This window comes from Malaclemys terrapin, chromosome 22 (assembly GCF_027887155.1).
Source record: "Malaclemys terrapin pileata isolate rMalTer1 chromosome 22, rMalTer1.hap1, whole genome shotgun sequence".
Classification (NCBI taxonomy): Eukaryota; Metazoa; Chordata; order Testudines; family Emydidae; genus Malaclemys; species Malaclemys terrapin.
The window spans coordinates 16989350-17041378 of NC_071526.1; the positions used below are offsets into that span (position 1 = coordinate 16989350).

At 40.1% G+C, this 52029-nt stretch overlaps 1 protein-coding gene across 2 annotated transcripts; it reads left to right on the forward strand.

Moving 5' to 3' along the window:
- The first annotated feature begins 487 nt into the window (after positions 1-487).
- AGO3 (argonaute RISC catalytic component 3) lies at positions 488-51816 on the forward strand. Of its 2 annotated transcripts, XM_054012076.1 has the most exons (20): positions 488-754; positions 15224-15395; positions 26739-26859; positions 28429-28637; positions 30057-30193; positions 36838-36972; positions 37834-37935; positions 39166-39253; positions 39413-39560; positions 39910-40029; positions 41883-42005; positions 42258-42391; positions 42783-42967; positions 43279-43438; positions 44992-45082; positions 46002-46196; positions 46601-46735; positions 47483-47584; positions 49246-49445; positions 50777-51816. In XM_054012076.1, exons 1-20 carry the CDS (start codon positions 736-738, stop codon positions 50883-50885), a joined length of 2685 nt encoding a protein of 894 aa, XP_053868051.1. In that variant the 5' UTR covers positions 488-735; the 3' UTR covers positions 50886-51816. The 2 variants fall into 2 exon arrangements, with proteins under 2 accessions (XP_053868051.1, XP_053868052.1); XM_054012077.1 differs by lacking the exon at positions 37834-37935.
- Positions 51817-52029: the final 213 nt, after the last annotated feature.

Consider the following 52029-nt stretch of genomic DNA (forward strand, 5'->3'; position numbering starts at 1 on the left):
AGACCTGAGCCCAGGCAGCCGGACTCCTGCCCGGAACGGAACCCAGGCGTCCGACCGGCCAGAGCTGGGGACACTAGCCAGGGAACCCAGGCGTCCGACCGGCCAGAGCTGGGGACACTAGCCAGGGAACCCAGGCGTCCGACCGGCCAGAGCTGGGGACACTAGCCACGGAACCCAGGCGTCCGACCGGCCAGAGCTGGGGACACTAGCCACGGAACCCAGGCGTCCGAGGCCCCAGGCTCGTACAAGACACTGACCAGCGGAAGTGCCAACCCCGTCACCCCAGCTCCCCCCGCCCTCTGTTTTTACCACTTCCGGGCACGCCCTTTCGCTACGTCACGGATTAACCGACGGGGGCGGAGCCGGAAGCGGTTCGCCGGAAGTGAGCGCGACCGGCGGGCGGGGGTGGGTGGAGCTTCCGGCGCGCGGTAGGGCAGAGGCAGACACAGACACACCGAGAGAGGGAGAGGGAGCGAGCGAGCGCGAGCCGGGGCTGCTGGCGGCCACGCAACTTCCGCTCCTGAGCTCCCGCTCCCAGCTCGCGCCGCCTGCGATCGGCTGGCACCGGCTGAGGGGAGGGGAGGCCGCCCAGCTGCCGTCTGCCTCACAGCCCCGCTCCCCGGGCCGGCCGGCCGGACCCGGCGCCGCGGGGACGCAGGGGGCAGCGCCCGGCCCTGAGGGGAGAGGCAGGATCCTGATCCCGCAGCCTGAGAACGGCCGCCCCCAGCTCCATGAATGGAAATCGGCAGCGCAGGTGAGGCGCGGGGCGGAGGGGAGCCGAGCCCCGAGCCCGGCGGGGGGTGAAGCGGGGGCCCAAGAGGCGGGGGGGCAGCGGGCACTCCCAGGGGATGTGGGACCTTAGGGGCCCCGCTGCGGCGCGCGAGGCGGCTGCGGCAGTTCCGAGGGTAAGCGCTGGGGGGTGTCTCGGGGGGCTGTTTACGTGGATCGGGGCTCGGGGGGTGACTCGAAGGCAGGGACCTGGATCGGAGGGGTGGGCGAGGTGCGGGCCCTGGGAAGCACTCGGGGTCCCCAGCGCCTGTGCGGGGGTTGGGGTGAGGAAAGAGCCGCCTGGCTGCTGCCTTGTGACATTACCCCGGAGTGTCTCTCACTGGGCTGGGGACCCATTGGAGCCATCCCGAGCTACTGACCAAAGTGGGGGCGGACTCAAGAGTCGATCTAAACCTAGATTGCTCTGCTCCGACCCCCAGGAGTGGCTTCGCCTTGGGAACAAGCACCATTGTTATGTGCCGTTGCCAGAAGTTGTTTCAGGCATTCACTGAGACTGAGGGGGTGTGAGACAATAATATCATGAACCTGCCTGTCAAACCCTGGCTGAAGTTCTTGGGGGAGTTCGACCTCTCTCTGATGGGATAGCGGTAGCCTTTGCTTTTTACCAGCACTGCCTGATCAACCCAGTCTGGGCTCAGAATTTATTTTCCCTCAGATCATGATGATTTTGGGGTCGGGGAAAAGGTATTTTACTGAATATGCATTCTGGGTGAGAGGAATTTTGCAAAGTTTTGCTTACACAATGTTGTGTATGTTGGTTAAGAAATTGTATGATTTCCTGTTTATTTGCAAAAAGAACAGGAGTCCTTGTGGCACCTTAGAGACTAACAAATTTATTTGGGCATAAGCTTTCGTGGACTACAGCCCACTTCTTCGGATGCATCCACTCTATATGCATCCGAAGAAGTGGGCTGTAGCCCACGAAAGCTTATGCTCTAATAAATTTGTTAGTCTCTAAGGTGCCACAAGTACTCCTATTCTTTTTGCGGATACAGACTAACACGGCTGCTACTCTGAAACCTGTTTATTTGCTTATTAATCTTAATTTGTGTGAATTTGAACAGGACAAGCTTTGTCTGACATTATTTCAGTTTAGTGATGGCTAGTTACTAAACTGAAATAATTGCAGGTACTATTGATAGAACCTTAATCATAGGAAATATAGCAGAATGTTATATTTTGTTCTCTAGATCTGTCTACACATGGTAAAAAAGAATGGTATATCTCATAACTGAAATTTTCCAGACCAAATAGTGGTTGCTATATTATGCAAACTGGCATGTGATGAGTCCTTTGAGATGTTGTTGCCATGAAAATGGAAGCTGTCCTATGAAATTGATAGTCATTGAGGAAGGGCTCTGTGTAACTTAAAAGCTTGTCTCTTTTACCAACTTCTGTTGGTGCAATAAAATATTACCTTGGCTCAGTCATTGATAAAGTGAGCACTTGCTAATGTCTATTATATAAAACAAATGAGACACATTATTAACAGTTGTGTAACTGATGGACTCTAGAACCTTTTTACAAACTTTGTCTAATTGTAGCCTGCTCTGTTCATTGTGTAACCATGCTCAGCATGAAATGTATTTAATGTTTTCATTTTATTGCATGATCTTTTTACAAATTATAACTAGTATATAGTTACTCAGCATTTATGCACCATGTATTTCATATAGTCTTTGGCTCCTTCCATGTTATTAAATGTGTATTTTTGATAACAGATTTTAAATCTTTATTAAAGCTAATGTTAAAATTATATAATACACAAGTTGAGAAAAGAGCGTCTGTACATCTGGATATAGTGCTTGAATTATCTACAAATACAAAATTTGATTTTAAAAGTCCTATGGTACATATAGTACATAATCAGCAGTAACCCAAATTTAGGTGAATAAATTTAAGACTACAGTTTAGATATTAGCATCCAAGTATTCGGGTACATCACCCATAAAAAGTTGTACAGAGAGTTGGTCGTGGAAAGCAAAATATATAAAGGAGCGAAGATTGTCCCTCAGTAATTGAGAATTAGGGTAGGTTGTCCATTTAGAAAATACAATCCATCAGGGAGGTATTTCAGTTCCTTTCCTTACTGCGCTTATCATCAGCACTCCAGCTCATTCCCACTGGTATTGCCGATGTCCGGTGATGTGTTCTATGTAGATGTCCCTCGATCATCTCATGGTGTCCTACATCATGAGTTGCTACATCAGCCAAGCTGCAACACTTGCTCATTACTGGGGCCCATTGGCCAGGGCTCCAATGATCAGCATGTGTCTTAACCTGGTAACCCTTAGCTCTCAAGGTGCCAGAGGGGCATATTTCTCCAGCTTTCAAGCTCGGGCATCGCGGAAGGCCAGGCTCTTGTTCTCAAAGGGCACTGTGACGTCCACCATGATGACCTTCTTCTGGCCTCGTTGATGATGACACTGTCCTGTTGCAGTCGTCTGTCAGTTCTGGGGATGGTGGAGTTCACGGCAACCTTCCCTGCGGGTGGCAGGATGACTCTGATCAGGCAGTCTTGGATGACGTGTCGCAGCTGCCAGGCTCTGGAATGGGGCTTGCAGCTACACAAGACTTGGAGTAGTGTCTTGGCATTGCCGCACTTACTACATCACTTGTCCCGATTCCTGTGGCGGACGGCTCCATTCAGCGGAACGCAGTTGAGCCGGGTCCTGTAGATGAACCTCCAGTCAGCAAATCTGGTGAAGCTTCCACCGGGCAGAAGTGGTTGCTGGCATCCCACTTACATGTCACCTTGAACACCTTGTCCTGGTCTGGCTTCCGCTTCAGGTTTTCCACATACTGTCAGCAGATGGCATCCTTCAGTGTCCTCTCCAGCATGGTTCTGCCTCTCGGAGTGTGATCTGTGGCACCAGGACTCCCAGCTCCACACCACATCCAGCGGCAGCAGATATGCTTCTCCAGTCGTTGTGTAGCATTTGTGGGCACGAGTCCAGAGCGAAAATACTATCCATTACTTCAGGGTGGATTTGGGTTAAATTAGCAGTCTGATCAAAAGTCTTTGCTGCCCCACTTAGCTTGAAAGCTAGTTTTTGTGATTTAGTAGTATTAGATATAGGATGTGACACTCGCTGCTTGTCTGAGACTCTCTTGACAATGGAAATTTAGGTTTCAGTGTATTAAAGGATATTACCTCCAAGTGGTTCCCTGCATGAATACTCGTAGGGAAAGCCAGGAGGAAAGTTTTATCTTAGGCTGTACTTATTCAGTGCATATCAGGTAGCTTGATAACAAATGGAGCTTCAGGAATTTGTTAGGATTGTAATTCTTTTACTTCTAAAAGACACCCACAACTGGTAAACATGAAAATGGGTTTGAACTCTCCTGTGTAAAGAAGCATCTTCATCTCTTTTGCTGTACAGACGCTTATATTTGTGACTGATGCAAGGAGTTAAATTCATGCTGGATTTGGTCCTGGAAAAATTAGTCTGGATGATATTAATTGTAGCCCTGTTTAGTAAGGGATACGACTGAGCCAGAGCCATTTTAGGAGGCCGTGGATTGTATTGATCTGGTGGCATATTATTAAGCCTGAATTTCAACAATCTGAACATATTTAAAAAAAACCTCCTAGCCAGTTTTGCTGACGACCCTTACCCTCATGTTGAGTACATTATATCATGAGGATATGGAGAATGGGTCCATCAATGGCTATTAGCCAGGATGGCAAAGGGATGCAACACCATGCTCTGAGTGTCCCTAGCCTCTGTTTGCCAGAAGCTGGGAGTGGACGAAAGGGGATGGATAACTCAGTGATTGCCTATTCTGTTCAGTCCCTCTGAATAACCTGACACTGGCCACTGTCGGAGGACAGAATACTGGGCTAGATGGACCATTGGTGTGACCCAGAATGGCCTCTTGTATGTTCTTATAACATAGTTTCCATTTCTTCATAATAAGATCTGGTTTTGGTAAAAGAGGAAATAAAAAATACCCACTTTCTACAAGAGTTTAAATATCAACACCTTAAACTGTACCAATGTCCAAAATAATTTGAGTCTTGTTTCACTTCGTGTTGTTTTCAGAAGAGATTGTACTATGTAAATGTCTTGGAAGTTGATTTATTCATTTACCTTAAGGTCAATACAAACTTTGTAATAAAATGTTAATGTTAACCTTGCTTAGCTTCTGTTTTTCAGTTCTATCACATTATCTGTTACAAGGCTACAGTATATTTGCTTGTACCAAAGTGCAAAATTAAGGTAAATGCTCATAATCTAACTAGAAGATCACAGTTTTAAAATAACTAAAATAGATGAGAAATCTGAGGTAGGTGTACTGGCATGGAAGTGATAGAACCAAGTGAACTGGGGAATGGGAATATTAGAAAAGCTGAAATGTGGCATCAAGCAGTTGCTTGTAAGTAGTAGATTGATTAATGTTAAGTTTAACACATTTTTGGGTGAAGATGGTGATGCACTTGTGAACTTCTAAGTTAAATATGCTAAGATGCTGTTGCCATGGAGCTGATTGTAGGGACTCGGGTATAAATGAGTCAATCAGCTAATCATTTATGTCCGGTTCTCATCCAGGAGTCCGGGACTGCCTAGGGAGCCTTGAGCAGGTTTCAGGGGGGGCCTCCAAGCAGGGCCAGCATTAGACTTGATGGGGCCCAGGGCAGAAAGCTGAAGCCCAGGTCCCTGAGCCCAGCCACGTGGGGCTGAAGCCTGAGCAATGTAGGTTCATGGGGGCCCCGGTGCTACCCCCTAACACTAGCCCGGGCTTTTATATGCAGAAAACCAGTTATTGTGGCACAGGTGGGCCGTGGAGTTTTTATAGCATGGGGGGCTCAGAAAATAAATCAGAGGTTCTCATGAACGTTTTTCATCATTTCAAAAATAGTGTTTTGCTGACTTAAAAAAAGTTGTGAACTTAATTTGATTAAATAGGTCAAAAATTGTTTGGACCTACTGTGGTGGAAGAACATTAATTATTAGGCATATTGATATTTTAATTAAGTAAAAATAGGCTTCTAAAATCTTACTGTTTCGGAAAATTTTGTATAGCAGGTTTAAAATGTCATTTAAATTACACAAGAATTAGATTTTTCTCTTCCTCACAGTTCCTGTATTAATGACCAGTAACCTGTTAGGACCACAATAAAAAACAAGCTATATCTTGGGGAGAGGGGGAACAAACTGTCTTAAAAGTTAAACTTTATTCAAGGGCGCTTTGTTACTATGTGAGTTACAATGGAGCTTTCATCTGTCGGAGTGTTGAAACCGGAGCTGTCTGAATCAGAAGTGATATGATTTTTACAAAAAGAAAAGGCCATATTTGATCTTGATTAAAAACTCTTCACTTTAGTAGTGGGGTGGGTGGCAAGTAGGTTATCTCTGGAGTTAAATAAAAATAAGTAATTGGGATTATTATTTGGATTTATAAGAACAAGGACATAAGACTCTGGGTACCTTTAATATTTTGTTAAAAAACAGACAAATCTAGCACAATATATTCACGCTAATGAATAACACAGCTGAAAGAATTACTTCACTCCTTCCCAGTTCACCCCCTTAGATGGCACCCTAAAGATGAGCTTTGCAGCCTGTGTGGAAGATCAGCAAACTCTACCTGTTTCTTGCCAAGGAGAGTGGAAAGATTGAGTTCCAAAGTTGAGGGGCTTCTGCCAATATTTTTCTCTTTAACCCAATGAAGTTCTAGCAGTGTGGCAGGGGGAGAGGTATCTCCAGTAGAAAAGTCCATGGCCATGTAGTGCTTTATAAGTCAAAACTAGTATCTTAAACTTTACCTGAAAACCTGGAGGCAATCAGTGCAGAAGCCAAGAACTGATGTAATATATTTGCAGGGAGAGATGAATTCTCCACCAGCATTAGCTTCCGAGTGAATTTAAGATGATGTCTTAAGATCCTGCAGAGAACACTATTCATTTGGTGGGTTGTGCTTTTGCTAATCACTTCTTAAATGCTGCGTGACTACCATTTAAAGAACTACCATTTACTGTTCTCTGGGTAATGTTATCTGGGAGCTAGACTACAGTATGGCTATCTTCTTCGGGGTAGCCATATTAATATCAAATCATAGTGAAGACCACACACAGGTAGTTTTTACTTGGATGTAGTTGGTCAAGGTCAATCCTATATCCCCACATGTGGTTATCTTGACTAGCTGCATCCAGTTTAAAAACTACAGAGGCCCCCCTCGCTCCCTGGATTTTATGAGTTAGCTATCTCAGTATCAACAGACCCTTTTTTGCAGTGAAGACATAGCTTTAGTCTGTGGGAAAACATTTATCACCTAAGGGTCACCTGCATGGTCCCCATTAGCTGGTTAGTTCCAAGTGTTACACATATAGTGCTGAATGCAACAGTTTTCTGTGAACTATGCTCACAATTATTTAAAAAAAAATCTGATTTGAATTTGAAGTATCAAGTTGTTCTAATAATTCAGTAACATTGAAAGTTATAGCTTAAGGAATCAATGATAATATAATACAGCCTAGTGTTACAATCAAATTAAAATTTAATGCACAGTTTATTGCACATTCTATGGCGGATAGATTAGAGCTTACAATTGTTTTTAAAATAGCAATATGATTTGATCACCTTTGAGAAAACTTTGCAATTTGCTAACATGGCAAAATCCAATAGGGTTCCATATATCCATGATCATAGATTGAATGCTTGATTTTCTGCAGCAGGCTGCCAATTACAAAACTATAACCTAATTTTTCTAGAAAGATTTAGTCCTAGTTGAAAAAAATTGTGTTTGAATCTTGTGTAAAAAATAAAAAGTCCATCAGCTTTATTAATTAATTTTTCTTTTAATTTGACCTAACTGATCTGTGTTAATGCTATTTGGACAGCTTTCAATGTTTTTGCATATGTCATTGGATGGTCTGAGTATTCAAGTAGTAGATCCAAGATTTATCTCGAACTGTGGAGTGCAAAATGCCAGAACAGAGTGGTGAATTGTTAGGTCGTCAGGAATGTTTCAGTAGTCTATTTTCTCTCGGACTATTTCCACACTCAGCTGGAATAGACCATATAATTTAATAACGATGCAAAGAATTCACCTTTTACTTTAGGAAAGGAAAGGTTAGATATTGACTCACTCGCTTACTCAGTTTTGTTTTTGAGAAATAGTTGGGTGGTAGTTCTTCAGCTCTTATTGTGTGCTATGAAGCATTTTTCTGAAATCAGGAGGAACTAGTTATGTATTTGCTGCTTCATTTATTTCATTCATGTGCAGAGCCTGTTGCGAAGTGTGAGTAAATCAAGAGATTTAATATCCTTTTCAAAAATAAGACTCCAATGACATTTTTGAAGGTTTGAGTTCAGACCCAGTTTATCAAATGGAATTTTTGACAATGTTCAGTTTTAACTTTAAAGTCTCTTTATTTGAATTTTTTCTCAGCTAGTGACAGGCCCTCTGATAGTCAGTTACATTGTCACCATCAGATGGGTAACCCTGTTAGTCTGGATCTGTAAAAAGCAACAAAGAGTCTTGTGGCACCTTATAGACTAACAGCTGTATTGGAGCATAAGCTTTCGCTTGTAGAATCCTATCTGGCACCAATGAGAATAGCATAAATATGTTTATCTGACCAGAACTTGAACCAACACTGCTTTTTATCTGGATACTTTTTAAATAAAAGCAAACTTAACTTTGAGGAGTGTTCAGGAAATATGGATTGTGCTACTTCAGAAATAGTCTAATGTCATCCCAAAGGGTGGCTTTCAGGGAAGGAGGGAAGACACAATTCGTTTTATTGCTTAGGATGTCCAATGTTGGTAAGGAATTAGAAAGCTGAAAATAACTTCTAAAACTGTATTCCCTGTTTCACTTTCACATTTTATTTTAAATTTTCTGTAACCTAGAATGAAGTCATGTTTTTCAGTAGTGATGGGATTTTCTTGGAGTTCTACAGACCGGGCCTCTGAGCCCAAGCAGAGGCCAGGGGCCCTGTGAAAGGGAATCTTTTTCCTTTGGAGAGTTCTCTCCAGTGTGCATGGAACAAGCCCCAGTCTGAGGAGAGTATCTGCTAGACAAATCTGCTTTGTATTATTGAGCTGCAGTTGAATAATATTTTACCTGTTAAAAACCCTGTCTCTTCTCTTTAAAGCTGTTTGAATATCTAATCAGGGATTTAAGGCTGTGCTTTGCAGGCAGACTAAAAAAAATAAAACTCTTCATTATTTTTTTGCTGTACACTTTTTTATTCTCATTTTATAATTTTGAAATGTGTGGCAAATGGATAATCTTTTGCTGGAAATCAGCTGTTACACTCCCTCTGTGCATATTCAGGTAAGAAAACTCCTAATAGGAGCCGATATCTTGCCTCTTGGAAGTGTACACATTTAATCAAATAAGAGTTGGCCTGTAGTTATTTCAGTCCTATAGGCCAACTCTTTAGTCTTCCCTAGAAGTATTTTCAGTAAATGCCTTTAGGCTGCTGTTTCTGTACCATTCTCACCCATGCTTTTACTTCTGCTATTTTTTCATTTGGTTACCTGATAAATTTCAGTTTGTTGCTCAGAAGCACAGCAGAAGAGTTTGGTGCAGTTTTAATTATATTTCAATGAAAAGCAGTTGCCTGATGGGGGAAACATAATTTGTTACACAATCATGTTTGTGATTTTCCTTGGTGAATCTTTAGAAGAGTATCTGTGGGGATACAGGCCTTATCCCCAAGCTCCTTAAAGCCATTGGGAGTCATTCCATTGACTTCAGTGGGCTTTGGATCAAGTTCTATAAGAACTGAAATTTCTTACCCTCAACAACAAATGTCCATAGTTTGCAAGTTTGGTCAGAGTAGTGTTAGTATAGCCCCAAATGCCAGTTCAGTTATAGTTGGTTGGAATTAGATTTTATTATCCAAACCAAAAGCCATATCTTTAATTCATAAGTCCAACTTTTTAACTCCTTTAAAATCAGAAGGATTTAATTTTGGTATAAGTATTGTCCTGTAACACAAGAATAATTTTAAAAGGTATTAATATTTAGAATTATTAATTGTAATTCATTTTTGGCATATTTTGTTTTGTGACTCAAACCTTCTGAAGACCAGTTTCATCTGTATCTCTTGGAAATGAGTGACCTCACTTAAATACTTACCAAACTTGGACAAATAAAAATTAGCATATTTTCCCATCACTGTGCATTGGACTTACACAGGCAAGTCCCATAAACACTACTGGGAATTACCAATATACATCCCTATCAGGTGGAATGTGGACTCAAGATGTATTATCTACTTATTTCTAAATGTGGCAGTAGTGATTCACAGTAGGCCTTGGACTTTTCACGCTTACCAAGAACTGATTTCATATTTGTTTTGAAAGATTATTAGCCAAGATTTTTGTTGCTTGCCATGACTATTTAATAGTTTTAAGAAAAAATGAATTATTCCAAAATTCTTAATGAGTACTTCAGAAATCATTTAGTTTGCTAGGGTGTTGTGAGGCTTAATTTGTTAATATTTGTAATATACTTTGAGACACTCAAGTAGAAGAAAATAAAACTTTAATTTAAAGTGATTTATTGTTTAACAAAACATTTAAATCAACAGAAACATAAAAAAATTAATTTATTCTTCCTCAACCATTGCCTCTTACTGGCTGCGGGCTCAGAAGCAACAAGTTCTCATATTGCTGGTCTTCATTTTTTTTTGTGTTTCTAGTTTCATTTTCTTCCTTTGGAAGTCATTCTGTGCTTGCGTGTGTGTGTGGTGGTGGGCAGACAGGACTCCCCCCTGTAGTCTGTCTCAGTCATAACTTTTGTTCATAACCTTAAGTTTTCCTATTCTCTATTTCAGCGGTTCCCAAACTTTTTTTTTTTTTCTGAGCCCCTCTTGGGAGATTCCTGTCCATGCACACCCCTTTTTTATAAGAAATGAGGTGGGGGGTAGGAGGCGGGTGTCTGGTACCCCTGGGAGCCAGCAGCTGGGACCACACAGACCCCCCTCTTGACCCCAGCCCTTCAGCAGGTCCCCGTCAGTTCCTCACACTTCAAGAACCGCTCCTTTGAACAAATTAATTCCCAATGTCTGGTCCTCTGATGTCTTTATGAATATTGTCCCCTCTCAAGCACTGCACTCCCCTCTCCCTCCTCTGGGCTAGCCACATTTGGGTTAAGTTTTTAATGGGATTTTCAGGTACATGTTATGTAATGTATAAACATTGCATAAGGCATTTTTTCAGTGTCTGAAAAATGCAATAGTGCTTACACACCAAAGTCTGTTTTTCTTTCATTTCTTTTACAAGATTTTTAACAGCTGACTGTTTTGCCCTTGTGTAGTTTCTTTGTTTTTTTTTTTTTCCGTTATGATGACCCTGAGTGAATTCTGCTTTGTACTTGTGGCAGTGCTGAAATATTTTTAGAAAGAGGTTGAAAAAAACCTCAACTACCTTGTTTACGATTTTTGGTGAGGGAGAGTTAACATTAACTAGCCCTACAAATCATACTCCTACTTCATAGTAGTAGCAGTAAGTAACTCTTGTACTCTAATATTTTTGGTTCTCGTATTTATTTCCACTGGCCTTACAAAATCCTAAGGCATGAGAGTAAGTGACTCATTGATGTGATATAGGAATGTTAGCTGTCATCCAAACACTTCATTCACTTGTTGTTTTACTGGGATTTGAATCACAAGTTACAAGTCAGTGACACAGATTTTTATAATACACAAACAAATGTCCAAATATTTTTAAAAGCAAACTATTCTAAGTGTGTGCAAATTTATTGGGACAGTGGTGGGTGGGAATTAACTGACAGCATACACATAGAAGGTTATAATTTTTAAAGTGACTTGTCTGATGACAACCTACATCTCAAACACCAAAAAGAAGGTAAACACAATTGGAATTTGACTACAGTTGTTTAAAATTAAGTTACACTAAATTACGCTTGTAATTTTACTGTCCTGTGTTTATAATCCGTTATCTGTTGTGATTCTTAATTCCTCAGTTTGTGTCCATTCCAAAGAATGTCACGTATATTCTATACTGCTGTTCAGGAAGAATGCATAGTAGGCATGCACAATTTTCCTGAAGTGCAATATGGGATGCAACTGAATGGGTGGATCTAGGGAAGGAATTTGGCACAGTAGCGGTATTTGTTTCTTCTGCTGCTCAATACTGTTTTGTAGGGGAGCCGAGGCTGGAAACCTATTTTTATAGTCAGCTCTGGATTGGGTGTGCCATTTACAGCACTCCGGATTTTAAAGTGCAGGCCAGCAGCTTGCCTAGTGAAGAGTAACTGAATCTTATTAATTTGTTGTTGTTGTTGTTGTTGTCGTCTCATGCAGCTGAGCATTAGGATTTTGCTAACCTGAACAAAAGAAGTAAATGGATGGGGTACCATCATTTCCTTCAGCTTTGGCCATATAGGTTAAGATATAAGTCTTATAATGTATTGCTTGGTGGCAGCAGGAGAAGGAGTACTTGGCACAAATATTTGGTTTAACAAAACACTTTCCAGAGAATGTGGTTGCAAGAAAACCCACCATACCATATTTTCTTGCTCTTTCTGCCTCCTTACCCTCTCTTTCTCAGTGCTTGACTATAGTTAAGGAATTGCATCTTCAAGTTGGCCATTTGAGGTGCGCTATCTGGGTTTTGATAAATGCTCTTACAATTTACATTTAATTTTAATCTCGGAAGATTAGCTAATAATTAAGAAGGTTAAGAAGATGCTATGCTCTGATTCCGCCAACTGCAATAGTACTTCATATGTATCAGGAGCCTTCCAGAAACTGTGGAAAGCATGCTCTTTGTAACCATATTTTTATAAGCTATTGGGTCATTTGCATGGAAGATTTTTTTTTATAGAATAATGTGACCTGGATGTTTTCTAATAGGTATCTTTTGCTCTTATTTATGTCTGTGTTGCTAAAATGAATCTGGAACAGTTAATTCCAGAGCTGCTCTTTCTTATTGGTAGGGCCCTACCAAATTCATGGTCCATTTTGGTCAATTTCACAGTCATAGGATTTTAAAATTCGTAATTTTCATGATATCAGCTCTTTAAATCTGAAATTTCACAGTGTTGTCATTGTAGGGATCCTGACCCCAAAAGGAGTTTTGTGTGTGTGTGTGGGGGGGGGTCACAAGCTTATTGTAGGGAGCGTTGTGGTACTGCTAACCTTACTTCAGCACTGCTGTTGGTGGTGGTGGTGGTGCCTTCAGAGCTGGGCAACTGGAAAGTGGTGGCTGCTGGCCAGGAGCTCAGCTCTGAAGGCAGAGCTGCTGCCAGCAGCAGTGCAGAAGTAAGTACGACATGGTATGATATTACTACCCTTATTTCTGCTCTGCTGCCTTCAGAGCTGGATGCCTGGCCAACAGCCGCTGCTCTCCCGCTGCCCCGCTCTTAAGGCAGTGCAGAAGTAAGGGTGGCAATACTTAACCCCCCCCTAAAATAACCTTCTGACCCCCCCCCCTGCAACTCTTTATGTCAGGGCCCCCAATCTGAGAAACTTGGTCTCCCCTGTGAAATCTGTATAGTATAGGGTAAAAGCACACAAGACCAGATTTCACAGTCTGTGATGCATTTTTCACGGCTGTGAATTTGGTAGGGCCTACTTATTGGATTGGTGTCAAACACTGTAAACCACCCGATCTCTGCTTTGGGAGCAGTAGTTGCCAAAGCATAGTTTGTGGGAACATTTAATGTGGTGCTTGATGTTTCTTGCTTTTACTTTCAGTCTTGTCTTGAGATTTCTGATTTTGTTGGCTTTGGTTTTAGATCTATCTTTCTGTGTAGAACTAGGTACCTTTACAGTACAAACTTTGCTTTGTAACTCTTGTTCTCCTCTGTTCCCCAACACACAATTCCCCTCAAAGTAAAGGGAAATGACCATTTCTGGAAGATTATATGAGATTAATCAAATGGCAAATAAGACAGTTTTCCCCAGCACTTGACATTTTAACTCTTGTAAGAAAAGCAAGTGGGCAGGATCTGTACAATCTGCGTCACTGAGTAGGAGTCGAGGGGAGAGTTTTTAACTGACTTAATTGAACGCTGCAAATCATGACATTTGTATGATGAGTAATTTTAAAAACTCCAAAGCAACTCAAAATAAGATTGGGTTTATAGTCTCTTTCTTGACAGGAAAGAATAATCTGCAAGCAAAGATTTCCAGTTGTAATTTTTGGAGACTGTCCGTTCTTAATATTAGCTGTGTGCTTGGTTCTGAGCCAGGCATATGTAGCCCAGTTCCTGTGCTGAGGCTCTTAGTCTGAACGATGGACACAGATAATATACTTCGAGAACCTGAAGAAGTATTAACTTAGAATGCTAAATAAATTAGCCAGAGGCATACATTTGTACAGATTTAGAAAGCATCTTTCTTCTCCTATTTCAGATTTTGTTGGTTTTATAAAGTAATACCTACAGCTGATTAAGTAATTTAATTTCTTTGTTTAGTAATGAAGCACACGGACATTGCTTGAAACTCTTCAGCTCCACCTCTCTTCTGGGTCACTGAGTTTTGACAAATGCAACTATCTTGCAGCTGGTGCTTTTACTGTTACTCATTCAGCTCTGCTGGCTGAAAATGGATAATCTCTGCCAGGATCATGCCCATCATATCATTGGTGCCTGCATATTTTACTGTGTAAACAAAGAAATTACATGAGCCTTGGCCTGCATAGACCATCCTGTGATTTCTGTTGCACCTCTGTCCATTACCATTAGGATGGTCTGTAAACAAGCTTTTAAAACTTTCCATATTAATAGTGGCTAAAATGGACTTTCCACAACAATGAACGGTCAAAAGAAAATGCACACTTTTGGTGGTTTAAGAAATTCCCACTTTTGGTCACAGCAATCATAGAAGTTAAAGTGCCCCATTTCATTTTCTTCGTGGGAAGTTTAGAGAAGAGGTAGGTCTGCTTGCTATCACTAGTTCGAGAGCTGATGACTTAAATAGAATAAGAGCTTTTGAGTGCCATCCCATGTTGCATGTTACTTGAGGGTAGATCTATGCTGCTGCTTGAAATCCTTTGTCTTCGTCCAGGAAGCTGATGGGACAGTCGCATGGCTCATTTTTCACTGGTCTGGGTCTTGTGGTGCTGTCTCTTGTTAAACGTTGGCCTCTTCTTGCATTATATTTCTTTTCTTTTTATTTTCTTACAATTGCTTTACCTCTTCCCCACTAAGTATGAGATGATAGAGATTTAGTTGGGGATTGGTCCTGCTTTGAGCAGGGGGTTGGACTAGATACCTCCTGAGGTCCCTTCCAACCCTGATATTCTATGATATGTTTACGGTCCTGAGAAGGCTGTTTGCTCTTCAGATATTATTGCATCACTTCCTTTGTTGTTCTGCCCAGTGTATATATACAAATGTAAAGAGCATATGCATTTTAGCTGTGCTGTAATAGCACCAAGTAGTAACTTCACCACATAGCTTAACCATTGTGTTCAGCTTGTAAACTGTATTGTTTCCTTTACAGGACCCGTCGGGGCACAGCCCCTTCTTATGGTGCCCAGACGTCCCGGCTATGGCACCATGGGCAAACCTATTAAATTGCTGGCCAACTGCTTCCAAGTTGAAATCCCAAAGATTGATGTCTACCTCTATGAGGTGGATATTAAACCAGATAAGTGTCCTCGCAGGGTGAACAGGTAAGTCGGTCACAGAAGTTGTAATTTAATCTAAACTATATTGAAATCTTTAAGCACCATAAGATCCTAGTGAAGTAATTAAAAGCTATAAAGTTATTTTGCAGTAGCTTATTTTAAGAGATGTCAGTGACTTCTACTTCCACTGTATGCTCCCTGAAGTTTAGCGAATAGGAATTTGTTCCCAAATGTGTCTGAGTTATTTATAGTATGTATCCCAGTGGTATTGGGATGGGATGGTATCTTGCAGAATCAAAGTAAATAAAGTAGTTGGAATATATTGTGCTGGCTAATAATATCAAAGGCAAATAATAATTTTTTTCCCAGTAATCATTGAGTTTTAAATGAAATAGGCCAGATTTCTCACACTTATTTCTCGGTGTGCAATTAACCAGGAGTAAAGGATGAAAGATTCAATCCTACATGCATATCTTAAGCCTAATTTATTTTAAATGCAGCATTAGAGATTCACAGTAAAATATAATGCTATGATGCCATCTCTTTCAATGGAATGAGCAATGGTGCAAATCCAAGCTTTTTTTTCATATCTAAATTGCTGTTCTTGTTCACCCAATTTAGTGTTGCTGAGTTATGTAGAATTCAGTCGGAACTACAGACCAATCAGCTTAACTTCAATACCCAGAAAGATAATGGAACAAATAATTAAGTAATCAATTTGCAGACATTTAGAAGATAAGTAACAGTCAGCATGGATTTGTCAAGAACAAATCTTGCCAAACCAACCTAATAGCTTTCTTTGACAGGGTAACAAGCCTTGTGGATGGGGCGGGGGAGGGAGAAGCAGTAGATGCGGTATATCTTGACTTTAGTAAGGCTTTTGATACAGTCTCGCATGACTTTGTCATAAACAAACTAGGGAAATAACAACCTAGATCAGCGGTTCCCACAACAAATTTTTTTGGTGGCCTCAGAGAGCAGTCACCGACTTTTGCTGGTGGCTGCTCTAACAATTTTTCCTAAAATACTTAATTACCTTTAGGAAAAACAAAAAAATATGCACATATACATGTCCAAATCATTGTAATGTATTTATGTAGGACATTGCAGACTCAATAATAAAAATAATGTAGGGTTGTCTCTATTCTTTACTGGACCTAAACAAAATAGAAACAAACAAGGTGCTTTGCATGTTCTTGTCTTTTTGTTGTTCTTGTTTCTCTCCCTTTTTTGATTTTTTTTTTTTACACTTGCTATCTAGTCTGCTTCTGTGACAAGTGATATTTCTGTTTGTTAATATCAGTTTTCATAGGAACAGCCTAGCTAGCTGGGAGGCAGTGAAAAGTGATATTAACAAACATACAAATGTTACTTTTCACATAACCAGACTAACTCAGCCCTGGCAAGGCGGGGTACAGGATGGGGAGGGAGGGTAGGAAGGCAGCCGGGGTCCAGAGGGGGTGGGGGACCAGGGGAGGCAGCGGGTGTCTGGGGGGATGGATGGATGGGGACCTGGGGGATGCAGGGGATCCCTGGGGGGATGGGAGTTTGAGCCTGTGGCCAGCACCCACCACCACGTGGCTGGAGCCCAAAGTCCAGTGGTTAGAGTGTGTGGCCAGGGCACAGACTGTGCAGCTAGCACCCACCACCGCACGGCTGGGGTCTGGGGCTGGATCCCGTGGCCAGAGCCCAAACCCCTGCCACTGGGATGGAGCCCACCACCGTGTGGCCCACGCCCAGAGCCAGAGGAGGCAATGGGGACCAGGGTGATGGGGAGGTGGTGGTGGTGAGTGTGGGGCTGGGGCCCCTGGGAAGGTGGGAACTCACACCGGCTGCCTGCTCATTTGGCGTTTGTGGCTGTAGAGGGGGGCATGGCCCAACCCTTGGTGGCGGTCCTGGGAGAGGGGCCACTGCTTTGCCCCCTTTCCCAATCACTGGCCAGGAGGCTACAGTCGCACGAGAATCACCTGGTGGCTGCATTTGAGTAACACGGACCTAGATGGAGCTACTATGAGGTGGGTGCTGAATGGGTTGGAAAACCGTTCCCGGAGAGTAGTTATCAGTGCTTCATGGTCAAGCTGGAAGGGCATATCAAGTGGGGTCCCTCAGGGATCAGTTTTGGGTCCTGTTCTGTTCAATATATTCATCAATGATTTAGTTAATGGCATAGAGCGTACGCTTATAAAGTTTGTGAACAATACCAAGCTTGGAGGGGTTGCAGATGCTTTGGAGGATAGGCTTAAAATTCAAAATCATCTGGACGAACTAGAGAAATGGTCTGAAGTAAATAAGATGAAATTCAGTAAGGACAAATGCAAAGTGCTCCACTTAGGAAGAAACAGTCAGTTGCACACATACAAAATGGGAAATGACTGCCTAGGAAGGAAAGGGATCATAATGGATCACAAGCTAAATTTGATTCAACAGTATAACAGTGTTGCAAAAAAAGCAAACATAATTCTGGGATGTATTAGCAGTAGTGTTGTAAACAAGACACAAGAAGTAATTCTGTTGCTGTACTCCGTGCTGATTAGGCCTCAGCTAGAGTATTGTGTCCAGTTTTGGGTACCACATTTCAGGGAACGATGTGGACAAATTGGAGAAAGTCCAGAGAAGAGCAACAAAAAATGATTAAAGGTCTAGAAAACATGACCTATGAGGGAAGATTGGGGAAAAAAAAAAAAAAACTGGGTTTGTTTATTCTGGAGAAGAGAAGATCTACTGGGGGAGGAGGGGAGTGTGTGTGTGGGGGGGAATGACAACAGTTTTCAAGTAAATAAAAGGTTGTTACAAGGAGGAGGGAGAAAAATTGTTCTTGTAAACCTCTGAGGATAGGACAAGAAGCAATGGGATTAAAACACAGCAAGGGAGGTTTAGGTTGGACATTAGGAAAAACTTCTTAACTGTCAGGGTGGTTAAGTACTGGAATAAATTGCTTAGGTATGTTGGAGTTTAAGAGCAGATGAGACAAACACCTGTCAGGGATGGTCTACATCAGTGGTTCTCAAACTGTGGGTCAGGATCCCAAAGTGGGTCGTGACTCCATTTTAATAGGGTCGTCAGGGCTGGCTTAGACTTGCTGGGGCCTGGGACTGAAGCGGAAGCATGAGTCCCACCGCCAGGGGCCGAAGCTAAAGCTGAAGAGCTTCAGCCATGGGTGTTGGGGCTCAAGTTACAGGCCCCCTGCCTTGCGCTGCAGGCCTGGGGCTTGGGTTCCCCCACACACCGCCCAGGGTGGTGGGATCAGGCAGGCTCAGGCTTTGGTCCCCTCTCCTGGGGTCATGTAGTAATTTTTGTTGTCAGAAGGGGGTCACAGTGCAATGAAGTTTGAGAGCCCCTGGTCTAGATAATACTTAGTCCTACTTTGTGTGCCTAGAGTGCAGGGGACAGGACTAGAATATCTATTGAGGTCCCTTTAATAGGCAGCAGGTTTAAAACAAATAAAAGGAAGTATTTCTTCACACAACACACAGTCAACCTGTGGAACTCCTTGCCAGAGGATGTTGTGAAGTCGAAAACTACAACAGGGTTCAAAAAAGAACTAGATAAATTCATGAAGGCTAGGTCCATCAATGGCTATTAGCCAAGATGGGTAGGGTTGGTGCCTCTAGCCTGTCTTTGTCAGAAGCTGGGAATGTGTGACAGGATGGATCATTTGATGATTGTCTGTTCTGTTCATTCCCTCTAAAGCACCTAGTATTAGCCACTGTCAGAAGACAGGCTACTGGGCTAGATGGAACTTTGGTCTGACCCAGTATGCCCATTTTTATGTTCTTGCATTATGGTCTTCTAGTCCTACAGTTCTATGATTCTTCCCTGGTGTCTCTCAGGTCCTTCCTCTGTCTCTCAAACTGTAACTGATGTTCAGCATGATCTTGAATCTGCCATAGCTCACTTTTTCTTTATGTAGAAACTAAAAGACCCATAAGCTGGATATAATTAGGTTTTGACTTGTTTCAGAAAGGTCAAACTGTACTGACTCTTGTCACATAAATTTGGTGTACATCACAAGCTGAGTTTGTTCATCTGATATAAGAAGACTATCCTAAAATATTGAATTATAAATATAAAATTCTATCCCATTCTGCAGTTGTAGGCTATAGATAAAGATGAGTCTTGTTGCTTGGTCACTGCTGACTTAATTTCAGACTTATAGACTCATAGACTTTAAGGTCAGAAGGGACCATTATGATCATCTGGTCTGACCCCCTGCGTGCTGCAGGCCATACCCTGTTTCCCCGAAAATAAGACATCCTCCGAAAATAAGGCCTACTTACAGTTTTGCCTCTCGTTGTAATATAAGGCATCCCCCCGATAATAAGACCTCCCCGATAATAAGGCATCCACCGATAATAAGGCATTTTTCATTTCTGAAAAATAAGACATCCCCTGAAAATAAGACCTAGCGCATCTTTGGGAGCAAAAATTAATATAAGACACTGTCTTATTTTCGGGGAAACAGGGTAAAACCGTCCCTACCCCTTCCCTGGACTCTGCTGTTGAAGTCCCCAATCCTGTTTTAAGTGACTTCAATCGGCAGAGACCCTCCTGCTAGAGATCCTTGCCCCATGCTGCGGAGGAAGGCGAAAAACCTCCAGAGGCTCAGCCAATCTGCCCTGGAGGAAAATTCCTTCCCGACCCCAAATATGGCGATCAGTAAGACCCCGAGCATATAGGCAAGAGTCTCCAGCCTGACCCCTGTCAGCCATTATACTATTTACCTACCATTGCTTGGTTTTCCTTGACTACTATGCTTTACCATTAAACCATTCCCTCCATAAACTTATCTAACTTAATCTTAAAACCAGACAGGTCCGTCGCCCCCACCGTTTCCCTCGGAAGGCCGTTCCAATATTTCACCCCTCTGACGGTCAGAAACCTTCGTCTAATTTCAAGCCTGAACTTCCCCACGGCCAGTTTATATCCATTCGTTCTCGTATCCACATTAGTACTGAGCTGGAATAATTCTTCTCCCTCCCTTGTATTAATCCCTCTAATATATTTAAAGATAGCAATCATATCCCCCCTCAGCCTTCGTTTTGTCAGACTAAACAACCCAAGCTCCTCTAGTCTCTTTTCAGAGTCAAATTTGAAACAAGGAATGTGGTGTTAAGTTATTTCATGTAATCTGCATGTCAAGCATACATTTTAATAATATTACCCTGCATCCTTCCGAAAACTCATTTGTGTGCTTTGTGCAGGTTGTGTGTGTTATAGGTGAAGCTGGCAGCAATGTCTATAGTTAAGAGAGTCTAACTTTCCATTTATAAGACCCATCTTCATTATCTTAAGTGGTAGAGATCTTTGCTGTGTATCTAAAAGTTTCAACCCTGCTGATGACCCATATGTTGGTCAATATGGGTCCACGTGATGGAATTTTTTCACTTGTGTTTTTGTAAAGTAGGAAACAGATTTTTTTTTTTTTTTTTAAGTTAAATTTGTCAAGGCTGCAGAGGAAAGCAGGCAGTAGTTCAGTGCCAGAGCCAAGGTTGCCTGTACAGCCTAACACATCCCAATTGAGTGCTTGACTCTTGTGGCCTGGAAGTACTTTTAATGTAATTTGTTGTAAGCCATATTTAATTTGTATCTTGTCCTTAATATCACAAGTTTTAGAGCAAAATACATCTCTACAGTTCAGAAGGAATTAGATTGGTCCAAAATGTGCCAATAGAAAAGATGAATCATTTTATAATAATTTGTAAGGAAGATGAATAACTTCATATTTCCTGTCTGCTTCCTCTGAATTGAATAGTTTTGATGGAAAGAGAGTGAGGCACTTTTTTCTTGGTGTCTCATGCAGTGCATTTTGCCAGTTGGCAAGAAGGGTGGTTTCCATAATAATGAAGTAAAAGACCAATTTCTGCAGCCCTGACCTACATAATTTAAAAAAAAGAAAAGAAAAAAATCCTCTCCCCTCGTAACTTCCTTGCGATTCAGTGCTGTTTTTCATGTATCTACTGTAGATAACTTGTTGATTCAGCAATTCTACCCCTCTTCCTGGTTTTGATCTGAGGTTCTGATCATCCTAATTGTCAGTATGTGTCAGATGAATATTTTTCAGCTTTGCAGTGTTGTTGTAGCCATATTGGTCCCAGGATCTGAGTGTGACAAGGTGGGTGAGATAATATAGTCTATTGGACCAACTTCTGTTGGTGAAAGAGACAAGCTTTTGAGCTCCATATAGCTTTTAGGAGCACTCTGTGGAGCACGAAAACATCTTTCACCAACAGAAGTTGGTCCAATAGACTACATTATCTCACCCACCTTGTGTCTCCAGTATTTTTCAGCTGATGGTTAAGTGCTGCAATTATGGCACCCTATAAATACTAAAGATAGATAGTATATCACCGAACGGGTTTATAATGGAAGCACCAACACTTGGCAATTGGTTTGATGTGTAAGTTTACTCTTGTGATTTACTGGTTATTGGCATATAGCTTCATCAAATGAAAAGTGTGATAGAATGATAATCTTCAAGATGCAGGAGAAATATTAAGTACTCTAGGCTGACTTTCTCTTAGGTTGATTTCAGATGGCTTCATAGGATTCTGTTAGTGCTTTGTGAAGTGATAAGTCTGGACACCAGTAACTGCCACTTTGCTAAAAGCTGTAAATGAGGGCTTCTGCAGTGCAAACTAACAGAGTGCCTTATTATTTATTGCACTGATCTGATCTGGAGGAAAGTACCCAACAAAACACTAACTGTTGGGAAGCTTTTCTTTCAGTTGCCGCCGTATAAGTGCTGAAGTCTCTTGAGAGAACCACATCAAAAAGAGTGCAGCAGCTAACGGTGTGTCTAGTTAATGATCTCACTTAAAAGGTGGGAAATTTTACAAAAATCTGAGTATCACACATGACTTGAAATAAACTATTGGGGAGTCATATCAAAGTAGAGCACTTCCAAAAACCAGGAGCCCACCACCTTTCATATTCCTGTTTGCTTTTTTAGTGTGGTCTCATTTATTAAAGTATGTTTGCAATGCTGCAGGTGTAAGGGTTTGTGAGAACTTCAATTAATCTTTTATTGGTTATGTACTATAGTTAAGTGCTATGAGTTTTTACAGTAGTCTCAAGCTATGATAGAGAGAATTTGTCAGAATATTTGGTTTGGCTATTTAACATATGTCTTTGACGATCAGTAGAGCTGATAGACACTTCTGATAATAAGACCTTGTTTTCAGTTGCTTGAAACTTTGGCAAATTCAGGCTGAAATCTTTCATACTGTGTGCCTCCCCTGAGTAAATTTTTGGAAAATTTTGGCCAAAAGGTTTTATTCAATTGCCTATGCTAAAAAAATGTTGCAGCCTTTTCTTTGAAATGCTCTAGCTTTGGAGCAGGGATTTTAAATTTGCCATGGGGATAGTTTTTGTGTCAGGAATGTCCCTTTTGCTGTCTTCGGAAAAATCCACTCAAATTTGACCTTTGAAAATCGCCATTCGCACGTTCTCAGTAGAGACATCCTAGAGCTTGACAGCTAAAATCTTCAAAGGTTATCCTCACTGAGCATACTCCAGCCTCTCACAGCTTCTAGTGTTGACAAGACCCCACATGGCTACTCCAGCACATGGCTATGGGGGCTCGAAGAACTTCACCTGTAATGGTTACTCCCAGCAGTTTTGGGCCAGGCACCAGAATTGAGAGTATAGAACCATAACACTCTCCCTTCTGCTTCCGCTGACTCTCCCACTGCTGGCACCAAGGCAGCATGGCGGAGAAAGCCATTAGATTAGAATGCAGAGGGAACAAAAGCTGAATGAGGGTGAGAGAGAGAAGTAGATTGGGACAGTGTCTGGTGAGACTGGAATTTGGAGGCAGGAGGAGAAACTGGGAATTGGAGGAGGGAGAGTGGGTCCAGTTGGGCAAGGGACCCTGTGGAAAATACAGTATAGGATCATGTTATTAAAGACTGTCATGCGTGTGCACAAGGGGGCTGAATTAAGGTTGCAAAGACCATCTTAATTCTGGCATTTACTAATGTTTGAGTTTGCAACCTTAATGCTCTTTTAATGCTGTTTTTTGTGTATAATAGTAAATCAGAGTTTGGGGGAGGATCATGAATAGTTGATAATATGGACTAATTTTTTGTGTGTTTATATTTTTGGTATCTGATATTTATAGACTCTATTCTTGGTGAAGTTGGAATAGTTCAGATGTTTGCCACCCATGATTTCTGAATTATCACTAAAACTAAGCTACAACTGGTTAGTCAACATTTTATAAACTTTTAAATATGAATATAAGTGTTTGCTGCTTTAAAATACATTCCCCCTGTTCCAGGCAATTTTCTGGGTACATCTAGCATTTTATGAAGGTCTCAGTCACTATGTATGGATTGAGCAGTGGTAAATTTTAGAGTGTTTGTAAAATGTTTTGAGGAGCGATTTGAAGGCAAGGAGGCTGCTTGGCTAACAAGAAAGGCATACTTTTCCAAGCATAAGAGTCACTGTAGTAAAAGTTGCAAACACAAGTAGAGAAATAGTAATGCTGTGTATTGGGTTCAGCTCCACAAACCTGTATTGGTTTGATATGCACTTAAATCCAGCCCATGTTTTCTTATGGCCTAAATAATAAAATACCACTTTAATTTTTATTAAGCTCTTAATTTACAGGAGCACTGTAAAGCTCATGTCCCTAAAATATTTTTATCTGGTCACATCATTTAAACGTTTCCTTGAAATGCTGTTGTACTCTGAAATATTATTTTTAAGTGGGTATTGAATGGGTTTCTTTTTTATCTATGATTTCCATCTATCTGCGAATAAGTAGATGTTTTTGGCTGGTCCTTCAAACCCTTCTTGTTATCTGAAAATCAAGTTCATCCATTAGCCATAACTTGGCTTAACTAATGCATTAAAAGTGTAATTAAGGTGCAGTTAGGGGGTCCATCTCTGTATACCTGCATGAAGTTTCTCCGTTTGGAATCTAGTTAAAAATTCTGCTAGTGTGTGGGCCAGTAGAAAAACCATCTCACTTTCCTTCAGCTGTATTGGCTCTTTATTACTTTCTGTATGACTAATGCACTGATTTTGTCACTAAAGTGAGCATATGTGACTCCAGTACATATCAGCAACAACTCTGACTATGAAGATACCTTTTGTAGTCAAATTAGACTATAATCCTATTTGAAAGTCTCAAGAAGTTTTATATTTTAAATTGCATCATCAAATTAAATACTAACAGTTATTGTGATTCCTGCTGCAAATGGCAGCATGGAATCTGGTATCTTTGTCGAAATCCTGCATGTGCTTAGTAGATTTGTTTATAATAGGTGACACTAAACTTGCTGTCTGTTTAAAAATGTCACCAGCTGTGTGTATGTGTAAAAAATAAATATACAAATGTGGCAGGTATTAATTAAAAACACAATTGTTGAAATCTTTAATATACAGCAAATGCTACAGATTGCAATAATGAGCCCGATAAAGGGGTGTTGTGTCTGCAGAACAAATGAGTGGCCAGAAAATGTACCCTGACTGGGTACCTATTGGGGTCCAGGAAGTGGGCGGGCGTAAGGGAGACAGGCAGCTATGACTTGCACTACATGAGAGTTAATTCAATACCAAAATGCCTTTTCCTTTGAAGAACTGTCTTTGGAAATAGACTTCGTGGTATCTTGCCGGCTGTCTCTAGTATTTTGAATGAGAGTATATAAACTGTAGTGTAGTATTCCTCTTCTGTTTCCCTTCTCACTTCTCTTTGCTGTATTCTTCGTTAAGTCTTCCCTATTGAGTTACCCAGTGCTGGTCTTTGAAGACGACAGTACAGATAAGTTCAATGGAGCAAAGCTGCAGTTAGAAACTGTTAGATGAGACATAGCTCTGTTGGTAAAAGGGTATAGAAGCTGTCTCCCTCTTTTCCCGCTTCTCCCCACCTCCTTTATCTTTCTCGTTCAGCTCTTGTCACAGTTTGCAAATTGGAATTTATTAAAACATTGGCATTGCGTAGTTTATAGTCTGTGATGTATGTTGGACATAGTGGAGCGAAGTGGCAGTGCACCAAAGTGTAGGGAGGGGTTTTCAGACAAGAGGGACTTGATTGTGGTGTGCAAGAAGAATCATTAGTAATGGGACACTAAAAAGGTCTTGTTACAGTGCAAGGGCGTGCACATTTCTAGTGGTTTTTGTTTGTTTAAGATTTGAGTCTGTTACAAAACCCTCAAAATGGAGGGAATTGCAGAGTGGATAACATTTTACTTTTATTTCTTGGCCTTAGAAAAAGTATTGTTTTGGGAAATTTAACTGCTGTTACTAATTTTGCTCAAAAAGGGAAACAAAGTGTTGCAGTCATTTTATGGAAATACTTTGGGTTAACATTATGCATTCAGGAAGGGTCATATAAGTAAACTTTTCTGTTTGGGAACAAAAAAAAATGCAAACTAAGTATTTTCTCCCACTGTCTATTGTAATTTAAGAATGGGAACACTTAGTATGCTATAGCTAACAAAAATCCTGATTCTTAGCAGAGTAAGAAGGAGCTGCAAGGCCATTGAGAAGATAAGTTGGTTTTAGTTTTTTGACGTTTTTGGTTTTTTTGTAACATTTGATGCCAGCTCTAGTCAGATGGATTGCAAAAGAGGGAAGTCCCTGGACTCCTTATGTACCTACCTGAATCTATTACAATTTGTGTGAGGGATTAAAAGAATGTGGAAATTCCATGGTGGCGGCTTTCTTATAGTATTCAGTGAATGTATTAGGTTATTGTATTTTTTTATTTATTAATCTTAACTGCTATTAAAGTCAGAATAAACCATAATCCTACTCAATTTTTGTTATTTGTAATCTTGGCTTTGGGTGGGATTAAAATGTAGGGATTTAAAAACATTTAAGAATTTTTAAAAGGCCAACATTCTTGGGTATTTTTAATACTGAAGCAGCCTAGAGAAGACCGTAACCAACTCCTTTTTGCAGATTGATGTATAGATTAACAAATTTTTGGATGAATTAAAACAGTCAAAATTGTATGGTTTCCAGGAGTGACCATAACCACCAGTTGTAAGGTTAAGCGTGTACATTTTCCATAGTTCCAGCTTGTGTGCTTGAAGGTAAGCTGCTTCCGATGTGTTTGTAGCACAGTGGGGCATCAGTCCTGTTCGAGGCTTTGGGGTACTATTGCAATACAAATAAATGATTTGTAAGCAACTATATTGCTGGTGGTATTGCATATCCTTCAGCATTTCATTATTCAGTATTTTGTCTGAATTTCTTGAACTACTTTATGGAATATCAATCAGGTGTGCAGATCAATTAATTTTCTCTAAATTAGCGTACTGAAAACTGCTTGAAGAAAGTGTGTGAAAGATATGAAGGCAGTTGTTTGCAATGATACAATCTTTCATGACTGTTGAATTGTAGATATTTCTGTTCTCTTACAACTGTGCCTTTTTTTAGGGAGGTGGTGGACTCCATGGTGCAGCATTTTAAAGTGACAATATTTGGGGACCGTAGACCAGTTTATGATGGGAAGAGAAGCCTTTATACAGCCAATCCACTCCCTGTAGCAACCACTGGGGTAAGACATATTGGTACTTCTCCATTGTTGCACACAGCTTGTCAGAAAAGAATCTCTTTCTAAAAATGTTAGCTTCAGAAATATTGAAAATACCTTAGTACGGTGGTCTCCAAAGTGGGGTGCGCGGCAGGAGGAGCCCCCTTCTTTTTTTTGCTTCGTCTGTTCGGGCAGGAATCCGAGCGGCTCTCCCCCACTCCCCTTCAGCAAAAATGGTAGAGCCGGCGTGGCAGGGGGTGCATGCTCAAAATTTTTTTACTGATAGGGGTGCGCGATCAAAAAAGTTTGGAGACCACTGCCCTAGTGTATCTGAAATGCAATAAGAACCGCCCTAATATACATCTTGATGATCCATAAACTCCATAATATTCAGAAAATAATAGTCTTTACCATCTTCTCAGTAAATATTTAATAGTATTCAATATTTTTCTATACTGAGATCTCATATTAAATACTCAGTTTTACAACATATACTATATAGTATAGTAGTTCTCAAACTTTAGCAACCCAAGGACCCCCATTTGGATTTAAAATATTTCTTGGACCCTCAAGCCCCCCTGTTCAGCCCCAGGCCCCACCCCCGCTCCACCCCTTCCTCCAAGACCCACCCTGTGTCATCTCGTCCCGCCCCCACTCCACCCCTCCTCCTCCTCCTCCTCCTCCTCTTCCCCGCCAATATACCCAGATGTACAGACACTCTTTTCCCAACCTATGTGTTATATAATTTTTTTAACATTAGCTTTAATACAATTTTTAAATTTATTAGTAGCCATATTATTAAACAGTCACAAATAGGCTTTCAAGTTAAAAATTTCTTAAGATAATGAGTTCGCACTTTGTGGCTAGACTGCTAATACATGAACATATGGATCACATAATTAAGGCGACGTATGCAGCTTCTTGCATCCAGTTTCCTGGGTTTATCCTCTCTCAGCCCAATCCAAAACCTTGGCTTGTAATCATTTTTGAATCTGTGTTTAATCAGTGTGTTTCACCAGACATGATCACAAACCATGTTCAGAAATAGTGATATAGGCTGCAGGGGCAAAGAGGAACAAGGGTAGTCTACAGTATGTTCATAGCTGCAGTAGCATAGACGTTTAAAATAAAAATATTTCTCTTCTCTTTCCCCTCCCTTCTGTGGTGCAGGGAAATAATGCTGCAGAGTGTGATAGCTATGCTGGCAGACTGAGAGAGCCACTCTTTTTGAGTAGTTGCTTACATAGCTCAAAACATTAAGTGTTGACAGGATCTTGATCTCTGCTGTTAGTTATTTTATAGGCTAAATCCAAGAGCTGCTGCAAAGTGTCATCACTTTAAACTTCCTTCCACCCACTTTATATGATTCTTCCTCCTTATCTCAGATCTCTCCTTCTACTTTCCCATACCTGCCAAATAAAAGCAAAAGTGTTCCTTCTCCCCAGTTTTGACTTCAGTTTGTGGGTAGGTAGGACAAACATAAGCTAACAGTCTGAAAGAGAAAACAGCACTATTTGTAGTCAAGATCTCTATTTGTATCTCATTTGTCTTTTAAATAACTCTTGTGTTCTGCTCCCCCATTCCCTTCAACAGGTAGATTTGGATGTAACATTACCAGGAGAAGGTGGAAAAGATCGTCCCTTCAAGGTGTCAATAAAGTTTGTTTCTCGGGTGAGCTGGCACTTGCTGCATGAAGTTTTGACAGGAAGAACCTTGCCTGAGCCTCTGGAACTAGACAAACCAATCAGCACTAACCCTGTTCATGCTGTCGATGTGGTGCTACGACACCTACCCTCCATGAAGTAGGTTCTCTAATCTTCGTTCCTTCTCTCCCGTTAGCTTTTTTAAAACTTTGGGGTGAAGTCCTTTCATATTTCTGCACAAACATAGCAGGAGGAAATCGATTAAGCCATTCCCTACTCACAATACGTCTTACTGATGGGCCTGGGGAGATTCCTGGTCTGAGTCAATTGAAACTAATATTATCTGAGTGTGAATATTTGTGCAGGGGGGTCAGACCCAGAACAGGTAATATCAAAGACTTTCCACAGTGGATTATTCAAGATAGTTTCTTCCCCCAAAAAACTGTTAAGGACTTGTTCTGGATCTTCAAGTCAAGTTTAAGAAATCTGAAACAAAGTAATAGGGTTACAATATACTGTAGCACTGCATCTTCTGTGTACTCCAGCTTAGCAGTGGCTCCACATAACTTGTGATGTTTCTTATCTGAAAGCATGTGCCTTTTTAATTCATTGACATTTCACAAAGCTGCAACTTCATGTTTTGGATAAACAGTTGAGATTAGTTTTTTTTACCAGTATCTGTTTTTCTCATCTCAGAATTCTGAAATTTCAAAGGAGGCCAGTGTAATTTTGATATACATTTTGTTTTATTCATGTATTGGAGGTTACTTTTATCTTTTAAAGTTTGAGTACTGGTTTGAGGCACAAGGGCAGTTTTCTCTTATACAGGGTGAAATGAAATACATTGGTGAAATGTATCTGTAACTTGCCAAAATGATCTTGTGCTTTATGGAACTGAAATCCTTCAACTGTCCCAAATTCTAAAGAAACATGAAAGCTAATGGCCTTTATGCTAATGTCATCCACCCCAAGTAGTTGTATTCTGGGAGGTCGTTGCACAACTATTAAATGCCGACATAACTTTCCAAGTTCTTTGCTTACACCAAGCTTTGGGCAATAGAAAGTGAATCAGTGAGCTGGACTAAAAGCACATGGGTTTCATAAAACATACCCACTTTCATGCTAGTACAAAAGGATATCTTAAAGACTGGAACCAATGTACACCAGACACTATTCTGTAGAAGCACCCTGCTAGTCAGCATTTGTGCTGCAGTCAAGATCGTGCTTTACTGAAATTAAATCATCCTTTCAGATCTTTAACATTTAGTTTTTAATTTGCTCTAAATATCAAAAATAGATGTCACTTTCAAAAATGGTAATTGCTTTGGCTAAAATTAAAAATACCATCTTAGAAACAGCAACATACAGAATAATAATAATAATAATTCAAAATCCTAGCTATATCTTGCCATATTTTGCAAAATGTGACTTTTTGGTACTGATATACATCAATATCCATACAATAATTTATGAAGTGGAATAATAATCCTTGTTACATAAGGCTTTTTAAATACTCTTATGGAAGGCAGTAGCATATACAGATGGGTACTCTTTTTTTTTTTTTTTTTTTTTTAATAGGTATACCCCTGTGGGCCGCTCCTTTTTCTCAGCTCCAGAGGGCTATGATCACCCTTTGGGAGGGGGCAGGGAAGTATGGTTTGGATTCCATCAGTCTGTTCGGCCTGCCATGTGGAAAATGATGCTTAATATTGATGGTAAGTAAAGTATTTGTGTATAACAGAGGTATGCAATGGAGAAGGTTACCTTTTAAGAATAAAAATGTCTGTGCTGTTCAACTAGTTGACTTGTGCGTATCTGAATTTCACTATAGAATAGCACATTTTGTTTGTGGGAATAGTTTTTAAAACTTTCGGAACAAAAGGATTTAATTGTGGGAAACTATCAGTTCCAAAATTTAACTTTTCTCTCTCGGCTATAAATTAAGAAATGAAGCTTAAAGTAAATAGCTAATTTCAAGTATTCTTGCATATACCCTAGAAAAATACAAACATGAATCTCTTGTCTATTTAGTTGCTTTATTTAAATTTAGAGTTGCTACAAGATACATAACCAAATTTGGCTGTCATCTGAAAAGCTATTTCTAAAAGTAAATGGCTCAGTTTGAAGATTCTGCAGCCTTTTATTGTAAAATCATTACATAGAGCACAAATGATTTAATTGATTGAAGACTATATTTTCAATATTGTGACTTGTCTAGAAGACTTCCTTTATAGTTATGTGTTTATAATTCTAAATATAAAAAATTACTACCAGGCTTAGTTCCTTTGCAATGGGCTTAATTCAGTCTTTTGGCTTTTCTTGCAAAGGTGATTTAGAAGTCCTAGTATTTGTATATCTGGATTTGCCATCGAAGTGTGCACACGTGGCCAAAAGCTAGTTGTCCTAATCGAGAAACAAAAAAGTGTGTTTAAGATATGACATGCTCCCTCTACATAAGGGAGACTATCACCAGTACACGGGCAATGAGTTTGTGGGAAAGAATTGTCAGTACCTAGACAAAACGCTTAAGGTGTGTTACCTTACAAACTTCAGTACAAATACCTGATTCAGTAGTTGCTGTCAGGTTTGGTGTATTCCATCTAGTTAGATGAAGTGATCACAGTTGTTTGTTTATATTGAGCTAGTTGAGATTGGCAGTTCTGCAGCACAGACTGAAGACCTAACAGCAGGCTTCTGAGAAGAGTTGTTGTACTTGTCAGACAGAATATTCCACAGACTACACGGATGTAAGCATTCATCTCAGGCACATGAATTTAAGGCGTTTTAATGGAACATGCTCTTTCTTTTTGAAGGGATCTGGCTGAAAATGGCTTGTGCTGCTTAATCTGCTTGAAATATTCTGCCAACTTCTTGTGGCCATTGATCAGCATCTCATACAAAACATTTTAATGTCTTCTTCCATGCTGAAGACTTGCCTTGATAATGTCCCCCACACATTCTGAATTCCAGGTTGACTATTGTAACTTATTTTATACAGGGATGAAGCCACAGGCCTGAAAATGCTCTAAATAGTATAAAATTCAGCAGCCCATCTACTAAGCAACGGATGTCTCTGTACGCATTGCCCGGTCCTCTGTACTGCGGATCCCCACTAGTTAGTACAGTTCAGGGTCTGTCTCCTGATATTTAAAGCCTTCTGGGACTCTTAGCTCTCATGACAGCTACATTTAATTGGAACTATGAAATTGTTGACCAACAGGAAAAGATTCAGGAGTGCGGGAGACAAAACTGTAATAGGAGCTGGACTGAGATTGTGGAACTGTTTATCTTGGGTAGTACTCTGTACTTCAAGACTAGTGCTGTTAGTTTTCTAATAGTTTTAAGTTTTTCACTTCTTAATAGCCACACATAATGTAAACCTTTGACTCCGTTAGCTAGATGCTGCAGTAATTTAAAACAGCAGCTTTATTTCTTACACTTTAATTATGATGATATTGCTTTCATCATGGCAATAATATGATAATGATCATGTCAAATGGGCTATATCAAAAGATTGCAACTAAGTTAAATTAATTTTCCCAACTATGCAAACACAAATTAAAAATCGGAGAAGCGGGGAAAAGGAAAGATACTCTGTTACAGCCAGACGTGGATTGTTGGAGTTATGAGCTGAGACTGAAGCTGGTACCATTTTTTGGGCAGTCAGGAATGCCACAGGTGTTCCATTAGGTTGGAGGCCAGGTCACTTTGATAGATGGTTTTTTTTTTTTTCTTTCCCATTAACAAGATTAGCAAAGGATGCAATAAATGAGCAGGCAGATACCATATTTAGGGTAGCTAGGGTGCAGTGTTAAAATCCAAGGAACCCTGAGGCAAGGTAGACTTGAAAGCCACTAGATGTGCAATTTAGAGCAGAAAATAGCAAAAGAGGGGCAGACACCAAGAAACAAGTTGATAAAAGTCACATCCTTGTGGAATGCCTTTGAGTTTTATATATATTTTTTTCAACGTATTATGACATTGGAGCAAGTTGTCCCCTATTTCATACTTTTGTAACCATTATGTACCTCTCATGTGCTTCAGAGACAGAAATGAAATACATAATTGTTGCAGCTGAGGATACATTGATCCACCTTGTTTCTGCAGGTTTAGGGAACATGTGACAACTTTCATATCTAGCCATGCTTACTACACAATTATTTTCTCATGGACAGTAAAAGTAAACAAGACAAACAATCCATTTCTGTAATTTCCATTTAATTCAGAATTTTGCATTTTGTAAGGATCAAAAATATTGTACCAATCAGCAAATCATACCCAGGTTTTTCAGTTAAATGGCCCACTTGTAACACAAGGATATTTGACTGGAAAGGTCATGTAATAATTGGTCCAAGACCGTGGTTTTCAACCTTATTTCATTTGTGGATCCCTACAAAATTTCAAATGGAATGGCGGACCTCTTTGGAAATCTTAGACATAGTTTGAAAACCCCCTGGGATCCACAGACCACAGGTTGAAAACCACCGGTCCAAGCAAAGTTATTGCATTGTTCACATTAGCTGAGATCTTTCTGAATTTCTAGCTATTTAGTAACTAAGACTTATTACCGAAAATGCCAGTATTTCAAAAGAGAAATGCAATGACTCATGCTTTGCGTCTAAAGCACATCATAATCCTCTCCTACAATTGTTGATGTATAGGAGCAGCTGATATTCTTTAATACCAAGCCAAATACTGTTTAAGTCAAGCTATTTGCAGTGTCCGCAATGGGGAGGAGAATTCTGAGGTTTCATAGTAGAAATACTGAAGTCTATGCTCTTACATACTGAACTTCTTGGAAAATGAGCAATGAAAAATTGATCCTTTTCTTTTCTCAAGTCTGGCAGTAAAAAGATGGGGTAGTTCTTTGTAAATCCAGTGTACCCAACCAAAACTACCTTTTAAAGCAGTTAACTCTGATGTGGCTATTGGTTTAAAAGCAGTTAAATTTAAATTATTTGAGTTTTATGCTATTACAAGTACTGTAAATTCTCAACAGTATGTATGCTGCATATTGAGGAGAGACTAGTTCGTGTGTTTTTGTTTGTTTGTTTGTTTTTTGCTGTAAAGAAAATAGTCTTAATCCCCACTGACACTGAGTCTTGCCTTTTTGTTGCTTTTTGTAAATTAAGCTTTCCCCATCACTGCGAAATAAGGTCTTGTTAACCAGAAGGTTTGTTGTTTTTATCTTCTTGGTAGAAGTTATTCAATTCTAGAGAAGATTTACAGTGGATGTGCAACAGACTATTACATTAAAGTGAAATTCCTAAATAGAAATCATTTTGATGTTTAACTGCAGATTATGGGAAAATGACTTTGCTAATTTGGTTTGAAATTTAAGATTAAATCTACAATCAAATTATTGGAGTTTGTTTTGATCACTTACCTCATACAAGGTGCTCTACAAAATATCTGTTCCTATCAGTTTCACAAATTTTGTTACCATGGAGATGAACCACAGATCCCCAGTTGTTGGAGGCGTAAGCTATTTGTGTTCATTCAGTAATCGACATCTGTAGGTGTCTGCTAGAGTGCGTCATACAAAGTTGGCAGCTTACTGGAGTGACGCATATCTGAAGAATTTTTGTTATTTGTATGGGGGATTTTGGTGTTTTAGTATAAGGGACCTGGGGACTTCATAAACTGTTAATTAATTATTTAATAGTCTAATATTTTTTGCTATTTAAAGACTTTAGTGTCTTGCTCTGCCTTTTTATTTTTGGCCTCAATTGAATGAAGGTATGGACTGAGCTAATAGCACCACCTAAAGTTAAGATTTCCCGATTCTTCCCAGTATAAGTCCCTGTTTTCAGTTGTTTATAACTTTGCCAAACTTCAACCATTTGGGGTGAAATTTTCCATGCACTGAATGAGGCAAGTGTACTGTGGAAAAAATACAACACCAAAATATATAACATATTTGGTCAGAGAAACATGAAGGCATTATTTAAAATCTAAGTGAAAAATAACTTTCTAGACTGCCTCAGAGGAGAAATAAGCACATCCAGAAACCACACAATAATTTTATTGGCAAGTTTGGCAATGGCCTTTTAACTGTGGACTAGTAAGGAGATTTTGAATTTCCTTTGCATTTGGCAATTTGAGCTAGATGACAGTAGCGAACATATAAAGAAAGTAATGGACATGTGAATAGTTCCAAACTAAGCCATCCAAAAAACAAAAGAAAGAAAAGGAAAATCTTGAAACTAACAACGTTTGCTACTATCACATAGTTCACTCTGCTTATGTATTCTTCCTCTTTCCCCACCCTGTGTCTGTCTAGTTTATTTAGGGTCAGGGACCATCTACTATTCACCGTTTGTACAGTGCCTAGTACTATGAGGCCCCATTCTTGATTGGCCCTTAGGCACCACCACAGTGAACATGATTAATAACTTCTGCTGCGGAATGTCACTGTTGGCAGCTAGAACAAGATTTGTCCTTTTGGCTTGCTGATCTGTGGGTAGCATTTTTAGTTTTAGTTATGTCTACTTTAAAAGCAGCTTGCCTTGCCTCATCAGGGTTAGTAGAGAACAGAGTGTAACATTAGGACATTGTTCCTTTGTAGTACTGAACCAACTTTGCATGAAAAGTCTCTGGACAGACTTTTGTTTGTTTATAGGCCATTTCAGCTTATCTAAGTGCTAGTTTACACTGGCAATGCTAAAGTGCTAAAAAACCCCCTTCACCCGAGCCAGAAAGTTACAGCGCTGTAAAGTGCCAGTGGAGACAAGCCCTTAGCTAGGATAGCACGGGTGTCCATCACAAGTCTCCATCACTGGTAATCTTCTAAGCTGTTTTACCAGGGTAGTCAAGGACTGAATGGCTTATAGAAACCGAACTACTGTCACATATCTAGAGGTGGTCTTGTCAGGTCAGAAATCAGACACACTGGTTGGGCAGCATGGGTGAAGCGTTCGTAGCCGCTGCACGTGCAGTGCACTCATTGGCACTTTACCAATTTGAGGGGTAAGTATAGGATTTCCACCTCCAGGTATTGTCAGTCGAAGACCTTTCACCAGAACTAAAACTTATGTTAGAAATGTGTATACAAATACTCTTATTCCAGAAAGATTGCACATAATCTCTTAATGCAGAATTTTAATTACCTGTTAAAAGCTCTTGTCAGGCTTGATATTGCCTTTTTTGGTAATTAAAACCATTCATTTGCATTTCTAATCTGCTTCTCTTTAGAAAAGCAGTAAATGTGGAGAGTACATTAACCCTTTGGCTTCTGCACACCTGGCCTTGATTCTCTGCAAAGTCTTAGTGTCTCTATTCATACTGTACATGGTATGGCTTGTGACACTGGGTTGCATTTCCTTGGTGAGAGTGCCTCTTCACAGCAGCAGTTCCCAACCTTTTTGGCAATTCTAATGGACTTGTTTGTGCCACCAACCTGTTGAAATCCTTTGCATCCTAACTAAGGATAAACACAAGTGCCTGTGGCATCAGAGTTCATTAACTCTGAGGGAGATGAAGAATGAGGAAAAGTGGGACAAGAGAGGACCTCCATTTCTGAAATTCCACCATCCCACAACCAAGATAGCTGCTAGCTGCTTCTTCTGGCTACTTGGATGCTATATTAGATAAGAACCCAGAGAGAGAGAAACATTTACTTGGTTTAAATACAGTTTAGGAGTCTTCTGCCTGATGGGGAGAGACTTCAGTAATAATGTAATTGCCTGGACTGACATGAAGTCTCATCTTCTAAGCCTTATATCAGACTCATTTTCCTATTGCTTCATGTACTTGAAAAGTACCTCTTGTTATATACACGCGCTGAATACCACAAGTTAGGTCAAGAAATGTAGGAAAAACTTTTACAGTCTAAACAGTGTTTAAGAACATAGAATCCATTTATCCTAAGTGCAACGTGACTAGGTCACAACACTCTAACTCTCAAAGTGCTTTTGGATCTTTAATGAGCCATTGATTAGTCATAACCTTACTTTTACATTTTATCCAAAAGACAGCATCTTTAGCAGAGGCGTGTCATTACACACCATCCTTTGGTTTTGGTTCCAAACTGTATCCGAAGGAAGGATGTCCTCATTTGGACCACCACCACTTACTCAAGCACCCTGTGTGTATGGGACATCCTTTCAAACCTGATGAGTCTTCTCAAAAACTAAGCTAGAATTCAGCATGGCGATGTACGGTTGCAGACTGTAATATCTTGATTGCTCAATACTGAGCTGTCACAAAACTTTCTAATATGTTTTGAAGAAAACTTGAGTGCTACAAAACATGCACTTGGCGCTCACTTTGAATTAAAAGTCAGATGATTTGTCTGATTCTTTGGCTTCCCAAGATGGCTGTTTGCTTCCTTCATGTTTTTTTTTCCCTCTCTCCCTAGTTTCTGCCACTGCCTTCTACAAAGCACAACCTGTAATTCAGTTCATGTGTGAAGTTCTCGACATTCATAACATTGATGAACAACCGAGACCTCTGACTGATTCTCATCGGGTAAAATTCACCAAAGAGATAAAGGGTGAGTAGAAAGTTATCTCTAATCAGCATGGAACAGATTGTGTTTAATGTGCTCAGAAGGTTAGTTATAACAGACACATTAACTGAAAATCTCAGAATTAATATAACCTGGATCAAAAGTGAGTGTGTCCAAAATAATTGCAATATTTACTATCTTTAGATCTAAAATTACTACATGAGCTGCATGGCTCTTTAAACTGTCTGCAAAGCCCAACAAAGATGAAATACTAGATAAACTCTGATATTTTAAAGGTTAAATAGTAAGACTGCTTGTTATAATGAATGTACCAAAGCAATCACATTGCTGGATGGCTTACTCTTGTTTAGGAGATAATGTCAGTAGTACACACACTCCTGCTGCTATTTAAATGCTGAGGCAAAGCAAATATATTGGTTTTCAAAGCTGGAGTCATTGATTGTCTGCCAATATTTTATTAATATGACTTTATATCAATTGTGATATAACAGGGATAGCTCTGTGGTATTTGCCAACCTTAGGCGGGGGGACAGATTCCATCTTGAAGAATTGATTTAGTTGGTGGAAGTTTGGGTAGTTTCATTACATACACTACTTTGGTGTCTGCTTTCATGCTTCTTTGCACTCCAATGTATAGAGTAATTTGCAGCAGGGGTAAGACCTTGTTAGGAGGGTTTGAACAAAGTCCTTCCTGAAATCTTTTTCTGTCACTTGCTGCAAGAGTACATGCCATTTAACAACCAATCAGTTTAAAAAGGTAAGGTACAGCCAGTCAGCCCCCTGTGTTTGTAAAATCAAGAAATTCTTTTAAAAACCGTACCTTTAATGGATAAATTATTTTGTAACTGGCTCAAACACAAATCTTTCTGTTTTTAAATCAGTCAGAATGCAGCATGTCTAACTGTACAGTGAGCAGCTGTCACTCTACTTCACCAACACATCTCAGTCATTGTAATAGAAATAGCCACTGTAAGAAAACACTGCAAGGTAAATTAACCTTGGTTGTTAATATTTATTTGTATTATAGTAGTACTTAAGGGCCCCAACTAAGATCAGAGCACTATTGTGCTAAGCACTGTGCATATATATAGCAAGACAGTCCCTGCCCTGAAGAGCTTTCAATCTAAATAGACAACAGAAGGTCCGAGGGGAAACAGTGTGAGAGGTGAAGAGACTTTTCCAGTGACCGAGTAGACCTCTGTGAATAGAACCCAGGTCTCTTGAATCCTAGTCCAATATCTTGTTTATTAGACCATATTGCTGCCTCATCCATTTCTCATGTCCCTGAAGGCAGAGAGAGTGCCTATCCTATGACACTGCCATCACGGTATCATTTTTATGTAAATATCCACTTTGTATTGTTATGAGGAATTAATAGAGTAGAGTTAACTTGGATTACCATATACTTACTAGAATTCCAATGGGATTTCTGTGAATTTACCAGCTGGATACCATGGAATAACATGGATTAATTCGTGCTAACTGTGCAATCAACTCCGATAGCTATGGTGCAAAAGAAGGAGGAAAGCATATAGAATCAGGGTTCTGCTCATGCTTAGAGCATGGACTAGATCTTAACTTCAGCTACTCAAGATTGTACAGAAAACTAATGACAAATCTCTAGAATTTAGAAATCTTGATGTTGCAATGAAAATAAAGCAAGTTAGTTAAAATACTGATTAAAGCTAATGGATACAAGTGGGGGAAATCACCTAGGAAAGTAATTTTTAAACTATCTTACTTATCCCCTTGGTACAGATATGGTTCCTCAGTCCTAGGGTGCATTGGAATTGGTCACCATGGGCAAAAAGGGCATTGCTGCCCTTTGAGAACCTGAACAGAAAACTATATTTTTGAATCCAGACTTCAGTCTCCATCAGGCTAGTCTCACTTATCTTAAAATTAGTGTAACCGCTTCACCTGGAATTATAAATTACTTTGAATTGCATGTGTTGTAGCTAGGATTTATTTTTAAAAGAAACTCATGATTCTCCACTATTAGAAATATTTTAAAATAACTACCTCTTAAATGAAAGTCAGAAATCAAATAATGCATTAAATGCAGAACATGAGTTTCTAACACTGTTCCATAAGATCATTGTATCTATTTAACACTCAGAGTTCTTGACTGTTGTGTGTACTGTTATAAGAAACTTATGCAAACACTTAACATGTATATGTTGCATGACATTGTTTTTTCTTGTTGCTTTCATACAGGTCTGAAGGTTGAAGTGACTCACTGTGGAACAATGAGACGGAAATACCGTGTTTGTAATGTAACAAGGAGACCTGCCAGTCATCAAACGTAAGCAGACATTTGTCAGAGTGGAGAATGTGTAGCAGCTTGCCCTAACATCAAATACTTGGAGGGATGGACTGAGAGTTTATTAATATCATTTTGGAGAATTCTGGTTGTTAAACTTTCAATGCTATTTTGACTAAAATTCTTGTGCTGTCTTTCCAGCTTCCCTTTACAGTTAGAAAACGGCCAGACAGTTGAGAGAACAGTAGCACAGTACTTCAGAGAGAAGTATAACCTCCAGCTGAAATATCCTCATCTTCCTTGTCTACAAGTGGGACAGGAGCAGAAACATACCTACCTGCCTCTAGAAGTAATGATTCTGTTAAATTGGTGTTTTAGTCCAGTAGCATATTTTTGCAGAATGTTAATTTATTTCTCATGCAATATAAGCAGCTTAGCATATTTATATATGTTGTTATTCTTTTTTTGTTACTGCTTTGGTTTTACTACAGATAGAGAGAAACTTTAAACCAGACAATCTTTTCCTTTTATTAGTATGGATACCAATCAAGTCACTATGAAAAATAGATTTAAGTATCAGCTACATGTATATAGAAGATTTGCATGTAGTCACTGCATAATTCCCTGTGTAATATTAGGAGTGCTGCATCTGTAAAGTCTGCAATTGTATCTACCAATTTTTTTTTTTTTTTTTAAAGGTATGTAACATTGTGGCAGGCCAGCGATGTATCAAGAAGCTAACAGACAATCAGACATCAACTATGATAAAAGCAACAGCAAGATCTGCCCCAGATAGACAAGAGGAAATTAGCAGATTGGTTAGTTCATAACTTCTGTATCAGAGGATGAGCATGTTCATCTTCACTAAACTGCCTTGCACTTGTGAAGGCCATTACATTTCTCTGTACCTGACCTGATCTCTGTCCTTTGCTACGAAAGCCTCTTACTTTATTCTCAGGTACCAAACAGGTTCTGGTGGCCACGTGATATGTGAAGATTATGGAACAGGGAGGCTCCCATGACTCCTCTGATCCCTCCCATTAAATAGAATATCTAGGTCAAGCATTCAGGCTCACCTCCCTGTTCCATAATCTTCACATACCACGTGGCCACCAGAACCTGTTTGGTACCTCCCCTCCAGCATTTGGAACCCACCTTGATTTTATTAATAAAAGTTATTTAATTTGAGATCTCTAATTAAAGGATTAGAGGTATGGTCTGAGCCCAGGACTGAAATGTTAGGGACTCCTGTGTTCTAATCATGGACCTTACACTGGCTACTTTGTACCTGATTCAGCAAAGCACTGAAGCATGTGCTTAACATTAAGCAGCTGAGGTCTCCCATTGGAGTCAATGGAACTTCAGGTTCTTGCAGTTACGCATGTGTTGGTGTTTTTGCTGGAATGAGACCTTCATTTTTGACATTATCAACAAGCTGAAAAATGAACAGAGTTCTTAACTTCCTTACAGGGATGTTCTGACAATTAATGTATGTAAATTACATACCTACCTCCGGTGTTTATCTGCCCCCTCCCATTCCCATATTATCTGAACACCTCACAATCTTTAATCTTTTGATATACTCTGAACACTGCTGTGAGGTAGAGAAGTACTATTTATATCTCGATTTTACAGATGGAGGGAGCTAATGTATGGAGACTAAGTAACTTGCCTAAGGTTCTACAGGAAGCCTGTGGCAAACAGGAAGTTGAAACTGTTTCCCATGTCCCAGGCAAGCACTCTAACCAATGGGCAATATTCGTCCTCAATATATGCTAAATAGCATCACTTGACAGTCCTGTTTTTTCTCTTTCTGCCTGACCAAGCCAGCCTTTCTAAAACATGTTAACATTTTCCTGACTTGGAACTGTTGGAAATATCTCGTTTTATTTGAATAACGTCACAAAAAATTAAAGGATAACTTCTATTTGAAAAAGGTGCTTTTGAGCTGACAACTGAGAATTTGTTTGATAGGAATAAGGCTCTTCTGAAAGATGCTGAAAAGGCTAATTCACGATCTTCTCTTGAGTGCTAATATTCAAAGGGAACTGAAAACAGTTGGGTTTTCATAAACTAGTTTGTCCTTCACACTGAGGGCAGCAAAAAATTTGCTTTGATGAATGCCCTGAATTGCATATTGTGGAGTGTCTAAACATCAAGTGGCCATTTTCACACTGACTTAGTAATATAATAGTAAAATTGAATTTTAGGTAGTTTTTTCAAATAGTATTAAAATTCCGTGTTATACCTGCAAGCAATATACAGAATAGAGATTAATTTTATAATTAATTGGTACTTCTGTACTTTAGCAAGATAACTAGATTTACCTAAAATTTGTTTTGAAGCAGCATTGTCATGCACGCTAGATACTCTTTAATACAATACACTTTTTATGCAAAATATTTGCAGCAGCAAAAATTGAATAAATTGGTGTTTGGGTAACTTAAGGGAATATGAGTAAGATCTCGTGTCATGGGGCAAGTGGTTTGAATGAGAGTTTTGGTTAATCAATGGCTGGGTAAATGAGGTTGGACAGTTCTATATGATCCTTAGTTTTTGCTGTTAGTGAAGAGGAGGACACTTATGCAGCTCTGTTATTGGTTGTCTTATTTGTAGATGCAGATTAAAAATTGAAGAGTTTTTGTAACATGGAAATTTCTCCTTTCCCCAGGTAAGAAGTGCAAATTATGATGCGGATCCATTTGTTCAAGAGTTTCAGTTTAAAGTTCGTGATGAGATGGCCCATGTGACGGGGCGTGTGCTTCCAGCTCCAATGTTGCAGTATGGAGGACGGGTGAGAATTTTGTTGTTTTTCCTTTTTTTTTTTTTTTTTTTTTTTTTGTATCTTGTTGTACGATAAACGACAGATGATTCTCCATGTAAAACTGAAAACGTTGGGACAGCTCAGTTCCCTTGTAGTATTGCAGCAGCTCAGAATTTGAGCCACAAGCCTTGCGATTGCGAGGGGTGTTTTCCTAAAATGGTGGGTTTTTTCTCTCACTGTTCCAATCAGTTGAATATCAGCGTATTTCTTCTATCTCCGTAGAATCGAACAGTGGCAACCCCAAGCCATGGCGTATGGGATATGCGAGGGAAACAGTTTCACACTGGTGTTGAGATCAAAATGTGGGCCATAGCTTGCTTTGCAACGCAGAGACAATGCAGAGAAGAAATACTGAAGTAAGGCATGTCTTAGTTCAGGCATTGTACCATTCTTTCAGTGAACCCATCAGCTTCAAAATTCTAAGATGGCACTTGCTACATATCCAGTGCCCATTCTAGCCTAGTGTTCAGGCTGGGGTAGGCATTTGATTTGGAACGCAAAACTACTTCTTTTCTTCTGTGCTGGAGCTTGGAAAATCTGCCATCTTTGCAGCTGAAAGTGTACATCGATACTGTGTTAAGTGTTGCTACAATGGGGCATGCTACTTAGTGCGTTTGTCCTAAAGCCCTATAAAGTCTGCCCTCCCTAACCTTTCATAATGGTATTTTAAGACTGTCACCGTCCTTATAATCAGAGTACAGTGGATGCTGTTGTTGAAGTTCAGTAAACTCCATTCTGTTTCACTAGGGGTTTTACAGATCAGCTGCGCAAGATTTCGAAGGATGCAGGGATGCCCATCCAAGGCCAGCCATGTTTTTGCAAATATGCACAGGGTGCAGACAGCGTGGAGCCGATGTTCCGACACCTTAAAAACACCTATTCAGGACTCCAGCTCATCATTGTCATCCTGCCAGGGAAAACACCTGTGTATGGTAAGGGAATAACATAAGGGGAGGGTATATGGTTTGGCTCAAGTGTGCTAGCTGGTGTACTTGCTCCTCAGCTTGTAAGAGGCTAAATTCTAGATGATTGTCCTTGAGTCATCCGAAACCAGATGCTTTATCATAGCCTAAAATGAATTGGGAGACAGGTCAAAGCATGCATTTGAATTGGAAGTTGATAGGGCAGAATGTAAATTTAACTAATAGTGGCTTTGGCTGTGTTCTGTTCTCTGCCTGAATTTCAAACAGGCTTAAAAATCTTAATACATTTAAAAAAATTTAAATTAATGCTTGCTTCTCAGCGGAGGTGAAACGTGTGGGAGATACGCTGTTGGGGATGGCCACGCAGTGCGTTCAAGTCAAGAATGTCATAAAAACATCTCCTCAGACTCTCTCAAACCTGTGCCTAAAGATTAATGTTAAATTAGGAGGAATCAACAACATTCTTGTACCTCATCAACGGTAAGAATCTCTAATGAGGGCCACTTTGGGATTTATTCTTGTCTATTTTCAGTTTGATATTTAACATCCAAAATTACCCTTTGGAAAGGCTAAGTGCAAAATGGTATGTTATTTGTGAACCAAAGATGCTGCTCTTGGCATTGCAAAATTGCATCTCACAGCACATCCTGGTTCAGCAGTGACCTCCAGGATACTTCCTACCTGATCTGGTAAGTGGAGACTAGGGTCATATTGAAGCTCTCCCCAGTAGGTGTCAAAAAGGCTGTTTAGTCTCTGAATCAGAAGGTTGCAAATCAAATCCCCCTTTGAGATGTTGGGCCACTACCCAGTACTTGAGGAGAAATGAATGAGAGGAGATCCTGGCGTTCTAGAGGTATTGTCTTTGAATGGAAGTATTAAGTTAAGATTCCATCTGTAGAGGCGGTCTGGGTAGAAGTGTAGGATACCACAGCATTCTTCAGAGAAGATCACGGTGCTCAGCCAACTGACAAATTCTGCAGTCCTGTGTGCTGTTAACAGTGGTAGATCATGTACGATGAGTCTTTCACCTCTGCTGTTGCATAAGTCCTCTAGATCATCCTCCTGCTAGTGTATGATGGTTCTGTATGCTGGTTCTGTATGCTATATTCAAATGCTTTGTCCCAGTCCATTTTAAATGTTTCAAGTGACAAGCCTTCTACTACCTTGCTTATGAGGCCTTTGTTCGAATAGATCTCACTGATTAGAAGCTTCCCCTGATAATGGCTCACTGGCCAGGGTCATTGTACTACTAGTCTAGTCTATATGCATTTCCACTGTCTTAGAACAAACAATCCATTGAGAGCAGAGACCTTAGTATCCACCCTGGAGACTGGGCATTTGGCCACCTTAGCTCCAAGTGTCACTGGAACAGATTTAATCTTGGGGAAAAAGTGGAGTATGCAGAAGGTAATGTGGTGGCCCAGAATAACCTCTTGCAAGTTCTCTCTGGAGACTGTTTCTGAAAGCTCTGTGCCCAGGTATCGGTAGCCAAATGAAGCACATAATCCATTATCTAGTCCATGAGAATGGATTGCAAGCTTTAACATACCTCCTTGTTACTCATGCCACATCACCCAGAACAGTGTGTGTACTCTAGCTACGTTTTTTGCCATTGTACTGTGTACATTGTACAGTGCCTAGCACAATGGAGCTCCATTCTTGATTGTTCTCTAGGTACTACCCTAATCAGCATGATTGATAAGTTTCAGAGTAGTAGATATGTCTTTGTAGGGAATTATTTTTAATGCTGGGTCATGGTTTTTAAACTAATTTCTGTAATAGCATTGTATTAGCAGTAAACAGTGATGTATTTTGGAATGACTATTAGAGTGTTTAGGAAAAGTTCGCAACAATATGCCTGACACTGATTGCGTTGGCTAAACATGGTCTTCTGAATGTCTGATAGAAATGTCGTCTTCTTCCCTACCCACACTCAAGTTAAGAAACAAAATTCAGGATTGAGAAGTGTAACTGTAGGTGAATGGTTGGTGCTAGGTTGACTTATCGCCTTTTTTTTTTTTTTTTTTTTAAAGACCTTCTGTGTTCCAACAACCAGTGATCTTCTTGGGAGCAGATGTCACTCATCCGCCTGCTGGGGATGGAAAGAAGCCTTCCATTGCTGCTGTAAGTCCTATGAAATTGGCTTAGTTGTTTTCATATGTTATGAAAAGGAGAGAATAGAAAATGCAGCTACATTTATGAGAGGACTGAAACGTCATAAATTAATTCATTGACTTTTGATGTGGCTTTCATTTTCCCCTGCATATTCCAATTCTGTGCATACAGAAATCAGACAGCTTCTTGAAAACAAAAGTACTGCTTAAAATTTCTGATTCATGCTTTTTAGTGTTCTAATATACTTAGTGAAGATGACGTTACGTCAGTGGTGCTACTAAATAATAGTTCTTTGAGAGAACATAACTGAATTGTAAGTGCTCTAAATTCCAAAAGAAACCATGCACCTCTAATAGTTAAACTAACAAAATGCTGCTGTGTTTATATTTAAACAAAGATGACTTAAGAGACTGGTGTTGGCAGGAAGATCTTCAATAATTTTCTCCTTTTCAGCCTGGGAAGGACAAGCGGGCTGTAAGGTGAGATCTTTAGACACATGGGTACTCATGTTGCTCTTTGCTACATTATCTGCTCTATTTCCCAGAATGGAAGGGGGAATATTCAGAGTTCCTAATGAAGAGGCAATGAACCAGGAGGAGTTTTTGCTTGAATTACTAAAGTGGGGGTAGAAGAGGAAATATTTCACTGCCAACGAAAGAGGAAGAATAATTCCAAGGCAGATATAAAATAGGGGTTTTTGTGGAGGGCTGGTGAAAGGCAAGTTTCAAACACTTTCCTGTAAGAGATTTAAGATTTCTAAACCCACATCTTACAATAAGTTCTGTGCCACTTGCTTAAATGATCTGATTATTCTTTATTCTCTTCTTAAAATAAACCTTTAAATTTAAGACCCCTTCCCTTTTCCCTGGTAAAATACCTTGTATCAATTCCACATGGATCTTTTACATTCTCATTTTTTCCCCCATAGGTTGTAGGTAGTATGGATGCTCATCCAAGCAGGTATTGTGCCACAGTGAGAGTTCAAAGGCCTCGGCAGGAGATTATCCAAGATTTGGCCTCCATGGTAAGAGAACTCCTCATCCAGTTCTACAAATCAACGCGATTCAAACCCACACGTATCATCTTCTACAGGGATGGGGTTTCTGAAGGACAGTTTCGACAGGTTCGTTGCACTTGAATTTTTTACCGTGGCAAGATTTGAATTGAGAAATGTTATAGTTCCGTTTTTCACACTTGCATCTGAGTTAAGATGTAGCACCATAGTGTATTGGCTACACTTCTTACGGAAGTGTGAAATCCCAACTAGGGAATCCCATTAGGTGGAAACTGCTTGGAGTTCCTCAGATTGTGGGCTGAGGAAAGTAATGATATATCAAATAGATGAAAAATGTGTTTCCTGGTTGAGAAGCTGATCATTTAGAGCCATAGATGAGTATAGACTTGCTACAAATTACTAATATTGCATAACAGACATGAACCAAGTGTTAAGTAGAGAGTGCTATTTACTAGACACAATGTGCAGAGTACAATGTAAGAGTAAATTAATCTATTGTTTCTGTACTGTAGGTGTTGTATTATGAGCTGCTAGCAATTAGAGAGGCCTGCATCAGTCTGGAGAAAGATTACCAGCCAGGAATAACCTACATCGTAGTACAGAAACGACACCACACACGATTGTTCTGTGCGGACAGAACTGAAAGGGTAATTCCAGTGTAGTTATGTATGTGAAAAGGTTAATAAAGAAAAAAATGTGCTAGTATTGTTGCTAACTGTATAAATGTACAAACTGTACAAAATCCACTTGATGTATTCCTCACATTCAGAGGAGATGCTCAAGATTGACAGGTGCAAAAAATTGATCCCCAACTTATTTTGTCTTTGAAGATCTTATTTTATTTTATTCTAAATTCAGTTGTAAAACTTCAGCTGATGACCGTGGGCAGTTCTTGTAGAATTACAGGTGTTAATGTGACATTTAGAAGAAATTAAATATCTTGAAATACTATTTGATATAGGCTCTACAAAAATGTTAAATACAACAGAATGTGAAACCACAAAGCACTTTATTTCAGTCAAGTTTACGTGTTTTTTGAGTGATCTAATGCTGACTGGGCGGGTACACAAACCAAAATATACATAGTTAAATCTTTAGCTACTTCCCCCTTCTGAAGGCAGGTGGAACTGAAAGTGCTGTTGATGTACCATGCTTAACTTTAGAGCGAAGAGGGGAGTGCTTTGTCCAAAGCAAACATCACAGGTCATTATATTTGCTTATTCCAAAGGGAGGGGTTAAGGTGAGGGCTCCATTCACTGAATGCAGTATATTCTAAATAGAATGTTGTGTTTTAAAGTTACGATTGGATGGCATAAGTACATCATAATTTTTTATTGCTTTATTTTCTAAAAAATTGACTAGCTAATATTGCTTTCATCAAAACCCCTCTGTAGGTTGGAAGAAGTGGCAACATTCCAGCTGGAACAACTGTAGATACAGATATTACACACCCATACGAGTTTGATTTTTACCTCTGTAGCCATGCTGGAATACAGGTAAGATACCTTCCTTTATAAACTAATACATATGGCTACAGCAAGTATTCTTTCCCTTTTTTGAAAATATGCATGCGCACACACACACCTGTGTGTTAGACAAACATCTTCTCGTTCTGTTTCCTTAAGAGCTGTGAAACCTGTGTCTGGGACCAGCACTACCAATGACTTACTTAACTGAGCTGTTAGGTACCTTTTATTTTCATAATCTGTTCTGATGTGAGGTCGGCTTATTTGAAGAGAAGTAATGAACCCTCCTCATATAAATTAGGAAAATAGAACACTGTTAAACATCTGTTTAGTTGTAATGAAATGAACATTGTTTATGTTTGAGAACTTGATTCAATTTGAGGATTGAAAGCAGCCTTGAAAATTAGTTGATTTAAGTCTAGACTGATGGTAAACTATAGGATAATGAAACTGAATTTGCAGTTTGGTGGTATTGCCAGCAGTGCAATGGCGATCCAACTTATTGAGGAAAATTGCATCAAAATATTGAGTTCAGAAGAATGGAAAAAGTTAAACTCTTCAAAGTTTTAAGTTCTGTTCTCTATGAAATCTTTGACCAAACTGCAGGGAATTTTGGTGGAGTGCAGCAAGTATATTCTGGGTTTTTTTGGTTTGAATCACTGATTGCTATAAACAAAGATAGATACACTTCTACCCCGATATAACACGACCCAATATAACACAAATTTGGATATAACGTGGTAAAGCAGCGCTCCGGGTGGGCGGGGCTGCACACTCTGGCGGATCAAAGCAAGTTCGATATAACGCGGTTTCACCTATAACGCAGTAAGATTTTTTGGCTCCTGAGGACAGCATTATATCGGGGTAGAGGTATACTATGATTGCCCTTCTCCCACCCTCCGGGATTTCACCCATCCTCCATGAGTTCTCAAAAATAATGGTTAATGGTTTCCAAGATTACTTCTGCTAGTACCTTAAGTACCCTAGGATGAATTTCATCAGACCCTGCCTGATGGATTTAGTTTACCCAAAGGAAGTAGGAGGCTGAGTTAATCATGGTTTATAAGTACTGTACCTACATGAGGAGGTATCAGAGGGGTAGCCGTGTTAGTCTGAATCTGTAAAAAGCAACAGAGGGTCCTGTGGCACCTTTGAGACTAACAGAAGTACTGGGAGCATAAGCTTTCGTGGGTAAGAACCTCACTTCTTCAGATGCAAGTCTTGCATCTGAAGAAGTGAGGTTCTTACCCACGAAAGCTTATGCTCCCAGTACTTCTGTTAGTCTCAAAGGTGCCACAGGACCCTCTGTTGCTTTTTACATGAGGAGGAGATTTCTGGTAGTGGTGGAGGAGCTGATAAATTTAGCAGCAACATAATAAGATCAAATGGCTCGGAGCTGAAGCTAGATAAATTCAAACTAGAAATAAGGCGCAAATTTTTAAGTGGTAGTAACTAACAATTGGAACAATTTACCTAATGTGGTATGCATTCTGTCACTTGAAGTATTTAAGAGATCTTGTTGTTCAACCAGAAGTTATGGCCTAGATGTAGGAATTGCTAGGTGAAATTCTCTGGCTTGTATTATGCAGGAGGTTAGACTGGATAATCATAATAATTCCTCCTGGTCTTAAAGTCTGACTTGATACATATGAGAGAGCCAGACAAGTGAACTGATATTCCCTTCTCCATAGGGTACCAGCCGTCCCTCACACTATCATGTTTTGTGGGATGATAACTGTTTTACTGCAGATGAACTTCAGCTGCTGACTTACCAGCTATGCCACACATATGTGCGTTGCACACGATCTGTTTCTATACCTGCACCAGCGTATTATGCTCACCTGGTAGCATTCAGAGCACGATACCATCTTGTGGACAAAGAACATGACAGGTAAATGAAAACACAGGTGTTTATATTTATATCCCCTTTCAGCCCTCAATCCAAAACCCTTTCCATATTGTCAGGCTTTAGACTATCTAACTAGATCAGCAGTTCCCAAACATTTTCGTTGCATGACCTCATTTTCACATGTACTGCTTCCTGCAATCCCAGACAGCCTGGAGGATGCTGATTAAAAAAGGCATCTTCCATGCAGCGTGGCCTCACACGCACCATTTGTGCAAGGTCATGCTGCATGGAGGACGCTATTTTGCTTTACAAAATGGCATTCTCTGCACAATGTGACCTTGCACACATATGGCGTGAGATCACGCATGGACGGGTGCTGTTTTTGTAGAGCAAAAAGCATCCTCCGTGCAGCATGACATCGCATGTACAATGCATGTGAGGGCATGTTGTGCAAAAGATGGCATCCTCCGCACACTCAGGATTGCCACAACCCCATCTGCTGATGGTGGAGTGTCTCCACTTGGGAACCACTGCTGTAGATGATACACACTGAGCAGTAGCTTAATTTATCACCTGTGGGACTGGTCTTCAAACACATTTCCTTACTACTACCACTATACATAAGCGTGTAGTGTGGTGTTCGCTTTCTGTTATATAAAGAATTTAAAGTTTAAGAGTTTTTAAAAAAAGTTTTGGTTTAATTAACGTTGCATGGAGATGGGCCAAAAGCAGGGCCAGCTCCAGGCACCAGCCTACCAAGCATGTGCTTGGGGCGGCACCTGGAGGGGTGCGGCGCTCGGGGAGAGCGGGGCCGCGACCGGGCTCGCCGCCCTCCTCCCGGCGCTCCGGCTGGCCGGGGAGAGCGGGGCTGCGGCCGGGCTCACCGCCGTCCCCTGCCGTGCTCCCCGCCAGGGGGCGGCGGGCAGCGGAAGGCTTTTTTGCCTGGGGCGGCAAAAAAGCCAGAGCCGGCCCTGGCCAAAAGACTCATGTGCATTAAAGTTCTAATCCTGAAACCAGAAATACTGCTGTGAATGAGGTGAGTGGTAATAATGCTTTGCACTTGTCTAATTCCTTTCATTTTAAGGTTTCAAAGTGTTTTACAAACATTAAGCCTCAAAAGCACCAGGCAGGGTAAGAAGTAGTATACCTATTTTATGGATGGGCTAGCTGAGCTACAGAGGTGAAGGGGCTTGCCAAAAGCCATGAAGTTGCTGAGAAAGCTGAGTAGAACCCCGGAACTCTCACCATACTCTGCTCTAAAAAATTGTCACATTCCCTTCTCGAGTGTTGAAATAATGCAGTGCTGGTAAATGATGGCAATTCAAATTGAAAGGGTTTCTGCTAGTTTTAATATTTCTCGCTTTGTCTTGCAGTGCTGAAGGAAGCCATGTTTCAGGACAAAGCAATGGGAGAGACCCACAGGCCCTTGCTAAGGCTGTACAGATTCACCAAGACACCTTACGCACCATGTACTTCGCTTAAATAAATCAATAAAATCGGAGCATACTCACTGAAAGGAAGAACTGAAAAATTAAGCCACATACAATGTATGTTTCCGGTGGGGTCAGTTTTTGGGGTGCGCCTCCGATCACGCTGAAGCCGACACTGTGCAGGGGCAAGGGGCTAATCCTTAAATTGACACGTGGAGGATTGTTTACTTCATCGAGGAACACAGCACTATTATGCAATATGAAACCAGCCAACTGCTTTTTTGGGGCGGTCTTCTGTAGGAAGTGCCGTCGTCATCAGTTATTTTTTTTATTTCTTGTAGTCTAACCCTTTTACGCCTTTACCTCAAGTTGCTCGGCAGCACAACTATCTTTGCAAAAAAAAGTTAATGATGTAGTTTTAAAAAAAAACCACAAACAACCTATAGAACAATCACCATGATTGTTGAGGGGGGAAGTGTGCAAAAAATAGCCTTTTTGTCTTTACCCCAACGCATTGAGGAGGCTTTCTCTCAATATTGCCATCAGCATTTGAATGGGAACATATCCAAGTACATTTCAATGTACAGCACTAACTAGAAAAAATTAGGGGAAGGGTTTTGCACACATTAGTCCATTAATCTGAACATAATTTAGCCAACTGCTGCCTTTGTGTCTTTCTTCACGGTTTGGAGTCCTCAACTCCAGTAGTTCCCTTTAAAAAAGCTAGTGGTGTCTGTGCACCAGTAGTGATCCAAACTCTTCTTGCTCCCTGGTGAGTTTACTAAAGCTGCTGTTTTACCTTGTCCAGAAATTTCAACGAATTCTCTATCTGGCAAGTCGTAAATATATTTTGAGCTTCATGCAAGATCAGTTGTTCCTTGTTTTATGGGGTTACACGTAGTAAACACCAGAAACGAAACTTTAGAGTTGAGGTCTTTACTTGCTGCCTCTCACACCTTAATGTGATTTCATATATGTGTGTGTTTTTGAAGTTTAGCTTCCTTTTCTTTTATATTTATTAGAATAATAAGAATAATGCTTTAATTTAATTATTACAGAACATATGGGCAACATCAATTTTTATTTTTAGAAATGTAACCATGTTTATTTTAAAAAACAAACAAACTGACAACTTGTTTTTGCTATCTTTTAGTGCAATAAGCCGTTCTAAAGGAAAAATGTGTCCGTTTAGCTGT

Coding starts and splice junctions, on each gene's coding strand:
- AGO3 (XM_054012076.1), top strand. Junction 15,396..26,738: donor TGTCCTCGCAGGGTGAACAG/GTAAGTCGGTCA, acceptor GCCTTTTTTTAG/GGAGGTGGTGGACTCCATGG. Junction 39,254..39,412: donor AGACCTGCCAGTCATCAAAC/GTAAGCAGACAT, acceptor CTGTCTTTCCAG/CTTCCCTTTACAGTTAGAAA.